Source organism: Ixodes scapularis, unplaced genomic scaffold, assembly GCF_016920785.2.
Source record: "Ixodes scapularis isolate PalLabHiFi unplaced genomic scaffold, ASM1692078v2 PGA_scaffold6__148_contigs__length_123643588, whole genome shotgun sequence".
Lineage (NCBI taxonomy): Eukaryota > Metazoa > Arthropoda > Arachnida > Ixodida > Ixodidae > Ixodes > Ixodes scapularis.
Window position 1 is genome coordinate 67,239,010 of NW_024609881.1, and position 72,089 is coordinate 67,311,098.

General features: G+C 44.8%; 2 long non-coding RNA genes across 2 annotated transcripts; both read left to right on the forward strand.

Annotated features, from left to right (window-relative positions):
* Positions 1 to 4,175: 4,175 nt before the first annotated feature.
* LOC120841423 lies at positions 4,176 to 4,665 on the forward strand. Its single transcript, XR_005715745.1, has 3 exons — positions 4,176 to 4,214; positions 4,365 to 4,436; positions 4,603 to 4,665. It is a non-coding gene; the product is annotated as an uncharacterized LOC120841423 (long non-coding RNA).
* A 10,630-nt stretch (positions 4,666 to 15,295) lies between these two features.
* On the forward strand, positions 15,296 to 20,935 carry LOC120841370. Its single transcript, XR_006078450.1, has 3 exons — positions 15,296 to 15,493; positions 18,283 to 18,444; positions 20,907 to 20,935. It is a non-coding gene; the product is annotated as an uncharacterized LOC120841370 (long non-coding RNA).
* Positions 20,936 to 72,089: the final 51,154 nt, after the last annotated feature.

The following is a 72,089-nucleotide window of genomic DNA, read 5'->3' on the forward strand; positions in this document are numbered from 1 at the left end:
ACTGGTCTACTATTTGTTCTAGCTGTGCATTTTCTCAAGAGTTTATTGACCTTTGTTTAGATTTTAACCTATCTAATGTTATCACTCAACCCACTAGAATTACCAATCGCTGCAGCAACGTACTCGACCTATGTTTAAGCAATGACCTTTCTCTCTTCAGCAACGTCACGTACTTACCCAGCATAAGCGACCACCTCGTCATTGAGCTAACATTCTCCATCACTACTCCTAAGAAATCACGTTATTGCAAATTCATTCACGATTATGCGAGAGCCGACTACGCATCTATCAACACCAACCTCGAAGAATTTTATCACATATTCTCAGTAGACTTCGCAGAAAGGACGGTCAATGAAAACTGGATTCTTTTCAAAGATAGACTAACATCCCTAATCAAACGTTTCGTTCCACTCACTCGAATTATATCCGATAACACTAACCCTTGGTACGATAAAACAGTTCTTTGTCACTCCAACAGGAAAAAAAGAGCTCATACGAGGGCAAAGGCTCATAACACTAACGCATCTTGGAACGCCTATCACGAATGCGCTAGGGTCTACAAATCCGCGATTCATGATGCCAAATCCAAATTTTATACTCATGACCTCCCCAACATTTTAACCAATAAACCTAAAAAGTTTTGGAAAGTAATTAACCCAGCACTCTCTATTCCATTACAATTCGTTGACGAGTACGGCCTTCCACTTTCTGAAGAACATAGTGCTCTTGAAACTAACAACTTTTTTAGCTCGATCTTTACCAATGAAGACTTGTCAAGTATGCCCAACTTGTGCCAACCCCTTCATCCTCCTATGAATCCTATCATGATCGACCGCTCTGGTGTACTGAAGGCCATTGATCAGCTGAAGGTGTCTTCTAGCTCTGGCGACGACCAAATAAACTCGAAAATATTAATAAATACTAAACACGTCTCTTCAACTTTACTCTGCGACATTTTCTCGCAGTCTCTTCAACTTTCTGAAATTCCATGCGATTGGAAAATCGCTAACGTCATCCCCGTTTACAAAGCAGGTGATCGCCAACTAATCAACAACTATCGCCCGATCTCGCTCACCAGTGTGTCGTCTAAACTCTTAGAGCATATACTCTATTCTAACATACTAAACTTTCTAGGCTCCCGCAGCCTTCTTTTCGAGCATCAGCACGGCTTTCGCAAGTCATACTCATGCGAAACGCAACTAACAGCTTTTCTTACTGACGTTTACTCAAACTTTGATTCTAATAAGCAAACTGACGCCATATTTATTGATTTCTCCAAGGCATTTGACAGGGTCCCTCATCAACGTCTCTTACTGAAACTTAGAAATATTAATATCCATACCTCAGTCGTCAAATGGATCTCCGAATTCCTCACAAATCGCACCCAGTACTCATCTATTAACAACACCAAATCTACCACCTGCACTGTAACCTCCGGCGTCCCCCAGGGAACCCTTCTTGGCCCCCTTCTATTTTTTAATATACATTAATGATCTCTACCTCAACATCTCCTCTTCAATACGTCTCTTCGCCGACGACTGTGTAATTTATAGACCTATTAATTCAAACCACGATAATCAAATTTTGCAAAATGACCTCGCACTTATAACTCAGTGGTGCCACAAATGGCAAATGACTTTAAACTTTAATAAATGTAAATCTCTATCATTCACCCGCAGTTCACATGTTTCATCCTTTTCTTATCACCTTTCCACTATCCCAGTAGCTACCTGTTCCTCATATAAATACCTAGGCGTTCACCTGACCTCTGATCTGTCATGGACTACTCACATAAATGCTGTCACTGCCGATGCCAACCGTACTCTCGGATTTCTTCGCCGTAACCTCAGACTAGCTACACCTTCAGTAAAACTACTAGCTTATACGACCTTGGTCAGATCTAAACTTGAATTTGCTTCATCCATATGGTCACCTTGGCAATCATATCTAACTAACAACCTTGAATCCGTTCAAAACAGAGGTCTTCGTTTTATTTACTCTGACTACTCCCCATACACTAGCATTTCAGGATTACGCAAATCAGCTAACCTTGACTTACATTCTTTACGTCGAAGGGTGTCACGTCTCACTCTTCTTCACAAAATCTTTTACCACAACAACCATCTAAAAGATTCTCTACTATCACCTCCCTACCGTATTGTCCCTTGTTTTGACCACTCATGTAAACTGCGCTCAATTACTTCGTCATCTGTCTCCTATAAAATGTCGACTTTACCATCTGCTATTGACGATTGGAACTCATTATCTGACCTCATTGTAAACATGACTGATACTAACAAGTTTGCTGCAGCCGTTAACCTCTTTCTTTCTGAAATACAAGTATAGATTACAGCGTGTTTTTTATTAACTATTTTTGTTGATGTTTTTAGTGTGTTCACTCCCTTGTATAATGCCCCCTGGGGCCCTCAAGGAAAATAAATGATGATGATGATGATGATGATGTCTGAACCTTTCAGTACGACCATATACACATTAATTCACAAAACCTATGCGACTCCATTGAAGCAAGAGAGCAAGCATGCATGCTACGACAGACAGCCCTGGCTTCCACGGACAAACGCGAGCAGCAGAGATATCTTTACTACGCTCGCGGATGCTTTTTGTCTGCACTCTTCATGAAACAATAATAATGAGGTGCCACACAGCGGTAAGGCCAATAGCCCATGCCAGATAGAAAGGTATAAACTTTCTAGCCCAAACCTCTCGGACCGAGTCAGGAGCATTTTAATATCGCAGCGCGAGATTCGGACAATGAGCAAATCGCTCTAAAGAATGCTTCGGCTGCATATGCAGTTAAGCCTTCAGCATGTTATGCAAAGCACTCGTACATCAGTCGCCGTACTTCAGTTCTACTCACCTGCCATGTAGAGTACTTTCGCGTCGTAGAACGATCCTTCAGTTCGCGCGTCTCCGGCCCAGTAGACCTGGTACGCCTTGTCGTCTTTAACTACACCGCTAAAGTCCTTATATCGTCGGAACTCACAACAGGCTGGCTCTTGTCGAGTAGAAATTCTACTAAAACATAAGAGATTGTAGAGCCCGTGCAGGATCGACAGGCTGGAGCAAGCGGGCAAACAAAAGGAGTCAAGAGCGATCGTTCATGGAAGCTCGGCGAAGCCTCTATGGGCGAAGCGAAAGTGGCGTGTTCGGCGTTTCGGCGGTCTTCTGATCAAGGGTGTCGGTTGGTTGCGCGTCATATCTCTAACATCAGCGGTTTTATGGGCTCACGCCCCGAAATCGTTTTCTCGTGCATAGATTATTTTTCGTGTTCATAGATTTGACGAAATAGTGGTATCCGAACGAACTTTACGTCCTTTGACCGTAAGTCTGTCTGCACGTCAAGACTTTTTGACGTACAGTCAGAGACTATCGATGTACAATCAGTTTCACCACCAAGACATCTTGATGGCATTTCACGGCGGCCGACTGCCACCAGGAAACCATCAGAAAGCCGGCAAGCGGAGTCTGACTGGAGTTTGATTGTTTTAGCAAAATAAGCTACAGAATTTGTCTAAGGTAAAACAGAACAAGCCTCTCCACCTTGGTCAGTTTTCTACTCTCGCAGACACTATTTCCTGCTTTTTGTGGTTTGTATCGAGACTTTTATGTCTCTGTCCGGCCAAAGCATCTGTGTTAGACTGAGACTGGGTTCTTTAGGATATGTGCAGGTATTCTTCGCAGCAAATGCCTGCCAATCAGGAACACGAGTTTGTTCTCGGCCACCAAGAGCAAGCATTTTCAAGGTGAGCTATTGCCCGCCTATATGAGTTTTGTGTTTCGTTCCTCTTGGATGCCATTTCCTATATGTAGTAGTCTTGCATTAGTATTTTGTTGTGTCTCTTCTGCAAAAACCCAAGTTTGATTAAGACCGGGTTCTTCGTTATACATGAGGGGCTTGGTGGCAAGCACCAGCCAATCAAGGACAAAAGTTTGCCTTCTGCCGCTAATGGCAAGTGTTTTCAATGTGAGTGATTGATTCCTATCTGAGTTATGTGTTTCATTCCCTACAAACACTCTATTTCCTGTCTTCATAGTGGTCCTGTCTTAGGCTTTTCTGTCTCTGTCCGGTCAAAGCATCTGTGTAACACTAAGTCTGGGTTTTTTAGGATATGTGCAGGGTGCTCTTCGCAGCAAATGGCTGCCAATCAGGAACACGAGTTTGTTCTCGGCCACCAAGAGCAAGTATTTTCAAGGTGCGTTATTACCCGCCTAAACGAGTTTTGTGTTTCATTCCTTTGGGATGTCATTTCCTATCTGTGTGGTCTTGCATTCGTATTTTGTTGTCTCTGTTCTGCAAAAACACCCAAGTTCGACTAAGACCGGGTTCTTTCTTATACATGCAGGTCTTGGTGGCAAGCACCAGCCAATCAAGGCCAGACGTTTGCTCTTTGTCGCTCATGGCAATTGTTTTCAAGGTGAGTGATTGATGCCTATCTGAGTTGTGTGTTTCATTCCTCACATACACTCTATTTCCTGTCTTTGTAGTTGTCTTGTGTCAAGGTTTTGTGTGTCTGTCCGGCCAAAGCATCTGTGTTAGACTAAGACTAAGTTCTTTAGGATAAGTGCAGGTATTCTTCGCAGCCAATGGCTGCAAATCAGGAACGAGTTTGGTTCTCGGCCACCAAGAGCAAGTATTTTCAAGGTGAGCTATTGCCCGCCTATATACCATTTATTTATTATTTATTTATTTATTTGGTGATACTGCCAGCATTCTGTAGAACGCCGAGGCAGGAGATGTACAAAACCAATATTCAAAAAACAAGCGGAAGTAGTACAAACAAACAGACAGAGCCACTACTCAACACAGTGCGAGAGTAGTGCTTCACTAAAAGTATCTCATGATTTCAAATTTACAACACTTTCAGGAAGCTTATTCCACTCACACGTGGTTCTACGATCAAAGGATGCTTTGAACAGAGTGGTTCGACACAATGGTTCGACAAGTGTTAATTGCTGTTTGCCTCTCGTGGGCCTTGTTTCGTTAGAAGACGTGTAATCACAGAGACGCAGTCGCAAATTACCTTGTTTCAAATTATAAAGAAACTTCTGTTCTGTTTTTCTCGGGGTGGCTAAATCACTCAATCCCGATCTTGGGTACAGATCTCAAACGGCAGACATAAAACCATAACGGTTGTACAGAAACCGCAATGCATTTTTGGACGGTCTCTAACATATCAATTGACGGCTTTGTATGAGGGTCCCATACAATACATGCATATTCTAGCATTGGTCTTGTGATGGTTTTATAAGCAGTCAGTTTAGCTTCAGGTGAACAGAGGTTAATATTTCGTTTTAAAAACCAGATTCCGCATTCCTTTACGAGCTATAGACTCAATATGTGCACTCCATGACAAATCAGAGGTAATTAAAACTCCGAGGTATTGATATTGTTTAACAGTCTTGAGTGGTACTCCACTAATAGTTTATGTAAAAAACAAAGGGTTGATTCTCCGCGTCATGGCCATTGAGCGCACATTTTACAGTTCAGAACCATATTCCATTTTTTGCATTACGCATGAACCAAAGATAGACAATAATTTAATTCTTCTTGATCAGACGGGTTGTTTACTTTAGCAAATAAAACACAATCGTCAGCAAAAAATTGGGTTTGTACATTGGTTTCGTGTATCTTTAAATCGTTAATAAAATTAAAAACAAAAGCGGCCCAAGGACCGAGTCCGAGAAAACGAGTGACTCGGGGGAAAAATCGAGTCAACATCTAACACACTGTGTTTTGTGTTTCATTGCTGTTGGATGACATTTCCTATGTGTAGTGGTCTCGTATTAGTATTTTGTTGTCCCTCTTCTGTAAAAACACCCAAGTTTCACAAAGACCGGATTCCTTCTTATACATGCAGGTCTTAGTGTTAAGCACCAGCCAATCAAGGCAAGAAGTTTGCTCTTTGCCGCTCATTCAAGTGTTTTCAGGGTGAGTGATTGATGCCTATCTGAGTTGTGTGTTTCATTCCTCACAGACACTCTATTTCCTGTCTTTATAGTGGTCTTGTGTCAGGCTTTTGTGTGACTGTCCGGCCAAAGCATCTGTATTTGACTAAGACTGGGATCTTTAGTATATGTGCAGGGCATTCGTTGCAGCAAATCGCTGCCAATCAGGAACACGAGTTTGTTCTCGGCCACAAAGAGCAAGTATTTTCAAGGCGAGCTATTGCCCGCCTATATGATTTTCATCATTTGTTAAGGAGCGCAAAATCAAAGCCCGGGCGTTGGCCATTGCACAAATGCTGACTTTGAAGCGCATAGGGAGGAAGCTTTACAAAAGTGTCCACCTGCCTCTACAAGTGAAACCTAAACTAAGAATGTGCAAAATTCCATATGAAAAAAAACAAAAAAAACATTGTCAGTCCGAATTAGCTCGGGGGTGTCACGAAGCAAACAAGCCACGGTACGAGTATGCTTGGTCCAGGCTTTTGTAGGGTTGGTCGATGACTCGGTGTTTTCTAAAAAAGTTTTTTTTTCTAAAAGTGTGGTGGTCGAATATTCGGGGATGGGCATTAAGTTGGGATGTTAAGGTATAAATTTCACCCACATGCTGGGATTCATGTGTCTTGTTCCCCTAGCGAGGGGCACAAGGCCTTCAAAATTTTAGGTTCGCAAAAGGGGTGCGTCAGTATTGACGTCTCATTTTACATCAGGCCTCTCATTTTAAATCTCATTATAAATGACCTGCCTAAAAATCGTTTGGGTGTACTTCCTTCCAGGAAGCATACGCTTCTGTCTCAAAAGGTCTAATCTGATGTTGACCGCATCTCAGGCCTCCACCGACGATTCATCAGGACGGGACCCAACCGGGACACTCGGGAGGAGCGGCTTAAGCAAAGGAGGCTACATATACCACAGATTCTTGCGTACAAGAACCGAAAATAGATAGACGGTGGGTGTTTAATTTGCTATGCCTTTTGGCATGCACAATCTGTTTGTTATGATTGACGATTACTGCGGAGTTCAAATTCAACTATTGTAAAATACCGAGCATGCTCCCAGATCGCAGAAGCACCTACCCTCTGATTCGGAACGATCCGCAAATAAGCAAAGGGCATACCCGACACCCATCCACCTATTTTGAGCCATGCTCAATATAATAAAAGAGCACACCAAGTGCGAGGTGCTGTGGCGTCTTTGCCACAATGGCGCCGGTCGCAGAGCTGACAGTCCGTGACTGGCGCAAGACATGGCATGGCCTTTGGAAACCAGGGGATTGAGATTAAAGTAGCGCAGCAATTGGAGGCAAGTGGTGAAGGTGAGGAGAGTTAACAGAAAATAATGGTGAAGGAAGTTCCGTCGCATGAGGCATATGTGTCCCGTGCATGTAATTTTGAGTGTGCTGTAGATGGCTACTCAAAAAAAATTGTTACTTCGACGTAACTAATCACAAATCTCTCTTGCAGTTTCCATGGCCCACAAGCCAGCAGGTGCCAGTTCGTTCTCGTTCAAAGGTGAGGACTCTAGATTTTCTAGATTGCTTTGAAGCTGCAATACTGAAGCCAGCCAATCGGTACGGCATATTTAATTGACAGAACTCAGAACGACTGGGGACGCTTTCACTGAAGCCTGTTTTACTGCAATACACGCGGTACGGCATATTTAGTTGACGGAGCTTTGAACCTCTGGAGACACTTTCACTAAAGCTTGTTTTGCTGCTATACACAGGTGTATTGCAGCAAAACAAGCTTCAGTGAAAGCGCCCCTACTCGTTCTGAGCTCCGTCAATTAAAGGTGCCGTACCGCTTGTCTGTCTGGCTTCAGTGTTGCTGTACGCGACAAAACATGTGCCCAGTTTTGTCACAATAGGCAACTTATGTCACGCACATGTAATTTTGAATTTATCCGGCTTAGTGTGCTGTAGGTGGCTGGTCAAAGAAATAGGTACTTAAACGCAACTAATCGCAAATCTTTCTGGCAGTTTCCACGGCCTAAGAGCCAGCAGGTCCCAGTTTGCTTTTCCTCAAAGGTGAGAATTAGAGATTCCCAAAGCAGGAATACTGAAGCCAGACAACCGGTACATGCAGCATTTTTAATTGGCTGCGCTGAGAACGACTGGGGGCTCCTGCATTGAAGCTTATGTTTCTGTAATACACGCGGGCGACATTGAAGTGTGCCCAGTTACGTCCCAAGAGGATATCTGTGTGCCGCGCATGTAATTTTGAATCTTTCAGACTTAGTGTACCTTACGTGGCTACTCAAAGTAACTGCTACTTGGACGCAACCAACCGCTAATCTCTCTCAGTTTCCACGGCCTACAAGCAAGCAAGCACCAGTTCGTTTTTCCTCAAAGGTGAGCATTCCAGATACTCTGGTTAGGTGCGAAGCAGGAATAGTGAAGCCAGATGAGCGGATACATTTATTTAATTGACCAAGCTCAGAGTGACCCGTGGCTGTGGAATTGACGTTTATTTTTCCGCAACCAAACGCAGAAATAATTTTGAATCTATCCGGCTTAGTGAAAGATTGCTATTTGTCGCGAACTAATCACAGATTTTTATTTTGCAGTTTCTATATGGCTACAGCTAGCCGGTGCTTTTTTCATTGAAAGGTGAGGACTTTACATTCTGTTTTCAAACATCAAGTTTTTGAAAGAGGGTCCTAAACAATTAACTTTCTTTTGCAGTAAATGCCAGATCCTTCAGTTCAGGAATATGGATAAGCCCTGTGTTTTGCTTCTTTATTCATAATTTGACAAGAGAATAATTTTTTTTTATTTTATCACTCAGAAATACACACAAGAAGAGACTGCGTTGCAAAGAAATGTCGTGCTGAACGTGATATTCCAACTCGTATATAGTTTTCTTGGTAGCCGATATAATATATTGAATTCCAATATCCATATTACGCTAGGTACACTGGAATCGTAAACCCTTATTGGATCCCCATTCGACACATGAGGATCCATTAAGGGTTTATACGGTATTGGATTCCGATGTTTTTAGCGTATAATGGATATTGGAATCCCATAACAAACCCTTATTGTAATACAAAACAATAAATGTAATGTTTTATAATACACTGTCCATATCGTACTGTAATACAATAAAAAGATATTGTTTACCAATATCCACAATACGCTGTTCATATTGGGGTTTCTCAATAGGGTACTGCAAGCTATCTGTATTTGGAGAGTGCAGGAACCGCTGCACCTTGTAAGGGAAGTGATCCGAAGTTGCCCTCCCCACCGGGAAAAAGTACTGTCGCAGACATGTTGGCATTGAAGCATACTTGGAGTTAACCTGTGGTGGTTTCACATCTTGCGAGTACCACACCTCCCCCTATTAGCCCCGAGAGCGAACCCAAGCGTCGCTGCGGTCGCCGCGCCCTGATTGGGTGAGGCGAATAGTGACGTCAGGGCGATGACTCCGCTCCGCGATCTCGCATCGGCTCTCTTCCCAGCGTCGGTTTGCTGGTTTGGCGTTGTGCGCCGCAAGCTCTTCGAGGAGCTGGACTTCGTTTACCAGGTATATAAGACGTTGAGTTAGGCCGATATTGACGTGCTTCCTTACATTTTATAAGCCTGCTTGTTCCCTTTACCTTTAAAATTGGGTTACAAATCCCGAAGGCTATGGGCGGAGGCAATTCCGCCGATGAACCTCCCCGCCCGTCCACACGACACATGGCAATTTTGCGAAGGATCGCTGGAGCGGTGGCGCAAGTGTTTCAGACGCTGGAAATCTGTCCCTTGCATGTTCATGATTTAGGACGATATTACATCCCTCTTTCAAGGCATTTGAAGTGGCACTTATATCATCCCAGGCAGCACAAGATATTTTACCGACATTGGTCTCAGCATGGTTAAGGTGGCCCCATGTGGGCCCAGCTTGACCAGTCTAGAGCCTGCATTCATGATGCCGGCACTAAACTGGCTACATGACGGCAACATTGGCCGTTTCTGCCAGCGTCCAACCAATATTGCGGCATCCCGGCTACATGACGGCAACATTGGCCGTTTCTGCCAGCTTACAAAAGATATTGCTGCATCCCGGCGACATGACGGCAACATTGGCCGTTTCTGCCAGCTTCCAAAAGATATTGCTGCATCCTGGGTACATGACGGCACCATTGGCCATTTCTGCCGGCTTCGAAAAGATATTGCTGCATCCCGGCTACATGGCGGCCACATGACGGCAAGATTTGCCGTTTCTGCCAGCTTCCAAAATATATTGCTGAAAATATATGAAGTTCTATATCGGGCTCTGTTTTGCAACCACCGAATGACGGCACTGCACCAGCCAAGTCGCGGCAACATCGCCGGGATTCTTCCATATGTACTAGGAATATTTAGACACATAAGCATTTTTGCCTATAAAACCTTAACCATCAGACTTTAAAACCTGAATTGATTGATGTTTTTTCCATCTTCGAGCGCTGCTCTTAGGCGTCCGTTTCTGGCTTGATCGGCGTTGCCGTCGGCGTAACAGTAAAGCGTCGGCGTAACACATTTTCGTGACGCGCCATAAAAAAGCGTTACACCGACGTGTTACGCGACGCGTCACAAAAAAGTGTTACGCGACGCCGACGCGTCACAAAAAAAGTGTTACGCGACGCCGACGCTTCACGAAAAAGCGTTACGTGGAAACGTTACGCGACGCCGAGGCGTCACGAAAAAGCGTTACGGAAAAGCGTTACGCCTACGCGTTACGCGACGCCGAGGCGTCACGAAAAAGCGTTACGCTGACGCCGAGGCGTCGTGGAACGCATCGTCATAACGTTTTTTTGGGACGCCTCGGCCTCGCGTAACGCTTTTTCGTAACACCTTGGTGTCGCGTAAGGCGTCCGCATAACGCGTTTTCGTGACGCGTCGGCGTGATGCTTCTTCGTGACGCCTCGGCGTCGCGTAACACTTTTTCGTGACGCGTCGGCGTAACGCTTGTTTGTGACACCTCGGCGTCGTGCAACGCGTAGGCATTACGCTTTTTCGTGATGCGTCGGCGTAGCGCTTTTTCGTGACACGTCAGCGTCGCGTAACGCTTTTTCGTCACGCCTTTGCGTCGCGTAACGAAAAATCGTTACGCCGACGGCGACCGTAACGGTAGCCGTAACGCGTCGGCGTAACGCGTCGCCGTCGGCGTTACCGCGCGGTGCATTATGGGAAACGTGCCATAATGCACCGCGGTGCTGCGCGTGTTGCATTATGGGACGTCTCCCACAATGCACCAAGCGAAAGGGAGGGGGAGGAGAAGGGGGAGGAGGAGGAGGGACAAGGATGAAAAAGAGGCAGGAGGAAGAGAGCTAGCTCCCCCCTGACAGATCCCCCCCCCTCCCCTCTACCTACGTCACTGGTGTATGAAAATCTCAAAATAACCCGCTGTTACTGAGCCCCGCAACTAGACCAAAGCTTCCGACAAACAAAAAAAAATGTAAATAATTTTTAAGCAAAACATAAAAACTCAAAACAATTATTCAATGATTACTTAAGATATTGTACACCCTCACATATAAAAAAAAATCAAGTTAAATTAAGATGTCGAACACCCTGTTCCTTTTTTTTCTTTTTTGCACATATTGACGTAGATCTCGGTCAGCAAACAAAGGTTATCATGGAACGTATAACAGGAGAAGAAGCTGGCACATTATGTCTGCTCGCCCAAAAAATTGACATCAAACTGCGTAGAGAACAAGATAACTCCAGTAATGGCTGGCCACGGTAGTGACACCGGCCGCCGAAATATAAACTGCAGTAGAGTTGGGTAGAAACCGAAACTATATGCCGCAGTCGTATACTTGTCCGATCCAAAGCCACAGCCAATCCAAAGTCTAATCCAAAGCCACAAGCAGCTTCTGGAGTCTGGATTCTTTTCCGTCCCGTCCACTGATCTCAATTGTCATAGAAATCAGTGGTCCCGTCCGTGCAGACAAAGGCCTGTTTGAACCTTCAACGTGCGTGGGTCAAATGATTGTTTAGGTAAGTTTTCTCGATTTCATATTCATAATGTATGCCCGAAGAGTATCATCTACATGTGCTGGATGATTTTCCGAGCACCGTAGCTTAAGTTGCCACCATAATTCGGATGATATTCAACTTTTTTCGACGCTTGAGCGGTCTCCGCGATTTCGTGTCGAGTCGCAGTTCTGAGGGATGCTGGCTGCCTTCGGGAAACGATCGCTATCGCTTGTGAAGGCTGTTCGTTCAAGCCTTGCGTAAATGCTAGCCGCTATCTTGAGAATCCCGTGAATGTTCTGCTATACCGTAGCACTGCAGAGACGCTGATCGGATTGTTTCGAAAGTTCGCGTTGCTATCGGCGAGCCCTTCGGACTAGCTGTAAGTGCCAGGCGCGCTAAACTTAGCTGTGCTGTCAAACGCTTGGATACGAATCTTAGAACGAACGCCTTAAATGTGTTCGGGACGGCGACACGCGTGAAGAATTAGATGGTTTTTACTTTGACGTGTCGTCTCGTCCTTTCTCACGTTTGCGACTGCGTATCTCGGTCAGCGCGCGCTGGCTTTTTGAGCTGCGTCCAGCGGGATGGCGCGGTTGGGGTACTGGCGTTTAGCGGGTTTCAGCGGGTTGTTAGAACACGCTCCAAGCTGGGCGTCGTCGTAGCGCTCGCGTACGGCGTGTGCACCGCGTCGGCCTGCTCTGCGTGTCGTCGGTGTTCAGGCGCGCGGGCCTAGAGTTGCTTAAAAGTGTTGACAGGACCCTGTTAAGCTCGTCACTTCCGTTGTTTTCTTCCTTACGGGCCCCTGCATATATGTCTAGCCTTGCGAGCCTCCCAGAGTACTACTACTATAGCTACTGAAGATTATTATTGTTTGCCTTAATGGCGTTTTAGTTTACCCCGGTCATATTCGTGACTTCTAGAACCCGAAGGTGCACACATACTTTACATGGCTGAGGAAAGAGGTTATATGTAAGCAGTGATAGAGTGCAGGCGAGCTGGTAATTAATCGACATCTTGTAAATCCTGAGATGTTTGTTCGTTTTTTTAGCGTTCCCCATATCAGGGTTTACAAGATATAGGTTATACGATTTGATTAAAATGCTCAAGAAAGTTGCAGTGTAAAAATTGCACACCTGGCAGGTGCTCTCGCTTGTATAGTGGACAGCTCGCAATGAAAACTCGCACGGCTGTCCCTTTTCGCACTTCGAAAACGGAAGCTTTGCCATGGTCAGCACATTAACAATCTGTGGTGCTTAGCTGGTGGGGGCAGTAACGTAGGAAGGGGGAGGGGGGCGGCAAGCAAACAATTTTCAAGATGCAATTGCTTCCCCCCCCCCCCCCACGCGCGCACACACACAGATGTTCAAAACTTCTGCTGCTGCCGCACCCAAAACAGCCATGACATCTATCGTCTACTTACAAACGTGCACATCATTCTATTAAAAAAAAAAATCTACGGTAACAAATGGCCAAGGACCAGTGGCGTACCAACTTGTTTTTAAGTGAGGGGGCAAACGACACCACCCCCCCCCCCCCCCGAGCTGGGGGGGCGGTGCTCTTGGTATCCCTTCGGCGCCGCCGGCCAGTGTTTGCCCTGCCCTGTGGCGGCTGTTTAAGGGGGGGGCTGCAAAACACATTCCTTGCCCCCCCGGTTGGTACGCCCATGCCAGGAACTTTTCAAGTATTCCCTCATCTAGTAGTGTTGAAAATGTTCAGAAGACGTGTATAGTCTTGTGCTGAGGTCATGGGGGCAGTGGCATAGGAAAGGGTTTTTTTTTTTTTTTAATAATATTGTTTACTGGAAATGACTGATTTTCCTGCAGCCCCCCCCCCCCCTCCCCTTCCCCCTTTTCTTATGCCACTGCCCCCATCACCTAAGCACAAGACAATACACTTCAGAAATTGCACGCTGCTCTAGTTCCTTTTTTTTCTTTCGTCAATAAAAATATTCTACCCTACAAAAAAAATTATCGCCAGAACTTTTTTTCTTTTCTTTCCTTTTTTTTTTGGGGGGGTGGGGGGGTGGGGTGATGTGTTTGGGATTCTCCAAGTTTTGGAGTGGGTACAAGATACCCACCCCTTTCCCCTATCGCCTCCCTGCCCCTGCGACAAACACGTACACATACATTGATCGCCTGTGTCCGATCCCCGTGGCGTGAGTACCGTTTAATCTGAAGTGCACAACCCAATGCTAATTAATTTTGTTTTAATAGAAGCAAAAATATTTGCTTTAAATTATTATAATTCTGAAACCAGAACCACCAATATTTTTATAAACTCGTCGAGGCTTAAAGCCAGTGTCATTCACAACACAAAGGTGAGAACTTCTAAACCACTCTGTTCACAGCGCGACAAGATCGCACCACACGCGAAGCGCAGATAAATAAAATCCAACACACTCAACGGCTTCGTGCCAACGCCTTCGTACCCTAATCTCCTAGTACCCCCGTGCAGCGTCCGCGCCTCCGCACGCAATCCGCACTCACACTAGAGTCTACTCACACACTTTGAGTGCGGATAAGAGTCCAACACAATCCGTACCCGGAGTGCGGATAAGAATCAAAATTATTCACACTCGGAGTGCGGATTAGAATCCACCACTATCCATACTTGGTGTGCGGATAAGGACAGCCACAAGCCAACTCCCACACCTGCCAGGCGCTCTCGCTTGTACGGTGGAGGCTTCCTACTTCAACTTTTAAATACTTGAGGTTCTGTCAAAGTTGAAGGGAGTCTCTTAAAGCATTTTTGGAACCATGCCCAAAACGCAGTGTGGGTGCAATTTTAGTCTAAAAGGCTGGTCCACACTGTTGCTACCCGCTAGGACTGAGTCTGACAAAACCAGTCTTCAAGCCTCTTGTGACACCTTATGATAGTGCTGTGCAGCAGCAATGTTATTCGTAAGCAACTTAAAACCCTGTTTTGTTCAACTTGGTCATTGTCGGTTGGAACAGTGTGAACCAGCTTTAACACCCTAGGTGAATGTAATCAACAGTAGCTTCAGGATAAACTTGCGCATTGTACTACCCCAAAGTATTTTGACCACATCTCCGGTGTTGATTCTTGATTTCTATCCCAGCACTACAGAACACGTCAAACGGCTTGTTGATTGCTGTGCATGTGCCTATCAAGCGAGCTGTGCTATTTCTAGGCGGTGTTTAATTTGTTTTGAAGTTCCCGGGGATCTTTTAAGGCACCGGTAGGTATCTAAGCTCGACATGCACACTGTTCTTAGTACAATTACTTCATGCAGAAGTTAATTTTTCTTATTTGGTTGAGTTTAATGGTGGTGTCGTCATGGTCTTTGCACTGTCGACGACAGGAGAAGCGTCATGTTGCACTTGTTCTTTTGTTGATCCGTGAAGCAAGTTCTGGTTTCTTTTTTGTTCCAGAATGTCAGTCTGAGTCTTATTCATGATGTTGCAGGAAGTCTGTATGATGGACGAAAAAACTGGAGGTGACTAGAAGCTGCCGATGAGCTGCCAGTCTGTATGGCAGCTATCAACACGGAAAGGGCCTGCAGGCGCATCAGCCCTCCCCCCATTCCTCTACTGCCATTGGAGACAGGATTCTTTGTAAAAGGTGAAACAGGGCCCTTGCACTTCTTCCACAGCACCCTGCTGGATTTATCTCACATTTTGATTTTCAAAACAAACAACATTACAAACTGTAAAATACCGAACAAACGCCCACTCTAAATTGGAGATACACATAGAGAGCTGGGGGTTGAGCACTTGGTAGGTACTATAGTTGGTAAGTGTTCATGGTCCCTTGCTTGGTCTGTGCACGGAATTACGAATAGCTGCATTTGCGGAGCTAGTTAATTATGCAAACACAAAAAAACAAAGCCTGACCTCTTCTTTTTTTTTTTTTTTTTTACAAAGAAGTTATTTGAAAAGCGTTCGATTAGCATTGGCCGTTACTAAAGCGTTCAATTTACTCTTCTGAGTTAGAACAAAAAAGCAACCCATCTTTTCTTGTACACCACCTTCTGTGGCAATAAAAAGAAAGCTAGGGGGGGGGGGGGGGCAGGCAGGTGCAAATGGCTCTGTGTTAGCGCACCACGTAGTTCTGAACTTCTTTTGGTCTCGGTCTGAGTTTGGGTTTTGGCATGTCAACCACGCAGTTGCTAGAGTGCATCTTTTTTGTACGACGATTGCAGTTGAGGGAGTTGAATTGGGATTGCAGAGCAGGCACATTCACATCTCTTTACTTTTGGGTTACCCTGCACTGCCCGAAGGCATTATTGCAGGGGGGTGAGGGGAGGGGAGGTATGTAGTCATTCGTGAAGGTAGAAATACGCCCGTGCATATGTACAAAAAACAAACAAGAAATGCAGGTAAACACATTCAAAAACAAAAGCGAGCCCAGAATAAGATAAAAGCCACATTGGTTGCTCACATTCTATAGTCGGTGACAGGTCAATAAGGAAGTGGAAGCTGCTCCCACCTTTTTCCACTATAGCAGACTGAACCCTGGAAAGGAGGCGCCCTCCTTTCCAGCGTTTGCTCTGCTAAAAGAGAAAGAGGTGGGAGGAGCTTTCACTTCATTCTTGACCTGTCACCGACTATAGGTACCTGCCAACGTTCCATGTTTTAAAACGTAAGCCACCACTTTGACCAGTAGGATGAATTGGGCTGTTGTATATTGGGTGTATCAAGGAGCGGCCAGGCTCTTTAAATCGACTGCAAAAGTCGGTTTCTTAACCTATCGCACTCCGACTTTGTGCAGCGTTGCTCGGGGATGGTGCATTTTTTTTTTGTAAAATTTGCAAAGAGCGAACTTACCTGAGGAAAAAGTAAAGAAAGAAAAAGCTTAGCTCCTATGGAAATGCGACAAAGCCAAAGGTCTTCAAACAATATGGCGCCGTTTCACTAGAGGGACAAAAGATGGCGCAAGGGGTCACGACGCCAACTGCGCCAACGTACGAGCATACGGCGCCGAAAGCTGACGTCTTTAGTAGACAATCTTTTCAACTCAAAAGTGGCACGAGCTTTTCTGATATCAGTTGCCAATGCATTATTTTATTATGCTTACTGATAAAACATATTGAATGGACCCATAATCGATTAGAAAAGTGGTTTGTTGGGATATTTTGACTGTTTTTTTCGGAGTACCAATGTCATCTGCTTTGCAGTTCCTTGTTGTTACCGCGCCTGTTTTTGTTTCTGCGACTGTCGCCGCCTGTGGAATGCACTCTACTTTTGAGTTGAAAAGATTGTCTGCTAAAGACGCCAGCTTTCGGTGCCGTATGCTCGTTCGTTGGCGCAGTTGGCATTGTGGCCGCTTGCGCCATCTCTTGTCTCCCGTGCGAAATGGTGCCGTATTGTTTGAAAACCTTTGCCCTCGCCGCATTTCCATAGGAGCTAAGCCTTTTTCTTTCTTTACTTTTTCCTCGGGTAAGTTTGCTCTTTGCAAATTTTACAAAAAAGTGCACCATCTGTGGGCAACGCTGCACAAGTCATAGCGCGATAGGTTAAGAAACCGAATTTTCCGGTCAATTTAAAGAGCCTGGCCACTCCTTGATACACCCAGTAGTTACCACATATGTGTGCAGGACAGTCATGCAGTTGTTAATGACCATTGGTACCCAACTCAACCTCGTGCAGGGTGTCTGTGAACTGGAAAAATGGTAATGTTGAGGAAGTTGGCGATTGCAAAAGCCTAAAGATTTCCACCCTAATCACCATCGATCAGGGATATTCAGCCTTCCTTTGTCTGAATGTCAGCAAAAGACACGTGTGGTGTGACACATAAACCTTCCTACTCAGGAACTCAGCCAGCTTACCAATGTAAATCTCTACTTGGAAACTATAGAGTCTTGGGAGAATCCAGAGATACAATTTCATCTCGAAATGTATGAAAAACAGAAACTTCTGTACTCGAAATGAAGTGCTGCTGCTTATGGCAGTGCTGCTTAAGGCAGCTTTGTGGAATGGTTTCATAGTGCGACAGGTTGTCTCTAGAGCTACCCATTTGCTCCTGAATGGACTTTGCATGGGATTTTTTTACAGGCTGTGAACATCATGGCTATTGAGGTAGTTTCTGCTGCGGGGAAGAGAATATCTCTCAGCTTGACAGTCCACAGAAGCTTTAGCAGCCAGGATTTTGGATGTTGCGAGAGCAATGACGTTTGCCTTTAGCTCATATTTTTTGCCAGAAGTTGTACAACCAACCGCCAGGGTTCTCTCATCCGACCGCAGGACATGCCGGCTACTGTGGCGTCATTTAATGCTGTCGCTTAGAGACCTCCTTTAATGAGTGGGTGGTATAGAATGCTAGAACGCAGAGGTGCATTTCAGTCACCATGCTGTAGCAGCTGCTGCTGGGATGTTCTGATTGGTTCTCATTGCAGTCATTACAATTTTCAGATTGTTTGTTTTCTTCAGTGGGAGCTCATGAAGGTGGCACTGTGCACAGAGGGACAGAGTGGCTGACAGTGAGTTGCCCAAGAGAACCTGCTGGCTCTCGTGACCATCTCCGAAAGCCTCTGGATGGGCTAATTGACAGGCGTGCCTGGACATTTATAAAAGGTAGTCTACATCTACAATGTAGACTACCTTTGAATTACGCCTTGGTCTAACTGCAGTTGCCAGGATACTGTGTTTGGCTGCTAGAAGTGAACTGGATATGCTAAGCGGCACATGTTGCCAAGTAGGGACACGCTGGGACGCTTATCCACAAACTGCACTTCCCAGTCCATGAGCCACCAAAGACCCAGCCAAAGAGATCCCGAGTCAAGTCAAAGTTTTCTGTTAATCTTGCTAGTAGCAGCGTCGTAGTCGTTAATTAAAATGTCGGCGTTGCCCCGCTCATTGCGGCACACCGAGCAAAGCAGAGCGAAAGAACGGAGATAAGGACTACCAAAAGTGCCGTCCTTAGCAGGGTCCGACAACCCTTGCTTGCCAATAGGCTGACTTGGGGATGCCAACGATGATGTCACGAAGCTTTGGACAGGTTACATGTGGAAGAAAGGCTCAGTGCATGCCCTGCTATAATTGCTGCACATATTGAAAATAAATGCAGTTTACGTTGACTTTTGCCCGAGTTTAGTGCGATTACTGAATTAACGAGTCAAAATGCTATGTAAGTCTGCTCCTTTCTTACAAAGTGCTTCAAGCTCCCTTTAGTGCTAGTTTGACTTGTTTGCACAAGCCTGTGCCAGTGCACAAACTAGAGTCTATACATTGCTGTACTCTAATGCATTTAATGCACTGCCAAAGGAAAAGGTTCAGATACAATTAAGCCCAAGCAGCTAAACCATTAATTTGAAGGCGACATACAGTAGACTCTCATTATTACAAACTCCAGGAAGCCACGAATTTTGTATGAATTGTCAAAAGCTCAAATTATCAGAAGTTAATCTAAATATGTTGCAAGATAAATTATGATTTTCTATATGGATGGCTACACATACAAAACAGATATTTCATGATTTCCTCTGCACAGGCCCATTAAGCATAAGCTGGTATGCCATTCATGAAACATTGGTAAAATTTATGACACAAGTTTATTCGACCCTCAAAAATGTTGTTTATCAGGGACTGTTTAGACAGCGCATGACACCTCAAAACAAAATTAAGTTTGTTCAACCAGAAAAAAGTTGTGTATTAGGGACTGTTAAAGCAGGGACCCATGAGTAATGGAAACGGGCATTGTGCTGCAGTTTCTATAGCAACTTGCGTGAACACTGCGATATAAAGCCATGCCGCCACATCACAGCATCCTTGCAAATTGATATGGAAACTGCCGCGCGGCGCCCGTTTTTGCCGCTCATGTGTCCTCTGCTTCAGAGACGTGTATAAAGATAGTTTAACCATTCATTTGGATGTATAGAAGGCAAATGAGGAGGTGCCTTTCGCTTAAGGTGGGCTGGGCGTGTTCCAGAGCATTTTCACAAATTCGTATGTGGCCAACCAGCAACCTCGCATAATATCCTGGCAGTGGTTGTGAGAAACAAAATTAATGAGCTCGTTGGAGTAACTCTCGGTGACTGAGGTGCAGTGATGTTTTGATCGTGGTCATGCAAAATCACGGTGGAAGATATAGAAAATATAAAAAAACGTGCGCAACCAGCTGAACGATTGACTTAATCCGTACACCAGGCGTCGAAGCAGTCAGACTCCATTTGAGCAAAACAGAAATCAAGCGGAACATTAGTTTCCTACATCTACTTGCATAACCATAATCGAAACAGTGCGGGCACCATATTTTCAACCATGGAGAGTTACTACAATTAACTCTTAGGCACTTATCAAAACCGTTTCTCGCTACCATAGCTAGGGGATTATTTTCAGCTTCTGGTTGGCCAAGAGAGATTGTCGAACTCTCTGTCTGCGTCTGATGCAGGCCTTGGCTCTGCTTGCTCCTTTCATATACCAAGATCTATATGTACGGCTCTGCTCTGCTTTAGCCTTGTAGAGTATGCTTTTTACTGAGCACCAGTGCACCGCAGGAAAACAAAGCCTGTGAAAGCAAGCTTCACAGGTGCTGCTTCTCCGCAGTGCACCGGTGCTCGGAAAGAAGTGAGCTCAACGGGGCCGCGAGAACAAAAAGTATGAATTACACGAAAACGTCGTTCAAATTAAGTGGCTTATGAATACATTGAAAACGTAGCAGGTCAGCCCAAGTTTTGAAATTTGTTTGACTTAACCAGAGTTATTAAATCTCCGAGTTTGAATTATCGCGTGCCTACTGTATACTCTAAAGGAGATATGGCTCACTTGATTGTGCCTAATATCACTGAATGGTTATGTAAATTTTAATTTGCTAGTTTTATTTCTCAAGCACTTGTTGTGTTGGGTATTCAAATCAATGCAAATTTTTACTTTGGCTCAATTTATGGGAGGTTTGTTTTATATATCATGTGCAGTAGAAAGGTGGGGAGCTGGGCTAGGTAGTAAACACGTTGCTTGCTGATGTTAACCATGTATGTCATATACAGCTTGTTGTGATTGTGTTTTGATTTCGAATCCTCTTCTGCTCTTTATTTCAGGCTGCTCTTATATGCACCATGAAGATATCGAAGAGGTCTCCAATTGAAGGACAACTATAAGCACAAGCATGGAGGGGCATCTAGATGGCGAGCGCAAGGACAACTGTAATGTAAAATTTCTCCCAACTTAAAGCAAGGCATGCTTTCTTCCAATAAAGGCATTGTGGCAAAACTTCTTAATTAGTTCGTTTGTTCAGCTGCCATCTTTACGAACAGCTGATCTCACACAAACAAAATCCTGGCAATGAGTAGTAGAGGTTGTGTGCTCTTTTTCTTGTTGAACTCTTGTTGTTTTGTCTAAGGATAAAAAATTGTACAAGTTAGTATATTTAATGACAGAGCCTATGAACTCTCCATACCAATCCATACCTCAAAAGTTTCATGTGACTTCGGCTTGCTTGAACATGGAAGCTGTTTGCACTAAATAACGGAGCACTAGACCTTTCTGTCTTCTTGAAGCCCATAGCTACGAGCCATCCGCGCCAATCCTGCACCTCCGATACATCAGGTGACACCCCTGGCAAAGGTATAGCCCTTCCAGGGGAGTCGCGTGATGTATCGGAGGTGCGGGTGGTACGGATGGCTCGTAACTTTGGCCTTATCTAAGGCCGAAAGGTGTAGTGCTTGATTATTTAGTGCCGACAGCTTTCATAATTCCTACGGATAGCTCTCCGTAGTGAGCTACAGACATTCCGTCATTTTACGACATTATGTGCCTTGTTTTTACAGACTGTCCAGTTTCTAGATTACGGGAAATCTTGCCGGCAATATAAAACCAGCAACTTTTACCAATAAAATGGGAAAACGGATAACTGTCTGTTAAGTGGAATATAGACGTTCCGTCATTTTACAAAATTATATGCCTTGTTTTTAACAGACTGTTCGGTTTCTAGATTACGGGAAACCATGCTGGCACTATGAAACCCGCAACTTTTACCCATAAAATTGAGTGAATTTTTTTTGCAGTGCTCCCATACCCCTTGTCCAAGTCGAAGATGGTCAGACATCTCCGATTCCCACTAAAATGAAGCATCCGTTTCCATTGAAAATAAAGAGTTTCACATTTGATGTCGTTGCACGCCATTCGCATTCTTACGTATTTCAAGAAGACATTTAAATCCCAAAATGGTTCAACGATAACGGCCACAAAACATTTTGAAAGACGGCTGTAAAGCGGTTTCGAAAGACGGCCGAAAAACGGTTGACGACATCGGTCACAAAACGGTTGGCGATATCGGTCTCAAAACTTTCCCCGTGATCGGTTCAAGTTATTGGACCGATCTGGAGCCGGGGTGCAAATCATTTTTGGACCGTTATTTCCTAAAACTTTGACCGATATTTGTCCGTTATTGGTCCAATATTTTTTTGCTGCCTGGGGGGCCTTTGGGTGGTCGGCAAATTAGCTCGCGACCCCGACTTTGCGCTGCCACTCTGCATACGCTGGTTCGCAGATCTGATTATCTTTGAAGTGCTCGTGGAACAGGGTTGTTTTACATAAATGTAGCTTCTTCATAAATCAATTCTATAGTTTATACACGTATGCAGGCATATTTCTTAGAAGATGCACAATTACTGGAAATTAGTTTGTATGGTATCAGCAAAAACGGCCGAATCGCCCCCAGTTGCCTGTATGATATGTGCTGAACTGCCCAAAATATGCACAGCAGTAATGCCGTAATTTGGAATGTTTATACTTTTTTCTGACATTTTTATTCCAGCCTTCGGTATTCGAAAAATACACCGTTTAGTCTGAACTGTCAATTTTAATTAAAAGAGACACTGCTGCAGGTCTCCAAAAGCTTCCTCAGCCCACAAACTCCCTGCAGCTGAACTTTCTGACAACAGAGGAAAACAGGAGTAAAAGCAAGCATTTGAACGTATGTCAAGTGGTAGTTGCAGCACTAGTAGCACAAAATGTGAAACGCTTGAAGGGCGACAGTCTGCGTGAGAAAAGGTTCTGGTATTTTAGCTTCAGGACAATTCGATTTAGGTAAAATCTCAATTTTGGGGCTTAGCAGACTAATAACGAGCTAGACACCTTCGCTTACGTTTGTTATAAATTACTTGAGGGTTGACATAAACAAGTCCACAGATATCACCCGTGTAGTCCATTGAAATACTATCCTGATCCAGCAAAGGTCAAATGCGAGCAATGTATATAATAAATGTTCCTTGTTTTTTTTACTTTGCCCCTGCACTTGGGCTGTCTTACTTTGTGATTCTCTCCCCATGGCCCAGACTGTATTTAGCATGTTGCCCGAGCAGCATGCAGCTTTTCTGCTTGGGAGATGCAAAACAAAAAGTAGTATACATAACCTGCCAATTCTCTCAGACCATCAGCAGCATTTATTGTGCGAGATGTAAATCTATAGTGATGCTCCTGCAATTGTGGCCATATTTCTTTATTTTCATATACCAGCTGCGATTCATGCGTTGCCTGCCCTGTCAATCATGCTTAAAATGTTGGTTGAAGTTTCGCCTGTAGCTACAGGCCATACCTCAATAAATGCACATAAAAAAAATTACACTTCCTACGAAAAACACGCCAAAAAAATTAAATAGAAACGAGCGCGCCGACAGCTGGCGTCGTCACAGCCTCCACAGAGCGAGCGGGGCGAGCAATTCTCTCCTCGCCGTGACGTCACCCCGGTTTGCCGTATGGGGGCGCCACACGAACTTCTCAGGGCTAATAGCCAACCCTAGCTTCGTAAAAGTTAGTTAGGGGAGTGGGAGTGAGCACAGCGACTGCTCAAGGCTGCCGCACTTCGTGTCGATGACGAGAAAACACCACTAAAGCATGGGCTGGATGAAGAGACAAAATGCCTTTGTTGTGCCACTTTCATTTTCGACATCATCGTCGTTGTCGATTCGGTATTGCACTTCGTTGGACAGAGGGGACCGAAAAGTGGGGGAATTGATGTAAACGAAAATTCGCGCTGCCAAACCGCCATCCTAAACCTGCTCGCCGAAAGTCCTCGAAAGGCTAGCATCCCGCAGGCCATGCTGCCGCAGCACCGCCGCATACATCCGGGACCTTTCCACAATCGCCTTTAAACCGCAATGCACGGCGCGCGTCGGCGCGTTGACGCGTTGTCACCTGCACTCTAAGAAGAAATGGAGGAAACAGGTAGTAACGGCGCATTTTCCTCTCTTCTACTGATGCGCTCCCAAGCGGACACGAGAAGAGAGGGAGAACGAGACGTTTTTCTTGTTTTCCGGGCGGACGGGAGAAAGCCTACGCACTCCCGACTCATTTTCTTTCAGTTTCGTTTTTCGAGCACGTCGCGTACGTTGTTTAATGAATGCTGTTGATTTAATTGAGCTCAGTGGCAGCGAGGGCCACCTCTAATTCGCCTCCCAGTCCAAACGTACAGAGCATTTCGGTTGCATTGACGTTTTTACCCCTTATTTTATCCAACGAGCAAACGAAGCCGCTAGAAACAGCGAAGTTTCGGAGCGGTGCCAGCAGCGCTACGTACACTGGGCTGAGATTGCCATCTCCGGATTGCGGAACCTACGCGGAACCACGCGGATCATGTGGAACTATGTGTCCACGGTGGATGTGTTGACGTTGACAACGTTATGGAAATCGTGGAAACTGCGTCCAAGACGGGCAGGATTTGCTGCCGGGTGCCTGGGTGCCTTCCGTGCTGAATTCGGTTCGGTTTTCCGATGCCAAGTGCCAACCGGCAGTCAATGGGGTTCTGTATTTCTGCGTGCCAGCAACATAGCAGCAACATCGTAAAGACAGTGTTTTGAGTTGTGAACAGAATACTGGAATCGTCGACGATGTGACCAGGTCTTCGCGTATCATTGGAGTAAAAACAAGATGAGATGACGTAAACTGTTGCGCATTGATACCGCTGGTCAAGCCGTGATCGGAGGGGCAAGGTGTCGCAGGTTGGCATTCCGCTTTACATTAAGAAGCTTAAGACCACTTGAGGGATTTCGTTCAATCGATCGACGTGCGGATAGTCATTTTGGAACGCTGCTCTGAACCGTAGCTCCTATCGTACAGTGGCCAATGTGAATGTCGGTAGTCTTCTCCCTGAGGGTGATTGCGCTCTGGGGAAAGGACTGAACAGCATGAAAATATGACGGGAAGTACGTATATTTACGGTTTGGACGTTTAGCATTAAGAAAAAATTATAGGTAAAATCGAGAAAAAATAAAGCTATCCCTTATTTTCCTGTTTAAATATGCCAGTTTTCCCGGAGAAACTGCCCTCCTAGGGGCGCGCTGGGATGAGCGCTAGACGTTTTCGAGCCCGCCACGACGTAGCTCCGTATGCTTATCACCTGCCGCAAGTCGCGGCTTGACTGCATTCAAGTTGATCGAAAGGCGATTTCTCTGCCCGTGAAGCATCACTTCCTGCTGAGTGAATATCCGCTCTACAGATATTAATTCAAGACGAGAATTGCAGCCGCACATGAACAACACAAATAGAAAAACAAACACTGCAATAGAAATACTGGATACCCCGTGCCGTGCGGGGAAACACATGTACGGCTTGGAACCCCACTTAAGCTACTTGAGTTATTGGCTTTCAAGTAATTACGGCATGAGCGTTAACTTTTTGCTATGAGATTCACCTCCTGAGCCGTTAAAAAGACTCTCAGAGGCATGACGTTGCTGGGAAAAAATCAACATGCTGGGAATATTTTTAATGCTTATGCGGTCACCGAGAAATTTCCTACGTTCAAGACGACCAGTATAAGAGACGGAAACGCAGAGCTCAAAAGTAGTGATCGGGTTCGTGTGCTGTTGTGTTGATGTTTCTATGTGCAGTGTGTATATGCGCTCAATGTATACGTTCAGCTGATTCTTGTAGTGTGCGAAATGTATCGATATATGTATATAATAAAAGTTCCCGATGATCCCGAAGCGCAATGGTGGCGGAAGAAGATTAACATAATTTTGTAGAACATGAATTTGGCGTTACCTAGCGCCACCTAGCCTAACTACTTCCAACTACTCTGCTTGACCCTGCCGTCTGGTGGCAAGAGATTTAACCTTCTTTCACGCTACGCGATAATTTCTGGTTACCGTGCAACCGCAACTTCGAGTTTTTTTTTTTTTTTTTTTTTTGAGAGCTGCTTTTGGTTTTGCGAATTGGTTTACGATTCTTCCCTTATGCGCGGTTGACGAAGGAATTGTGACTCGCGGAATAGCAAAGGTCAGACGTAAAGTGAACGAGGTAACTTTGTATAGGTTGTCCCTGTTTAACATCGCAGAGCGTACGTCGAGAAGACGTAGTAACTGCTTTTGAAACGGAAGTCTCTTTGCTGCGGTCGAAAGCTGGCTTCGGAAGTAAACACAGTTCGCGGAAAGCTCGTGCTACGCTCTTATTTGCTGCTCCTCTCGTCCCGCACAAGAGACGTAGCGTCCTCGTTAAATCTCATTGGGCTTGATTTGGTGCTGCCATTTGAGATGCAGGCGACAGAGGAACTTTGCTGCCATGCTTTAGGGACGAAAGTTTCGCCCTTTGTAGAGAAACATAGGTTACAAAAGCGTTCCTCCCTTTAGGGAGGACTATAGATACCCTTTCTTCCAAGAGTGCGGTCTCACTACCCCTACTGTAGTTCGTTGAATATTGGAATGGTATTAAAAAGCGCGAAAATACGGGGCACCAGTGAAAAGAGAGCACAGATACAGCAATGACTTACTACTGAAATATATATGCCTGCGAGATACAGAAAGTAAATATAAAAAGAACAAGATAGACAAAGAAAACAATCTACCGGATAAGACACCCCTTTCCGATCATGCCACCACATGCCTACATGTACTTGCCGAACGTCCCGATAAAAGCGACACGTCACTCGATAAGGCTATGGACGAAGCGTTACCGAGCCCTAGCGAGTGACTAGATTGATTTTATTTAGAAGCCGGGCAAGTACGCGTAGGCGCGTTCATCATGGTGGTGGGGGAGGGATGTGTTTCTGGGTTTATTGTTTTGTGTCTATCTTGTTGTTCAGTTAAAATGTTCAGTTGTAAGTCAACGGTATGGCTCTGTTCTCCTTCAACCGGTCCTCCTTCGTTTTGCGATTTTAATGAGTTAGCAATAGAACACTTATTTTGACAAAAACCCGGCGCTGTCTTTAGTTTGTCAGTTGTCGTGTGCGGCGCTCCCATTGGTCCGAAGCACTGATGTGAGCACGCGTCAACCACTCCCTTTCTAAGCGGCGCTGACAAAGCGACAGGCACCACCGTTTTTCGTCAAAACGAGACCTTTCGTTTTCGCAAAAAGTCACGCGCACAGCTGGCGCGGAGCTACGGAGGAGGAGACGATGCGCAACACCACGTAGGTAACAAAGCCGTGGTGCTGAATGAGATGGCTTAATCTGGCAATCCCAACGCTGGACACAGAATGAAAACGAGTGTTCCGTCAGCGCTGGCCTTCAAGTCTAGTTTGAGTGTGCGGTTGACGCAATCGTCGGGACAAATATGTGCCCAGCGTCGGCCTTTTCTGATGACGCTATCTCATTCAGCATTATGGCTCTATATAGGAGGTGTTGCGCCGTGGCGCCGGAGAACACGGGCGTGCTTAGTTGCTGCTTTGCTGCCTTTGGTGGTTCTTCGCGCTGGATTTTCGTAGTAGTGGTGAGTGGGCCGTGATGTGTATGAGTAGTTCAAATGATATATGCGGTTCACTCCACGATTGATGTGGGTGCGGTTCCTTCTACGAGTTGTATGGAAGTGGTTCTTTCGACAAGTGAAATGGATGACCGTATCCAAGGTCGCCGACGTACAGTTACAGGCAGAGTACAAAAAAAGGCTCGAGGGACACCTAAGCACATCTTATGAGTTTGGAATGCGAAAGCATGCATGTCGTTGTTCCGCTCCATTAGTTTGTCTGCGGCGTACTGGCGTGGAAGGCCTCGTTTCGCTACTGCCGAGGTTGGGGCAGGCGGCCGAGCTTGCGCTCCCCGCGCCCCGCTGAGCTCAGCCGTAGAACCGCTCCGGAGTGTGCCCGAACGGGCACTGCCTCGCGTGTCGGCCAGCAACTTCCTTCTACCGGCGGGCTGGCGGCGTGGGCCCGCAGCCCAATGGGGTGGCGGTCTTTGAAACTGACGCACGGCGGCCAATGGGACCCTCGTTCCTTGGACTTATGACAGGCGCCAGCCAATGGGACATATCTGTCAAATTTCGGCTTCACTGCCCTCCATTGGGAGAGGAGAATCTAGATGTCACTTGGCCAGGCTTTCGCGCGGCTTCAAAGCTGGAAGCCGTCAGATCGCGGTTTGATTTGACTCCATTGGGAGAAAGGAGTCTAGGTGCCGTTTGGCGCGGTTTCAAAGCTGATGACGTCGGCTCGCTACATAGGAGACTTAAAGCCTTCGAATTAAAAAGGGTTACAAAAATTAGAGGAAGATACATTCGTGGACATTTGTGGAATCCGTTAGCATGACCCTCGGAAAACGCCTCATGAGTCCACCGTTGGGAAACTCTAACACCGATACCGTAACAAGTCCAAAAAGAGCCAGCAAAATAAAGGAAGCAAAAGTGAAAGCTAAAAAAAACATAACAGGAGTACACCTAAGACTGCTTACGAGTAGGAATGCGAAGGCATTCATGCACGCAGTGCATTCCTTCAAGCAGCACGCCACGCTGTCCGCAGCATGGAGGGCAGCGGGCAGCGTACAGTGATAGCAGAGTACACCCGCCGGTAATATGAAGGTGAACACCTTACCTGGTTTCTTGCCTGTCTTACGGCTCCCTAAAATCATATTAACTCTCAACGTCTCAAACGGTACGTGGCTTGGGGTCTAAACTTTGGGTTCTAGCCCTCTTCTGGAACAGAGCTTGTTCCAAAACTTGCAGAAGCGTCAAAAACAAGAAGACGGCTGTTCACCTTTATATCGCTCACGGGTGTACGTCCAAGGGACATGCTAACGCTCCTTCGCGGCGGCGCGACATGGCTGAAAGCAGAGCGTGGAACACGTGGGTAGGCCCCCCTCGGGTCGTTGGCCACGCCTGACACTTGAACCAAGAGGAGGGAGAGAATCTGACACGGTGACCCAGGAGGGCAGAGAGGCCTGCTCCTCCTGTTTCTGATGCGAAATAGTTGCTCGTTCTTCACGGGCACAAGCAATGCCGGCGGCACTCCAAGGGACAGTAAATGCTTTCGTATTAAACAAGTTAATGGGTCATCGTTAGCGTTACCCAGAGGGAAACGTGTGTGGCGTTTCCAAGGGTCATGCGAACACATTCCCGAAGGATCCACCAATTAATCCTCCTGTATGCAACACCATTTCAAGATGACCAACCATTTAGCCCTACAACACACCTTGTTTATTCCATACACCGTTTTAGTGATAAAGATAAGAGAAAAAATGGAAAGGAGTGCAGGCGGTTTTCTGCTTGCTGTGTGGTTAGGAACGAGCGAAACACCCGGACGAACTCCTTGGACGAGTGTGTTTCTCTACGTTCAGCTGTTTTCTTCTCAGTTTCTTGCACTTTATGTTACTTTCTGATGTAATTAGAGCTAGCAGAATAAATGACGACAATACCCTGGTCACCGGGAAAGGATTGTTTGGTAAAAGGTTGCACGAATTATCACCGAAAGGGTAGGATATTATCGGAGGACATCTGTATCGCGAACGGGATCCAGCAAGGCAACTGCGGCTGCAAAGCCTTCAAACTCCATCGCTTTCCAAATGACGAAAACCTCCGGCGGCAGTGTGAGGCGTCCGTTAACAGGGAAGACTTTTCCCCGACTCCACCTTCTCGAGTGTGCTCGGAACATTTCGGGAATAGAGCTCGAACCAAACTTACCGCTGTACCGTCGGTAACCGGGGGCTATGCTCGGAAAATGGGTGCAAGTTTGCTCGTGAGAATTACTGTCTCAGCTTGTAACTTCTCGTAACTTAACGTATCTTATTGTTGATATAATGCAGTGGTGACATTCACCCGATTTTATTTTCTACAACGCTTAGCTGAAGGTTGGTTACCGCCGCCATGTCTGGCTCAAAATTTTCGAAAAGTTTGTTCATCGGTTTTTCTGAAACTGGGTTTCCTGCGTGATACCAGAGAGCCGTGAAATTATGTTGACTGTCACAACGCGACCGGACTCTTATTTTTTTTTATTTCGTACATATTGTTGCTGTAAAATAACTTTACTTTCTTTTGCTGAAACATGATTATGTACAATATTTGTGCTATGAATTCCATTGATATAGAATGTGCCGGTATAGTGAAAGTCATCGCCAACCTTAAACTATCGTCATCGTGTGGAATTGATAATATTAACTCGAAGTTTCTCAAAAACACTACTACTTATTCCTCAATTATCTTAACAAAGCTATTTCGGCAATCACTCGAACTCGGAAGCCTTCCCGAGGACTGGAGGGTGTGGAAGGTGATTCCTATCCATAAAGGTGGTTACAAATCCAGCCCAAGTAATTATCGCCCGATTTCCTTAACAAGCGTCCCTTGCAAAATTTTAGAGCACATAATCTATTCGCATTTAGCCAATTTTCTTAATTCCCATACATTCTTTTCTCCTGCTCAACATGGCTTTATGAAACTGTTCTCGTGCGAAACTCAGCCATTAACACTTACGCATAACCTTCAAGCTTGCCTCGATCGTTCATCTCGGGTTGACTGCATTTTTTTTAGATCTCTATAAGGCGTTTGACAAGGTTTCACATAGGCTCCTTTTGTATAAACTCAGTAAACTGAACATTGACTCTCATGCTTTGACTTGGATCAACGCCTTTTTAACTAACCGTTCTCAATTTGTTCATGTTAATGGCATTAACTTGTACCCCTCTCCTGTGACTTCTGGTGTCCCCCAGGGTTCAGTACTCGGCCCTCTTTTGTTTTTTATATAAATTAATGACCTTCCTTCGCATATCTCATCCTCAGTTGGTCTCTTCGCATACGATTGTGTCATCTATTCTGAAGTAACTAACGATTTTGACGTTCTTGCACTGCAGTCTGACCTTGACAGTATTTCTCGTTGGTGTGAAAAATGGCAAATGGAACTCAATATTAACAAGTGCAAATTCATGAGAGTATCACGTCAAAATAACACCTGTCCCTTGTACCATATAAGAACTGTTGAGCTGGAATCCGTGTCCTCATTTAAATATCTTGGTGTTCATATCACTAACAACCTCTCATTTAACATTCATATTAAGTATATAATTAAAAACGCTAACCGCATGTTGGGCTTTCTAAAAAGAAACTTCTCTCTCGCCCCACTGTCCTTAAAACTACTTCTTTACAAATCATTGGTCCGCAGCAAACTTGAGTATTCTTCCGCTATCTGGGACCCCGGTGTAACGCTTGCATTATCATTAGAAGCTGCTCAAAACCGTTCTGTTCGTTTCATACTGCATAACTATCATCGCACATCTAGCGTAACAGCAATGAAAACTACTTTAAGCTTGTCTGACCTCTCCCTACGTAGAAAAATATCTCGTCCATGTTTATTTCATAAAATTTAACACCACAATGCAAATCTTCGTCAGCATCTGTTAACACAACCATCATACGTCTCATCACGTTTCGACCATCAACATAAAGTTGGCATCCCTCAGTGTCGCACCTCAAGCTTTCATCAGTGTTTCATACCCATGACATCACTGGACTGGAATCGCCTTCCCGCACCTGTTGCCAGCATAGCCGAGAGTGCCGGATTCAAAGCTGCACTTTGCGAATATTTTTTTTTGGATTTTGGTTGACAGTGTTCTGTTTTAACAATGTTCTGTTTTTTGGATTTTTATGCTTACCTGCCTAATTACTGTTTGTCTTTGTGTGCAATTAGGTGTGTGTGTCCACTCCCCTCTATAATGCCTTCGGGCCCTGATGGAATGATTACATAATTAAATAAATAAATAAATACTGATATCGAATCATTCATTCATTATCCATCTACACGCTCCAGCAATTGACCCATCTCGGTTTTGCTGTTTTCAATTCTAGAAAGAAGCACACTCGTAGACCCAGGATCCTCAATTATTACTTTTATAAACATATTTCCAACCGGATGAAGATGCCTTTGATCGATCCCTGCAATGATCTTATCTCGCGCGTCCTGGTTCACATCATATTTCATGGCTATAGACGACACGAAACGCAAAAAAAAAAATACTGGTGTACCGCATCTTAATCCACAAAAAACCTGAAGGAAAATTCAATCGCTCTAAACTAATACAATATTTTGAGTACTCACCTCTTATTTCTATCGGTGGCGCGTCCAGTGCGTCTCATCTCGGCATCGCCGCACTAGTCTATTATAACAACTAATAGGTTTCGCGCACATCGACTGTGAAATTCTAATTGCAGACTCAGCGCCAAGGAAGGTTGTGTTTTCGGCGCGATGTAAGTTGGCCCACCTATGCCCGCGGATTCAGGAAAATAAGAACGACGCGTGCTTATGCACCGTGAATTATGCCAAAAAATTTGTAGATATTAACGTGGCGTGGTGTACAGAATACCACTGACATGTGGTAGGGTGTACATAGGCCTGACAGGACGGTGCGCAAAGGAGAAAACGCGCGAGCATGATCTGGCTTTGCGCTTAACACCTGGAGGATACTTGCCTCTTCATTGCAGAGACGGTCTGTGCCAGCCAAACTTTTAAATACCACGATCGTGGGGAGGGAGGGGGGGGGGGCGGGGGTGGCGTGAAAAAGCTCCGAGGGAAGTGCTTAAAGCGCTTGCTATAAAGAAAGAGGGCACCGAAGGCTACGTCCGACAACCGTCAATTTTTCTCTATAAAAAATAGAGTGATTTCATTGAGGCGTGGCAATGAGTGACGCCACTGAGTGATTCAGTGTATTTTTCTCGAAGGTTGTTTGCGTTAGCTTTTTTTAAATGAATGCTCAGTTGAGAGTAAGCGCTCGTCCTGTTCGCCTTTCTTTTTTGTCCTCGTCTTTGTTAGCGCTTTTAAATTTTGCAAGTCATGAACCAACTCGCCCGCTTCGCCACTTTAGCCAAGGAATGGTCTGTCCTGTCACGTGAAACGCTCGTTGGATGTGCTTTTGCTGGAAAGATTGCCCCGTGCGTCCAGAATACCGTGATTGCAAAACGGTAAATAAACAAACAATCAAATTGGTCGTTAGTTGTTTATACAGCGGGCGTTTAGTATTCAAGAACGCTGCGACATTGTTACCCTCTGTAGAGGAGAAGTTTAGCTAGTGCAGTACGATTGCTTTCGCACCACGCAGTAGCGATACACGACCGCTCGCCGGTACGATTCTCATTCAGATCGAAATGGGTAGGGGTGGGGATGGAAGACAAACTCACTGCTTTGTTCCCGGATGCACCATGGGTTACGTTTCTGCTAGAAGGATAAGAAAGCCTCACTCTTCGCCAGTGCAGATGTCGGCGAAAACGGCAAAAGCGTCGGCAGGTTTATTCTTGTGTTGCGTGAACCACAAGACCAATATCAAAGTAGTTTGCCTTTTGAAAGTAATTTAACGAATGCACATCGCACGCAATACCTAGTCGCTTAGCTCCGAAGCAGCCGAATCGCAGCGGACTCGAGCGGACGGGGCATCTCACTGTCGACAGCAGCGCCACCACCGCATCCTAGCCGGCTGCTGCTTTTCTCGTTCGCCGATTTCGAAAACTCCCCTTCTAGCGAACGTACTCTAGATTCGTCCTGTCGTGTATGTTTCTTCACTTCGTCTTCGTTTGAGCTGTTTTCGTCACGTATGACCTTGCATTAAATTGCACAAAAAAGGATCTTCCGAAATATTTAATTTTTAAATTTTTTCTTTACTTGTTTGCAAATTATAAAGGTCCCGGTAGGGCCCTAAGAGGTGTAGAACTAACGCAAATCAAAGGACATAATAAAAACCATATCTACATAAAAGAAGATCGTTGAATAACAATTAAGGACAAATAATTCAAACCGAAGTCTGCAGTGCTTATGAAAATTTAGCAAGGTCCTTTCATGGCATTGTGAAAAGTTATATATATATATATGATGGGTCCTTATTGGCTATAAATGAGACGATCAGTTGAAGCAGCGAGATTAACTCGATTTACTTGCAGTAACTAGTAATTACTATCATATTATATAAGAGTATGGGTTAACCCAGTACGCGTATCTGTAAATGGGTATAGGCTTATAAAGAGTAAACCGGTGATGTTTATTTTGGAAAGACGAAGGGGCCTTGTCAGAAACTCCTCTTTTAACTTCAACCCCTCAGACAAAAAAATGTTCTAGTTTCTCAAATTTAATCTTAATTCCAGGTTTGGTAGCAGTCGTTGTCGTTGTAGTACCATCGGACATCTTTTTTATTGCATGCAGTTATGAATGATCCGCAAAAAGAAACCAGTGTTGCTTTTCCCTTCTCAGGTTTTGTTGTTACCCAAAGCTCGCAGTCTCCTGTAATGGAAAGAGTTGAAGCCATAAAAGAGGTTTCCAATAAAAGGAGAATATCTGCATACAATATAGCCATATTGTTTCCATTGGCCACAAACGACAGCAAACACAGGGTAAAGATCAGTTCAGAATGAGAGCCACTTCGCGCTGCCATACCGCCAAAAAGTCAAATTGCAAGCCAAAGCTGCTCGCCGAAGGCCTTCGGAACGCTCGGAACCAGTCGGATCGCCGACTGCAGCACCGCCGCATACATCCGGGACCTTTTTACACTCTTCGCTCGTCTGCGCCCAGTCCCCCTACACCTTTTTAGTATGCGCCGCCTTTTCCACCGCTTCGTGGCGTGTATGTCGACGGGCCATTTCTTGTTTTCGTACTTTATAAACAGCATTTATTCCTTTCTGATCTAAAATACTGAACAAAAGCTACTTTTATACATAATTGAAACAGCTCGCGCCACTTATATTTAGTATTTCGACTAAAAACAAGCTTTTAGCGGCTCTGAGAAGTAGAAAGGCCAGGACCTAAAACGCCACGATCTCGTCACATATTGCGCGCTTTCGGCACCGCGTCTAGCCCCCGTAGGTGGAAAAGGTTTCCGCGTCGTCCGGTTAAAATATGACGCCAGTGATATCTATTTACTCTCTCCGTGCCCGCTGGCTTGTCCGAACTCCAAGAGACGTGGAAACCGCAAAAAACTGTAGATGCTTAAAGGGACACTGACACCCCCCAAAATATTTTTTTTTTTTAATTTTTTGCCAGGCGATTCATTATGGTTTTGGTATACTACTGAGTTAATATTTTGCTACAGAGTCTCGTACTTTTTAATAAAGCCAAAAAACGCAACTGCTCGAAACTGAAACGGAAACCCACGCACCGCACGGAGATGTGGAGAGGAGAGAGTGAGTAACGGAAGTCACATGGCTGCACCCGACTATGCGATTTTTTTATTTTTTTATCTCCCGGGTGCAGCAGATGAAATGAGTTCGGGATTCTTTCGCCGTGCGATTCCTTTGCAGTTATGTTTGTTCCGCTCGCTGTTGTGTATCTAAAGACGAGTTGTTTAGTACATATAAGTGTTGGCCATTAGTAGTGAGTGCGCGTGGTGAATTCCCAGGATCGGCTCTGAAAAGAATACTCCAAACATGTTGCGTGAAGACTGCCTCACATATGAAAATGGCATTGTGCGGCAGAGGTGTCAAAAATGGAATCCCATTCCGTTTAGTCCAGTGACGTATCGTCCACAACAATTCTTGTTTTTTTTTTTTTTCATTGATAATTGTAAAAAAAAAAATGTAAACATCGCAAAATGTTTAAAAAAAAGGTACGCCCACACTACGGACTAAACCCGTGCTCGCTGCGTGTGAAGCGGACGTCTTTCCACTCAGCTACTGAAGGAACTCCTTCGTTCGTAGTAATGCATCCGTTGGACTGTATGTCGGAAAGTTTGCTGCCGATTTCCCTCCGGTGCATGCACTCCACGCTTAAAGACAGGCAGCACCACGCATTAGGCACATTCGCACCTAGTAAAGAACCAGTACGCGTGCGTATTCAACTCGATGTACGCACTTCGTGCTTGACGTTTGAGCGAGCGTTGTCTTCAGCCACGAGAAGGGACGACCACTCGGTGACGCCTTCGTGCAATCGGCTTGTTGGTCGGGCGTGTCGCACGGGATGAATATCAATTCTTTTGATCGGTCCGAAATTTCTCTTTCCAAGGAAGACAGAATTCGGCGGTACCGTGAACAATTAACAGTTCTGAAGTAGAGGTCCCACGCCCGTCGTCCGCCGCCACCCGTGAGTCCCACGAAACGCGAAACGACGCCATGTTGAGAATTATGCAGTGGACGCACAGAATGCTTCCGGTTGTCTGTTCAACCCTTTTTTTTTATTTTTTTTTTATGAACGTATTTGCAGCTTTTTGGGAGCCACAAAAAATGGGTTTCATTTTTTTTTTTCTATTTTCAGTATTGACTGTGTGCCTTCAATGACCCAGGACTTTTATTAAATTTGGTGGTCGCGTCGAAAGCGTAAAAAACGGCTCGTGACAACGGAACAGACAGTGAGCGCGACTCACACAGGCGAGCTCCCGATCGGCGGTTTTCGGGCGGAAAGAAACCGAATTCCGAGCCCCAAATTCTGTTCGGGGTAGTTGGGCTCTCATATGTCACGTGCAACTAAAAACCTTGGCGAGCTTGAATGCCCTGTCAGTGTCTTTTTTAAATATGAATGCCTTTAATGGTGCACAGACGTGATTTTTGACATCGTAATTTTATTGCTGTAACGCGATCTACGCGCTGAAATGATCCTAAACAATTTTAAATTACAGTCGCGCGTTATATAATTCCATGTTAAAAAAAAAGCGAAAATCGAGAACACATTTTTTCTTTTATTAGGGCAACTTACTCGAGTGAAGCGGACGACGAAGGTGCGAGCGAGCGGACAGATCAAGGAAATGGTTCCGGATCCCAAGTAGTTCCAAGCTGTCGCTGCCTCGGACGAACTACGATTCAGCAACTGTTGGCGCGCGCACGTGATTTAGATTGACAATCTATCGTTAAAATTAAGAATCTTTCGGTGGACAAGACTATTTATACTGCAACGTTGGCGAACCCAACACGAGTCGCCGCAAAACGATGTGGCAACCGCATTGTCTCGCGCAGCGTATTTTCATTTCCTGGTCGATACAAATAAGGTGATCGGTGTGTGGTTCGCTCGTGTCATGGGATCTTGCTTCGATACCGTGGTATGGGGCTGTGTTTAGCAGTTAGGGGTGCACACTAGCAGTTATTTCTTTCCCGAAATGTTAAACAAATGTCTAAGGAAAAACAAAGAATCACAACATTGGATTTGTCGCAGCTAGCCACACGGCAGGGTCACCAGAGTCGTGTCAAATTGACCCCGGAAAATCCGTCGGGATGCTTCGATGAAAGCGATGCACTTGATATTCCAGAGAAACCTCTTTCTTACCGCTACTATTGTTGACAAACTGAGACACCCCAGTTAAAAATTTCTGGCCGGCTAAGTAGCGGATGTGTCACTGGGTTCGCCTTTCCGGTAGATTCGATGACGCTTGCTGTTTCGATTGGAAACGACCTTCGGTGCGCCTTCGAGCTTTCAGCTTTTGCCGGCACAACATGCACGTGACTCCGGCGCGTTAGGCGTACGAAGCGTCTTAAGAGTAGCGCATCCTAGCAGCAGTCCACGTCCACGCATACAGCCGCCCACTCGATCGCACGGACGTTTAATATGCGCACCAAACGACGAACACAATAAAAGCACACAACTTACCACAAGAGCGGCAGGTTCCATTCGCACAAATGAACGTCGCGCACATCTCGAATGGCCCCGACGGCACCGACATCCACATTCCCGAATAGGGCGCTAGCTCTAGGGCTTCTGGGAAAGCCACCCTCGTCGGTGTGCTGGGTCTGCGGTTTGCTTTTCCGTCGTGAGCTACGCCGCTACGCCGACGTGCGCTGGGCTACACTGCGCTATACTGCGCTTCGTCGCATTGAGCGTGAGGCTTGAATAAAGGGCAATACACGCACTTGCGTTGAGTCCGATGGAGTGCCAGCGTTACTATGGCAACAGGTGTGTCGGCTCCAACAAAATCGGTTTTTACCCCGTTTTGTTGGAGCCGACGCAGCTGTTGCCATAGCAACCATCGCACTCCGTCGGACTCAACAGAAGTGTCTAAAACAGCCTTAGGCCGTGTTCCAATATTTACTCGATCTTACTCAGGGTAAGGGTTTTGTACCCTTGGCGTTCTAAAACCTACCCGCGTCCAGCGTTTTTCAATCTGTGCTGTCACGTGATACGATCCGCCGGAGTAACTCGGATCCATTTGGGCAAGATTTGGAACACAGCCTTAGATAATCCCGTTCGCATCCAGCGGCGGCAAACGCGATCGGACGTGTGTAGACGTGTCGACGTTTCGACGCGCGATGCCGACGAGTAGAGCGCAACGAGGGCGAAAGGGGAAGGCCCGCCGCGGATAGGTGGCGTAAGCTACTGCCTATTATAACAAATAGGATATATGTCCATCGATCCACCCATTAACCCGACGGAGTCGGGTTGACACATAACTCTGGGTACGGTGAAGGGCGAGAAAAAATATAGTTCGCTGGTTTCGAGGTGGAACATTTAGTATTACGCATTTTGCACCATTAACATTTTGCCTCTGTGTCAAAATGCAATGCAAATACTGCCAAAACTAGGTATGATGATAGCCATCGTAATTTTTATTTTTCTAAAAAAAAACAGAAAGTGAGAGAAAAGAGTTTGCATGATTTCTAGTGCGATGAGATCAGTAGGCAGCATTGCAACCTTGAACTAGACACATGTCAACTGACACCTATTGCACAATATAACAAAAAAAACAATTCTTTCAAAAAGCACTGCAGTGCACTTTTAAGACACGGAACGGCTCCTTTGTGTGATAGCAGGGCTTCGTTTGTTGTCCCCCTTTTCATGGGCCGCGGAGGGTGCAATCGGAGTTGCTCCCGTGCACTCTATACTCTATTTTGTCTTAAAGTGCTGCAGGGCATGCTACGAGCCTTTGGAGCCAAAAACGGGCTTAAAGCGTACCACGTGCCAAAATACAAAACGAACAAAAAATAAAGACGGTTTGGATGTTTTTAGAATTGGTTCAAACGAGGAGGTCCAAACGAGAATGAGAAGAAATGAGAAATGGCGCAAATCCGAATTAGACGTTTTGACACACACCCGACTGGACGCAGGAGAAGATTATTTGATGACAAGAGTGTTCGGTGTCCGACTGCTGAAGTCCTAGGGTGGGCCTATTTCCGTATGATGTGGAATCCACGTTGCAAAAGCACAGCCAGCATGCACCGAGCAGCTACATACGTAGCTGCTCAGTGCGGCCACAGCTGAGTACTCAGCTATGGCCACCAGTGAATGTCATATATTTGACGCAATAAACTTTGGAATTACATTATATGCCTTAATAGTGAAATTAATTTATTTACGCGCCTGTTAGGTATACTGATAAACAGCTACATACAAGATGTTTAAAATGTAAAAGGTATTTATAATATTTAGAAAATGAGGAAGATACATGAGGTTATGGTGGCCAAGAAGAGGCGGGTGTTCCGGTCGTGCTGGCGAAAGTGACTCAGTAGGAGTATTCTTAAACAGTTTTTGCCTGGGTCGCTCTCCACAACACACTACTATACCAGGAATTCTGCAGTCAAGGTCATCAGCGCGCAGGCGCAGTTACCGCTTCTTCATTGCGGAGGGCTTGGCTGGGGGGGGGGGGGGGGGGGGGGGGAGAGCGGTCTACGAATTTAGCGGGAACGTTTTCGGCGATGATCAGCAGGAAACTTTTCCGCTAAATTAAGCGGGGAAATTTGCCTACTAAATATTGCGGGAAAATTACCCCGCTCAATGGAAGGGGAGCAAAGAGGAGGAGGGGAGGTTACGGAGGGGGAGGAGGGGCATACACTCCCCTCCTCTTCAGCCTTACAGGGAAACGTAAACGTCTTTCATTCTTGTTTTGAGGTTACTGATCATTGAGGCGGTCAAGGCTAAAACTGATGTTTCATCTACCTGTCGACGATCGTATGTATCACGGCTCGTCATTTTTTCACTTCTCACACTACTGCTTTATAACTCTTCCGTGACACTTTCAAAAGATTTTTTATGGCGCTTAATAAAGCAATAAAAAGTGTCTTAAAATAATTAAAAAAATGCCAAACTTTTTTTTTAGTGACTTTTAGCGAAGGTTGTCAGGTTCTCGCATGCAACCTATAAACGTATTTTAGAAACCTCGGTGTCACAAAAAAGCTGAAAATTAGTCTTTAGTGCAGATAAATTCAATAATACATGCACAAAATAAAATATGTTGTATACATGGGTTTCCCCCCAAAATATTCATAGTGTGTTTTTACGCCTGCTCGAACGCTCATTTTCTTACCATATGTAGCACTGTCAGTCCAAAGTAGCTGCCAAAGTTTCAGCACTGACTACGACTTTATTGAGCAGTTATCCGGGATTTTCTTAAATATTCAATGTGAAAATGGCGGCGGACGGAGTTCTCGAATATATGGAGCTCTATGGCACCAATTACCGAAAACGGAAAAAAATTAACCCAACTTCCCCGCTAAAATTAAAAAAAAGGAAAGAAAATCAGTCAGTGACTTTTCAGCAAGATAACGGTTAGTGATGAAATTTTGGAAAATGGTTCGGACCGCTAAGGCTACATTTCGATAAAAAAAAAAAAAAGTCCGGTGAAGCGGAGTTTATTTCTGTTGCGAAAAAAACTGTGAATTTCGGGGGACGGGCTCTATATTTGAATAAACAAATATTTCGCAAACCAAATTCAACGCCACTTTCTAAAAAAATTAAAAAAAAAATGTTTTTTTTTTTTTTGCTACGTGTTTTTGTACGTTTCTGTTATATAAAAAAACTGTAAAAAGAAAAGTATTTTATTTTTGAGCGTTGATCAACATTCATCAGTGCGGAAAAAGGACAGTGGTCCTTCTATCGCGTCCCAGAAGAAGGCTAAGCCTCTGAAAGCTCGCTTAATGCAACACACCATGGCACGTTTTGAGCGTAGCGTTTACCTATTCGGGCAAACCATTTTGAAGCGAATGCTTGGGTGGTTGAACCCGATCGTTGTGCGGCGAGCTGGGACATGGAAGGCACTACCTGTATTTGGCCGCCAAATTTGTTGACAGTGGCGACACATATAGGCCAATTGACTCTTGAATACTGCATTTCAGAATCGCGAGAACTTACCTGATCTGAATGCTACTGTTCGTACGGGAGATCGCGCATGCCGCAGACGGTTTTACCTGATGTTGTATCGCAGCGAAAGCTAGAACCGCGAGCGCGTAGCATATGCATCTGGCTTTAATGCACGAGATCTTGTGGCACCGATATGTGACCTAGAGCTAGAGCTCGCGCTTGTAGCCTTTCCTGCAGTACATCATTAGGTGATATAGACTATAGTGAGTTTTCAAAGCCACGCGCCCTCGAGAGTGCAAAAATGCAGAGGCCTTTAAAAAGGAGTATACTGTCACTTCGCAAAGTTCTGTAGACCCGTTTGCTGTTTACAATCATGAACTGCCGCTTGCGTCCCAAGCGACTTCCGGTGGCTCCGTCTTTGCAAGCCAGTCGAGCTTGCTTATGTCACCAGTGATAAAAATCATAAATCCTGCATGGACACGGAAGTTGGTGATTTAATTACTGCCTTCTGGAGGAGTCAAGGTGGTTTCCATGAATTTTCGAAATATTTTAAGAGATCTCGCGCTCCATCGGTCTTTTGGCGTTCATCTGGAGAATTGGTAATTAAACGTTTCATCGACATTGTTTTTTTTTTTTTTGATCCGGAAATTTTCTGGGACGCCAAAGACTGGAGCATTACCTGGTGGCGTTTGCCACGAAAACGTTATCTAGCCGAACGCTTGCGGGTCTTGCAACGTAAGATCTTCAGGAAAAGGTACACTTCCTGCACGTTCTCATTTAGGTTTGTAGTGTTTTGTCTCCATTAGCGCCTAGCTGTTATCGTAGGTGGAAATCTCGTGCTAGCGGCGAACCTTCTACACCTGATCTTATGCGGCAACGGGCTGATGTCAGCAGTCCTCACTTATGACTAGCGGATGGATTAAGTGTCCGTAACCATTGTGCACTATATTAAAAATGTCGCAATTGTGAGCTGCTTTTAGCTTATGAGCGAGTGATGCTTTTAATAAACAATTCAGTTGTTAATTCTTTTTTTTTATTTTAGCTTGCATTTTATGCCGTGTTTACAGTAGACTTCTGCAGAAACAAACGTGAATTTTAAGGATACCAACTCGGCAAAAAGGTGCCTACCACTGCGACTATTGAAGAAAAGAGCACAGGTACGAAAGTCTGACACCAGGAGATACATGGTTCCCGTCCGACCTGAAAAAAGAAAGAGATTGCAGTTGTGTTTTATCTAATACAATCTATGTAATCCGACTGCGACGATAATGCCATGAAATTACTTACGTGGGATTGTATGAGGTCTCAGCACATCCACGTAGTTATTAGTGGCATAGTTTGCTGATTGTTTTGCATGTAGGTCATATTGCGCAGAAAGCCTGAAACCGTGCACGTAAACTCAGCAACATATATTAGTATGAATATTTTTTCTGAAACTTTTTCGGCTATCATGCCATCGTAGCTGAGGAAAGTGTGACGGTGCGTAACAACAAGCTTCCCAGAAATGTGTGACATATGTACCAAACAAAACATAACGCATATGAAAAAAAAGTGATAAATGGAGATAAATAACAAGATTTTGATCCACGGTCAAAAAGGATCCTTCCAGGACTTCAGGATTTCCAGCACTAGACTCTTCGACTCTGCAGAGGTGAGGTATTTACTAATATTTAACGCATGAGAGTGTACTTATTGAATTTATTGCAAGGGATGAGCTACACGGTTAGTTAATCTAGGGTGTCCTCAGTCGCACAATGAAAAAGACTACCTTGTGCTTTGGTAAAACTACTAATATCTTAGTTACACTAGCTCTCTTAACTGTCATTAAGCCAACGGTCGTTGACATCTCCAAACTGTCATGAAGCTCAACTAAGTTGTTTGGTTCTACACGGTATAGAGGCCCAACAACCTTAGTTGAGATTCGTGTCAAGAGACCCAGTTGCACCGAAACGACACCAAAAATTGATATCATATTATATTTGTTCAATAGCGATGCAAATGACTTATATGCACACTTTACTGTAATAAATTTATATTTCGTTTCGAAAGCATTGTTGTAGGCGTTACCGAAAAAAGTAGCGAAATACGTTTCCCGCTACTATTAGACAAAAGGAACGAGGCACTGTCCTACGTTACCTCAAAATAAAGAAACACGTTACTGTTACCGTTACCGGCAAAAAGTAACGCATTTTATTTTTCCGTAACTTTTCTTCTTTTTTTTTATTTATAAATTAACTCGTTTTACTATTTCGACGGTACAAATATGCATAAGCGCCATATTAAAAAAAAAATATGTGCATGAGGAACCTGAACAAAATTACTTTATTTTTTTTTACGTTTTCACCTCAGTGCTCATGAAAAACTGCAAGAAAAGCGTAAATAATCTCAAATATTCACATGGCTTGGCGCCTAAAAACGTAAAATTGAAGACTAATCTTTTTTTTTTTTTTAATCTTGGGAAGAATAAGAAATGAGTAACTTAACTATGTTACCTGTTATTTTAAGTAAGTAACGTAAGTAGCTTACCCGTTACTGTTTTGAAAAAGGGATAAGTACGTTCCAAAATTACCGAAAAAAATAACGCGTTACGACTAACGCCGTTACTTGTAACGCGCTGCCGCCAACACTGTCTTAAAGTAAAGAAACAACAATCAAAACGTTTCACACGAATTCAGGAAAGGGAGACAAAACGAAAGTCTTATGGGGACCAACATTGCAATGGTCGTCCTCGCCAAGCGTTGGGTTTTGCGACGTGCAGGAATCGTTCTAGATGCAGCTCTGAAGTTGAATCACACCTCTTCCGATAATAATCGCTGCTTCCCCACTTTCTAGGCACCTCTCTCAATGTTCCAATGTAGTAGGTGCCTCGCTGGCGCTGTCCATGGGTGGCAATCTCAGCGGACGCCGCCATCTTTAGCTCTATTGGAGAGAACCCCCATCATTTATACTCCGTTTCACCTTATGTTGTACAGCAGCGAACACTAGAAGCGCGAGCTCATAGCGTCAGAGCCCTTAGTGCACGAGAGCATGTGCCGCCAAGATGTGCTCTAAAGCAAGGAGCTCGCGCTTGTAAACTTTCCTGTGGTACATTGTAAGGTGAGATAGAGTATAACTCAGGTCGGCCAGCTCATTTGAACTCAATGATCGTTGGCGGCTCAAACGACGGTTTGCGTCCCCTTGTAACGCCGGCCGATCGCGATTGAGTGAACTATCGTTAGCTAACTGACAGTAAAGAGCGCTAGTATAACTAGGGCATGAAAGCCTCTGGAGTAGTAGTTAAAATGTTTCACCACTCCAATACATTTCTGTGGCATAGAAAACAGGTATTACTTGGTGCACAATTTTTTCAAAACATGACGTGTATTTTCTATACATCATTATCGGCAGGTCAAGAATATTTATCTATTTACTCTTTAGACCGACGTATTGCAGAGTGGAGTGGATGAAGGAAACAAAAATAAACGTCGACATAAACACAACAACAGTGTTACAAAAGAAAAATGGTTTAACGTGGCAGATTTAAAGTGGACGGTATCGACGCTAAAGGCGGAGGACGTAGGGAGGTGGTTGAGTCTGGTATAACCTGGTACGTTTTCAGGATATTTTATTTTTCTTTGGAGTCTGCCGTTGTACTGTTCGATTTCTTGCATACGTTCTGACAAAATCTAGAACAGTTGTTCGGTATCCTGCATCGCGTAGTATAGAAATCTGTTTTTCAAAGCTTGAATCACGTTAGTGTTAACAAGATTTGCTGAGGGCAGAGACAAGCTTTCTGCTGGAAACACTTCTCTTGATTGTTCTTGAGTTGCAAGACAAGGCTACTGCACTGCGGTTGCGAGGAAAAGACCGGCGCAGCAAGTACAGCCGGTATTCAACGGAATAGCGCCAACGACCGACCAGGTCGACAGAAAACCGAAGGTGAACAATGTGGCGGCGAAGACCACGAAGCGGCGGTAAGAGGACTGGTAGAGCAAATCTGTAGGTAAGGCAGGAAGAATACCGGTGTAGGGGGTAGTTGAGGGGAGTATTTTCTTAGTTAATATGGCTAGCTCCAATTTTAAGCTGTGATCACCAGCTACAGAAGGTTCAGCCGACAGAATTCAATCCAATCCAGTGAGTGTCCGGACGTAAATGGGATCTTTAAGTCCAAGCTAACGCATTCCTATTATGTACCAACTAGCACAACTCAAGCCTGTAACCAAGTTTCATAAGAAGCTGCGCATAAATTACAGTTGTGTTTTCTCGGCATTGCCGCTGTAGAAGAAACAGTTCCGCTAACTGGAGTACCTGTTGGTTATTGCCAATCGATTAGCCGCTGACAGCGAATTTGCGCGCTTTGAACCTGGATGTGTGGTCGGACGAGACTTCCAAGGTAGTCGAACTGCTGCGACATCATACGCATGAAGCTGTGGAACATCGCCGTATCCCCGGCTTTCAGCTCGGCAAATGTTATGGAAGTCGCTGTTCAAGGCTCGGTTCAGGACACCTCTCTAGCCCAAAGAGTTCTACGGCGCCTTCGGCGTCTGCTGTTGATTTCACATATGACAATAAGTTCCTTTGTATTTGCATGACTTTGAAGTCAGCAAGAACTCGTTCCTTGACAAGCGCCATTTTTAACCTCTAGCGGCGTGAAGTATGCGTTTACCCTTCTGATTGTCTTGTCGTAAAAGCGCTAACTCGAATAGCGCCGATGTGAGCGAAAGGCGCATTTAACGACCGTAGCGTCAGTTACAGCTGTTACGCTAGATACGACAAATATGATTGTTATGCAAGTTACGTTCACACCCTGAACATAGCTCAACGCGAATTGCAAGCGCAAAATCAGTCTAGGCACTGTTCAGTTCCACAAAGCCTTTCTTTATAACGCCAAGCCCCTAAACTTTGTTTCTGCTTACATTACCAAGAAACACAGAACCTTAGTTTGTGTATAATTTTTTGTTTTGCTTTTGCGATTGAAGATTTAGAAACGAGGGCACCAAGTGATTGCGTACAGCTTCGAGAAGCTCAATGCAGTAAGCGGGAAGACAAGATTTAACAATGTCACCATGGGGTGACTACGGCCATTATCAAAATGTGACAACAGGGGAGGACGCTCCATCTACCCTAAAATTCATTAAAGGCGATGCGATATTAAATGAAGGTGTTATTCGCGACTCCAGCGACCTATAGGGGGCGCCTCCACCAAACAAACATGGCGGCTGAGTCCAGGTCGCGTCGGCTCGGCCGGGCTGCCTGAACAGGTGGCGCGTTCAATTTAACAGATTTCCTTTTGTTTAATGCCCGATTTTATAGGTATTTGAACTGAGACGGTTAAGTGCAGCCGGTGCGCATAAACTTGCAAAGCATGGTTTTGTTTTCCCGGTGTTTTTGGTTCTTTTCATGTCAAACTTTCGTTTCGGAGATTTCGTTCAAAACCGAAACTATGGGCTCCGGAGGGGCGGTAAAATACTAATCAGTTTTGATCATCTAAGGAAAGTGGCAGTGACTACAGAATTCTTCCACCGAGAGTAATTTTCAGCTAACTTGGATGCCTCGACCATGCGACTTCTGTGTCCGCGAAATCGAGGTTTTGTGCGTATCCACGTTCAAGAAACAGCTCCAGTTGTCTGCTCGGTCAACAACACAGGCTGTAGGAAAATTACGAAAATTAAGCAAGCGCTTCTTGAGCCAAGGAGCATGTTAACCCGCCGGCACCTCACTAAGCAGCTGATACTCGTATTTCAATTCAGGTTTTAGTAGCAATCGAGAAGTCATTTTGACGAGCGGGTTATGTATTATATTACGTACTATGTCCCACTAAAACGATATTAGTATATTCTTTAAGTTGAAATATGAGCCTAGTTGAGTAGATATTAGGTGAACTGCCGAATAAAAGTCTATTTGACAGACAGAGAGATACTACTTAAACTTAGCCAAATGGTTCTAGCCGGCAGCACGGAGACAAACTGAAGAGAGTCTTCCTTGGAGTTCACTGAACGGAGAAAAGAAGTATTTTTTTTGTGGTTGGTCAATTTGAGCGATGTAGACATATATTGCTGCTGGCTTTGACGGGGGTATAATATAAATATTGGAGGCGCGATAGATCAAAATGCCGTGACAGCTTCTAACGTTGCGAGACGCGTCCCCCACCTTTTGAAAACAGATAATTTCCCTCATTCATCATTTGCAGCGAGCAGGTTTTCCTGAATCAAGTAATTTCGAAATCAGCCCAACTCCTTCAGAGTGGTCCAGAGGCTTTTTCGATGAAAAGCAGCCAAGATGAATAGCCAACGCACCGACCAGCGTGGGTGGCTCAAACTTGAAGCTAATCGAACACAACCAAACTCAACAAAAGCACCTATCGAACCTTCCCATTCACTTGACTGCGACATTGGTGCTCCCTCCAGTGAAATGCCTCGTCTGTCGTTTTCAGTCCACTGTTCTACATCCTTATAAAGAAACCCTTTATCAGTTACCAAGTAGTCGTCACCTTGAATCTGTTTCGAGACAGACAAGAAATCAAAACGTTTTTCCGTGGTTCCTCCCCCTCCAAGAAATCGAAAGCACGTAACCGTGTGTTGTGGAGTAAACGGACTTTCAAACACGTGATGGAAGGAAACAATCTACTGAGGCTTCACCACACTGATTAACACTCAGGCGGACCTTCGTGAAATTACACTGTACGCCATCGCGCCGACAACAACTGTCCGCGAAAGCCATCACAGACGCGGAGGGGCGCGGAGCGACCTGGACCGGCTGGTTCCCGGTTTTCCCGCTTGGCGGCGTCCGTTTTGCTGGAGTCGCGAATAGCCACAAGCATCCTCGTTTGTTGTTGCAGAAATGTATTAAAACATTTCTCATCCCTTAGAAAACAGGATCTATGCTTTGTGTGTGTGTGTGTGTGTGTGAAGGGGGGGGGGGGGGGGGGGGCAGCAAGACCGTAAGGTTAGTCAAACTCGCCACTCGACTAAACTGAACACTGACGTGCCAAGAGCTGAAGCGTAGTCTGACAGCAATGGGCACAAAGGCTACGACTGAACGCCTGCCACGAAACTCGATTTACTAAACAAATGCCCAGTATATTCACACTTCAGCCGCTTCTCCTTCAGAGCCAACCCCACTCTGCTTCGTGTTCATTGCAGGCGATGGAATTTTCGATGACACTCTAATCTGTGATCCACCAATGTGAATAATTGGAAGAAACCAGACCGGCAGAGTTGTTGCATGGGGTCTGCCCTCCTTCTAACCTTTTCCGAACGTCTGCTGCATCACAAAACAAACTCCAGTTATGTGAAAATGTTTTTTTTTATTTATTCACTCCACGGCCTTCGAAGGTATTGAAGAAACAAAACATTCAAAAATACACAATGATGACATCATAGCACACTGACATTAATTAGGACAAAACAGACACAACTGCTGAATACAAATATTACACGTGCAAAAAAATTATTATTTCCGTATCTTGTTATTTAACTTGCGTTATGCAGAAAAAAACAACGACTGTCGGCGTGGTTCGATGTTCTCTTGAATGGTTTATTGTCAGATGTGTACGGAATGTCCTGTTGTTTAATAAACACTTAACTCGGGATTATCACAAATTATTAAACTATCTGCTCAAGCGTGTGCTCGTCTCCACGATTATCCCCAGTTCTTGTCAAACGCTGGTGTAGCTTTTGTGTTGAATAGACGCTGAGCCGAGTTCACAGTGACTGGGATATAACATTTTGTGCGCACAATACTTCGTTTCAGCTTTGGTCCGAGCGCGGCTGATCTTATGAGCCGAAGGGCCAATCAAACAGCGAAAGAGGCACAACGTCATGGGGTGCTCTCTGCGGTTGATAGGGCCAGCAGATATTCGCCGTGTCTCTGTGCGTGCTCTTCCGCCGGCTACTCCTATCAGACATAGAGAGCACGCCATGACGCTACGTTTTTTGCGCTGCTTGATTGGCCCTTCGGCTCACAACATCGGCCGCGCTCGGACCGATGCTGAAACGAAGTATAAAAAGGCGTCGAGCTGTTTTTGCGGACTCATAAAAAATATATATATATATATACTGTCTAATACATGCCCGGCGTTTTTGCACAAGGTATGTAAACTTCAGATAATTGGCGCATCAGCTGCTACACTCCGTTTCATCATAATTTGGCAAATGGTGATGGCTACTGTCCCAGTGAGCCAATATGCACGTCAGAGGCACATGATAACATATATAATCAGAGAACTCTCCTCCTGCGGAGAGTTGTCGCATAAATTGCCTCCATCTTTCCGATTTACTCGATGAGGGTGTAGCGCTTTCTCTTTGCCATGTTATGGTGAAAGAAAATCTTCGCGGGGCGCACATTTGAAAAGGATGTATGAAAGGAACTAAAAAGAATGGCAGTCAACATTTTTCTCCAGGAAGGATTCTTCTGGCAAGGGTCGAAAACAAATACAAGTTATTTTGAGGGGGTAATTATAACAAGAAAATACCTGATAAACTTATACAATATATTTTCCATGAAAGCATATGACTGCTATAAATTCTACGAAAGTGAAAAATGCGCAGTTCATTTTATATTTTCGTGTTGAATCAAATTTCACAAGTCGGTGATACATGTGGTGCTATCTGCGGGTGTGTACAATAATGAATACGATAACCATATCCAAGGATTCTGATCGTACACAGAAGGCAAATGTGGAGTGTCCATACCGATCGGCAGGGAAAGAAACCTACTAATATTGTTTTTGTAAGGAACATCAGATGCTATATTTGTGCACTGACCAATAGAAAATGGGAAGAGTTGCAAAATGTCTTGTGAGTGCCAAGGGGATAAATATATTAGCGTTAGCAATGGACTATTTTCTGAATGATTGATTCGAATACTTCTGTAAGATGTCGCTGCTTGTAACTTGTGTGAGCGCCATCTTTTAACTTAAAAAAATACTCCGATGAAATGCAATCTTAGGCAATGATAGCACAATTACATAAAAATCTTCAGAACTGCCAATTCGTAAAATCGTTGATTTGTAGAAGAGGTTAAAGATCCCAAGAGCGTCCTCGCTAACCGCTGCTGTGGTTGTCCGGTGGCTTAGGCAACCCTAGGCTCTAACGCGAAGCATTCTTCTCGCTTCGGTTCTCAGATATTACACTGTTCAAACAAAGCTACACTCTAAAAAATGCCCGTGAGTCCGCTTTCCCGCACAACACTTGGAGAGCCAATCACCGCAACTTGCGGAGGCAGCTCAGCGAATGACGATGCGGAAACATATGTTTAGACCAAAAAACGCAGTCTGAGTTGTGACATTCAGCAATGCAACACGTCACGCTTGCATTGCTTAATGCCACAGCTCAAACTGCGTTTTTTCGCCTAAAAATATGTATTGCAATCGTCATTCGCTGAGCTGCCTCCGTAAGTTGCGGTGATTGGCTCTCCAAGTGTTGTGCGGGAAAGCAGACGCACGGGCGTTTTTTAGAGTGTAGAAGAATGCTAAAACGTACGCTAAACCTCGGCCGGACTGGAAGCGCGCGCTCTCTTTCTCTTCTTACGGCTTTTGCAATTGGGTTGCGTGTGGTGAAAAAAGGACTGGTGTTTTACAGGTCATTAACGTCAGGAATTTGTTATGAGCGGTATTTGCGCAAAGTACAAAAATCGTTGCATCGCCCCTTTAAATAATGTGAATTTCATCGCGTGCATTGCGATCTCATCACGGACGTGGCACTATTGTACGAATGCGGGCCATCGCGTTGTTTAGAAATAATCCCCCCGCAAGGTGTGGAGAGACGTGCAGTTCGCACACGAGATGTAATAAGTGCGCTTGCGCGGGAACCAGATTCGCGTAAAATGGAGTATCTGCGCAAGCGCCCTGTCGATAGCAGTGTCCTCGCAGCGGCTTGACGTCAGGTCCGCGCGTTTGTCTATACTCAAGCGCGAGGAGACGAGCTTGTTGTTATTGAAAGCAAATAACAAACCTGATTCCTGTAAGAAGCTAGCAAATCGGGTCCGTCGGTGAACGTTACACACTATACATAACGGGACAACTAGGTAAAGTAATACGAACAAAATACACAACCACCACAGGGCACCGCAGTGTCCTGGCGTGGTTGTGTCTTTTCTTCATCTGCGTTGACGTTGTTATCCTCATTCTGCTTTCGTTTTTTTTTTTTTTTGTTTATTTCCTTTGTCTTGGTTGCTCACTAGCCACGACTAAAGTGAATCATCCCTGCCATCTACAGTTCATCTGTTTGTAGGGGTTGGAAATCTTTCGTGGTTTTCTGGTCGTCTCCGTCGTTTTCTTTCACAACTGCCCACCAACCGGACATTCTTTGGAGATAATGAGCAATATTTTGGTATTTAATTTTCCCCCCAAAGAATCGCATTTATGATGTTTGGTATTGAGTATTATTTATATTGGGCGTTTTTAGTTTAATATATACTTCCAAGAAAACCAATAATATCGGGCGACGTGTATGCCTAGTTGCACCTTAAAGACTTTTATGGAAAAAAAAACACACTTAAGAACGTTCTTTTTCAAAAATGCATTTCCTAAAATACATACCAACGCCATTTCTTGGTAACACGATTCTTCTCCAGGAATTTCCGTTCTATGGGAACCCGGTTGTCTAACATACTTTGTGTGGTCCTTACTTCTCCGCACTTAAAAGGGTAAATCGGTGGATCCACAAGGGGATCGTTATCGAATGTGCCGCCAACAACGTAATACGTCTTGGGTGTTATAAATAGCTGGTGAATAAAGAGATAGGCAAGAGTTTAGGTTAAATGCCAACACATATGTGACACTAAAGCGATCAAGAAACAATCAGCTTTAATTGCGTAATTTCAAAGCATAAAGCAAAGGATATAAAATAAAGTTTATTCATATCGTGCACAAAATGGCAAGCATGACCAGAAGATATTATAGACTGATTTTTAAGGTCATAATTTGAGAGTTCATTTTCTTTAAGCATTTCCAACACAGAAGTGTTGCTTCGGTGCCTATAGGGAGTATTCACTGGACGCCATATTTTGGGGGGTCTGTTTAGCGCGCATGCTCAGAACGAGCTCACATCAATAGTCTGCTAAGACCGGTACTCTTGATGGTGAGGAATGGACATTGCAAAATAACTGTGGAAGCTCGCCATCAGCACGCGGCACGCTCGATCAGCATTCGCGCATATATATATATATATATATATATATATATATATATATATATATATATATATATATATATATATATATATATATATTTTTTTTTTTTTAAGGTCATAATTTGAGAGTTTATTTTCTTTAAGCATTTCCAACACAGAAGTGTTGCTTCGCTGCCTATAGGGAGTATTCACTGGACGCCATATTTTTGGGGGTCTGTTTACCGCGCATGCTCAGAACGAGCTCACATCAATAGCCTGCTAAGACCGGTACTCTTGATGGTGAGGAATGCACATTGCAAAATAACTGTGGAAGCTCGCCATCAGCACGCGGCACGCTCGATCAGCATTCGCGCATATATATATATATATATACAACACGGGCACTTCACACCATCGTACGTGGTCTCTGAGGAGGATATAAACGAATTTGTGCAGATGAATGAACCGTACTTAATCCAATGACTTAAAGAATCCAAGTTTTTCAGGAAACCGCCGAAAGCCAAAAAACGGCCGAGCCGTTTTTGGCTTTCGGCGGGTTCCTGAAATTTCGGCGGGGTAACCCGCCGAAATTTGGACTCGACCGTAGCACTGTATAAATACCACCCGCGTTCATCTGTAAAAGTTCGTTCTGACGAAGGCCGGACTCCGGCCGAAACGTCGATGATTAAATCGTCCGTTGTTGCTGTTTTCACTAAGGGTTTTTCTTCTCAGTTATATACCCACGCCTTCGGCTTCCCGCCACCATGCCCGTTGTATATATATATATATATATATATATATATATATATACCTCTACCTCCTCTTCTCTAGGCATCTCATGAGCTCTGTACTAATATATATATATATATATAAAACTGAGAAGAAAAAAACCCTTAGTGAAAAACAGCAACAACGGACGATTTAATCTTCGACGTTTCGGCCGGAGTCCGGCCTTCGTCAGGAAGAACTTTTACAGATGAACGCGGGTGGTATTTATACAATGCTACGGTCGAGTCCAAATTTCGGAGGGGTGACGGTTGAAGCTTTCGAGAGAGGGAAGCGGAGGGCAGTTCTTATCCGGGTGAAGAAGCTTGGCGGTCGGTGCCAAGTTTCAAGGACGGCGGGATGACGGTTGTAGCTTCTTGAGAGGGGGCGCAGGGTGACTTTGTGTCCAGGCCGGCAGCGGTGACCTATATAGACGATAGCGTACAATAGACGAAAGTTACACGCGCAAACTAAAGTGCTGTCTCAAAAAAAAAAAAAAGAAAGGGCGGCACGGGCACTTGTGTGCATGCAGGCATGCATGAGTCAAACCTGGAAGGGAACAATGTTAAACCTAGAAGTAAAAAGAAATACAATGGATATCAGAACCTGGAAATAAAAGAAAAGTTGATGGTCCAGTTCCGGCCCCAAACACAGTACCACTGTTAACAACAAAATCTACAAAAAAAAATATATATATATAAATATAGGGATGAGGACGATTCGTCACATGCGCACTCGTCACAGGACGATTGGTCACAGGACCATTCGTCACATAGGAACATTCGTCATAGAATAACTGGTAACAGGACCATTCGTCACAGCGGAACATTCGTCATAGGATGATTCGTCCACCAGACGATTGGTCACAGACTCACAGCGAGTGTTCTGGGAACGGTATTAGTTTTTAAACCGTAATTTTAAGCAACTGACTATGTTCGCTGAATTGCAGTAACAATAATATCAAGCTATTGTTCATTGTATGTTTGGCAGTACACACATTTGAACTCAAAGACCAACGTATGTATAATTGCATAGGACGGGCGAAATTGTTTGTTCAGTCCGTTGTGCATTGGAGCATGAAATGCTTGTATCAGGCGTTCCGAAATACATGTTCGGAAGACGGAAGACTTGATAGAACAATTTTATTGGAGAGAATCAAAAGGCAAGGTTTCGCGCAAGCGCCCTCAGGCACTCCATGCGGCGGGTGCTGCTGTAGTTTTCGACGATAAATCTGATGCGATTGTTACAGTCCGCGTGCTTTTTTGAGACTCTTGTTAACGTCGTCCCGCCTTGAGCCTGGGCAATCTTCATCTCGGATTCGTCAATTGGGCGACCCGTTATACTGTAACTACTAGTTCGTCCCCTATTTGGGTCAACCTCCCGAAGGTCAGTCAGCTCATCGGGCTGTGGTCGCTAGCTAAGCTTATTGAGGTCAGCTAACCGTATCGAGGTGAAAGATGTGAAACAAACGTAATAGTTCCGGGTTGGTTCCCAAATATGGAATGCTGGGATAATATAAGAACGACTTTTTGGGTCTCTGGCTTCACTTCTCAAAATGGAAGTGATAGCTACGGAGAGAGGTCGAGCGATGCTCCTTCATGACGGGTTTTCGTATACATGCAGCAGACAGAACGAGTTAACGTGCTACTGGATATGTCGCAGGGGAGGTGAATGCAAGGCGAAAATGACAACAGATCCGGATGCCAGTCGAATCATTGCCATTTCAAGCAGCCACACGCACGCGGGAGACCCAACGGAACTCAACCTGCTCAGGACCCGTCATCGGATAAAAGAAAAAGCAGGTTTGTGCCGAAACGTTTCTACATTTAGTATAAAAAAATTAGGTTTCTTAACAATTTTTTTTTCGTCACAGTGGGGAGCCGCGAAACTCCACACCAAATTCTTTTAGACGCTGCATCTGCCGTCAGTGACGACACCGCTTCTCAGATGCCTGCCCCGTCGTCCCTGCGGCGAGTCATACGGAAGCAAAGGCAGCGCGCGACATCCAGCTACAGTATTTCGCCCACCAGAGGAGACATCAGAGTCCTCGTGGAGTTCAAGGTAATGACCTGGTGATCGATGGCGGTATGAATTTTTCTTAATGCTTTTTTGCATCTCATTGCAGGTGACAAGCAAAGGCGAGTCCTTTCTCCTGCATGATAGTGGAGATGGCGACTCAGCAAGAATCCTCGTCTTCGCAAACGAGAAGAACTTGCACCACTGGGCTCAGTCTACCGTGTTGCTAGTAGACGGGACCTTCAAGGTGACGCCACCTCTATTCTACCAGCTTTATACAGTGCACGCTGTACTTCATGGAGTGGTAATGCCAATGGCATACGGTCTGCTACCTAGCAAGTCAGAAGACACTTGCAGAAGGTAATTACTCGTATTTTTGCAGCATCACCAGTGGTTTCGTTTCTCCTACAGCAGTTTTCCTGTCTAGAGTGAGCAAATGGTTGCGGTAGGAAATCATTAAATAATTTTGTGACGGAACCTTTTTTTTTATATACTTTTGCTAGGTTTTTTGCTGCTCTTCTCAACGCCATGGGTCGCCACAGCATTGAAGTCGTGTACTCGGACTTTGAGATCGCGGCTATGAATGCCGTCCAATATCTTATACCTAGCGCCAACATTCAAGGGTGTTTTTTCCATCTGAGCCAGTCGGTGTACCGGAGGGTCTGCGCTTCCGGCCTGCAGAGTACATACAACTAGTGATGCGAGGGCTCGGAAAAAAACCGGAAATTTTGGAAAAAAACTGTTTTTTCTGGTTTTTTCCCCGACATAGTATTCGGGAAAAAAACCGGAACCCAAGTTTTTGAAGTATTAACAAATCTATTAAGCAAATTTCTGCAACGAACGTTATAATTGATATCGCTGACCTCATCGAAAGGGAAAATGGCCATCACGCTCCTCTGAATTGAGTTTTGCCGGCAGAGCAGGCGGAAACTTAATCACGCTATAGTAAACATAATACATCTTTCAGCCCCTAAGAAAACAAAACAGCGCGACGGCGGGGCAAGTGAGGAAACACAATCACCTCGGGTTGTCTGCCGCCTCGCCCCGTCGTTGCACCGTTTGCGTTGTCTAAAAACTATGCAGCAACCATCTCGAATGACCGTTGCTTTACTGTTCAGTGTGAACGCCTTATACGGAGGAGAAATGTCAGTGCTGTCCGAGGCTTGTTGGTAGTGTGTACGCACGTGATGAAGCCGTGTTTCTAAGTCCTCTATGGCGTTTTTCTCGGTCAATAAATTAATATACGAGACTCTTAATTTACAACCGGATCTCCACTACCGCACCAGCATGAACATAGCTTCAAATAACATAACAGCAGAGTGGCGAAATATAGTCGCGTATGTCAACCATTGAAGAAATTAATTGCTTTATGTACTATCATGAAGGTAGTGCCATGTTTTAATGCCACATTAAATAATCATATTCAAAGGGGAGTGAAGTTTAACAACATTGATGTATTTTGTCATGACCCTTTTCCCTTCTAAGGGTACAACTAGTTCTGCATTAAAGAGTACAGGATCAAACTTCAAAACCAACATTGGATGAGGTAGATATGCACGCGTTGACTAGATATCTTTTGTAAATTAAGACGGATGTTCCAAAGCAGTGCGTTAGTTAGGGCTGCTCTGACTCCACGCTTGAGTCATCTCCGTCGTGGTATTTCAGATCAGGGCTCCTGAGCTCGAGATTGGAGCGAACAAACACCAACTTCTGCACTCTGTGTCCTTTGAGTCGGTTCCTACTTTTGGTGTGGACACCGCTGAACTTCGACCAGTTTCGTTCGCACGCAGCGGAGGAGGGCGGGACTTGGAGAAGGCGACAAGCAATTGGTGCCAGGGGTTCAGAGGCACACAGCCCTTGCCACCACGTGGACGGTGGAATATGCTTCGCCGAGTCCTCCAATGCCTTCTTCGACCAAGCACCTGACTGGACCCGGTATTCGGCGAGATTTGACAACACTTTTCCCACATCGAGACACATCCTTTCTGCTGTCTCTGTGATGTAGTCCATTGCGTGGCATACCTCTTCGTCACTTAAGCACCGCCCTTTGAACTTCGGGTCGAGCAAATTTGCGGCAGCATGTGCTGGACGGCAAATAAAGTTGCGTCGCTCACGCAGGATTTCTGCTACTCTTTCCTTTTCGCCCGTTGTCAAGGCAGAGTTTGGAAGGGCCTCTTCGACTTGTCTTGCTACTTTGAACAGGATCTGATGGACGTCTGAGAGGACAGCAGTGTCTGACTCAGCCTCGGAAATAGCACGGGCAACTGGCTGCAACACGTGGAAGGTGCTTTGCACATCTCGCCAAAAGTGGTCTTCATCTAATATCGTTGATCTTATTTCCCTGCTCACTTGAAGCTCCGCAGCGATCACAGTTTTCTGTAAAGCTTCTTTGTTCTTCAGTAAGCCTTCTAGTGACATCAAAATGCCCACCCAGCGAGTTTCAGCTGGTAGTTTTAATGTGGTCTGGTTTGCAGCATAGCACTCTTCTTGCCTCTTAGCAAAGTGAGCCGCAACCACGTGAGAGTTTCTGACATACTTGATTACAGTCTTGGACCTCTTGCAAACTTCTTGCAATGTCACCAGTTTGAGCATGTCCGACAGCAACAAGTTTAGTCCATGAGCACAGCATCCAAGATTAGTGATGCTAGGGTAGCGCAGACTGACGATTGTCCACGCGGCCTTCATGTTGCTTGCATTGTCGGTAACAAGAGCGAAAACCTTGTCGGTTCCAACTTTCTCCACAACCTTCACAATCTCTCCCGCGATGTAGTCTCCTGTGTGCCTGTGATCTTCCGTCTCCACGGCGCTGTAGAAAATAGGCTTCGGTGTAGCCAACACAAAGTTCAAGATGCTCTCGCCCCGTACATTTGTCCAGCTGTCCGTGAGTACAGTGACGCACAGAGCGGCGTTGACTTTCTCTTCCACCTGCGTCATCACTCGGGCATACTCGGCCTCCAAGAGTCGTCCACCTAAAGAATGCCTGGAAGGCGGCACGAATGCGGGCCTGTGGAGCTTGAACGCTTCTCGCCAGTATCTGTTTTCCGTAACTGATAAAGGCGTTCCACTGGCATATATCGCTCGATCCATCGCCTCATCAAGCTTGCTTTGACACCCTGGCGTCATTCTGTCAACGAACGCTTCTATAGAAGTTCGCTGCTTGACATACCTGTCGGCCTCATTTTGAGAGCTTGTGCTTTCATTTTCCACAGGTGCACGCTCTGACCGTAAAACTTCCACAGATGGGCTCCTGGACCGACATGCCCCAGACTCTGATCTTGTCGGGTCGTCCGATGCTGCAGACCTGATGTCCGGGGGGCACTTCGAGCACCTTTCGATGTGCTGCTGCAAGCGAGTTGCGTTGGGAAATTCGTATTTGGCACAGCAAAATCTGCACACCGCTGGCCCCTTACCACTGTTTAGCACGTCAAAGTTCCCCCAAACGTTGGAGCGCGGCCTCACCATAGCGAACAGCGCACAGTTTTCACGGATCCACGGCGAAAGTCCATACCCGAGAACGATGCGCGCGAGGTTTCGGAAACGGCGCTGTTCAAGCTAAAGCGTTATAGCTGCCCTGGCTGACCTCTCCACGGCGCACAGCCCACAGTTTTGACAGCTCCACGGTCCACGGCAAGTGTCCACACCAAAGTAAGATGCTCAGAACTTTCACTAAGGGGCTGGGAAAGCTAAAGTGATATGGCTCCTCCGACTGCCCGTCGAGAGCGCGAACGGCACCGGCGGGAACGAAGAACTGCGTAGGTGCTATCGGTTGTTGCCAGATGAGTAGTCAAAGCTCAGCTAAATTGACAAAAGTTGTCGTAAACGTTAAAAAAGGTGATATAATATAATAGTTCACCGTAAAACTGGTGGAAATATCTTGCGGTTGTTGACCCCTGTCGATATATTTCGAATCATTACTGAATTATAGCTGTTGAGAATATTTATAGCTGTTGAGAATTATAGCTGTTGAGAATATCATATCCGCAACTAACTGCGACTTCGTCATCTTAACCGAGACATGGTTATCATCAGCTGTCGATGATAGCGAAGTATTTCCTTTTATGAATAACTTTACTTTATTTCGCGCCGACAGAAGTGATAGGCGAGGTGGCGGTGTCCTAATCGCCGCCAAAGATAATTTAAAATGTTCTCTGATTAACGTGGCCTCTTCGCTTGAAATGTTGTGGATTTGTTGCCGCGTTTTCTCGTCCCCTGTTTTGATCGGAGTATGTTATCGCCCACCGGGAAATGACCCGTCATTCGTACCCATCCTTAATGACCACATTGTTTTGTTGAAGCGTAAATATCGTAACGCCAAAATGTTCTTATTTGGCGATTTCAACTTTCCTGGTATTAATTGGTCTACTGGAATACACACTAATGCAGTCGAGCGTGATTTTTAGGATATGTGTCTTAACTTAACCCTTTCTCAAGTAATAAAAGATGCAACGCGTGTGTCCTCCCAATCATCCAATATACTAGACTTAATACTTACAACTGCTCCTGAAACGTTGGATAGTATATTCCACCTTCCCGGTATTAGTGATCATCAAGTAATACTGGCTAACATCAAGCTCTCATTTAAAAAAAGTCCTACTCAGCAAAAACTAATAACACTTTATGACAAGGGAAATTATGAAGCTATTAACGCTGAACTACAAAAGTTTTACGATGCCTACGAGGTCGGTTTTCCAACGCGGGATGTTAATGATAATTGGCTTTTATTTAAGGATACTATGCGGGATCTCATTAATATATATATACCAACGCGTCTAATTAAGTCAAATCCGCAGGCACCATGGTTTAACTCGTCACTAAAGCGTCTTAATAATAAAAAGAAAAGGTTATTTAGGTCGGCAAGTAAATATAACACCCCCGCTGCATGGAATAAATACTACTCTGCCGATGAAGCATACAGGTCTGCTTTAGAATCCACCAAGCGATCATTTTATTACCAACCTCTGCCTAATATGCTAATAAACACCCCTAAACAGTTCTGGAAAGTTATTAATCCATCTCCAACAACATTAATTTCTTTAATTGATAAGGAGGGAATAAGCATCGACGTTGAAAATTGTGCTAATATTCTTAATGAAGTGTTCAATTCGGTTTTTACAAAAGAAATTGTTGGTAATCATCCTGTAACTTCTTGCTATAACTTTCCACATCTGTCAGCCATCGAGTTCGATGAAGAAGGCATCTACCATATAATCAAGAATCTGAAATTATCATCTTCAGCTAGTGTCGATGAGCTTAATTCGAAAGTTCTTAAAAATACAAATACTCTTACTAGTAAAATATTAACCCTCATTTTCACCCAATCACTAACTACTGGCTGTATTCCTGACGATTGGAAAGTGGGGAAGATCGTTCCTATCTCAAAAAAAGGTAACAAGTTCTCTCCTTCGAATTATAGGCCCATCTCGTTAACATGCATATCCTGCAAAATCATGAAACATGTAATCTTCTCAAAGCTAGTATCTTTTCTTGAAATAAATAAGTTCTTTTATCCTTATCAACATGGTTTTCGCAAAGGGTTTTCATGCGAGTCGCAACTTTCCGCTTTCATTCATAATCTACATTGTAATCTTGACAATAACATACAAACTGACGCAGTTTTTCTGGATTTTTCCAAGGCCTTCGATAGGGTTCCCCATAACCGACTGATGCTTAAAGTTTCCCAGCTTAACTTAGATGCTAACGTCATTTCTTGGATTAACTGTTTCCTTACCGGTAGAACCCAGTTTGTACTCGCTAACAACCACTCTTCTTATCCTTCTCCCGTCACGTCTGGAGTACCTCAGGGGTCTGTTTTAGGTCCTCTTTTGTTTTTAATATATATTAATGACCTTCCAATATCAGTAGCTTCTAACATTCGTCTTTTTGCCGATGATTGCGTAATATATCGTAGCATTATTTCTCCCGCTGATAATATTATCTTGCAGAACGACCTAATAACCATCGAAAAGTGGTGCACAGACTGGCAAATGTCACTCAACACTGATAAATGCATGCTCCTTTCCTTCCACCGCAGCACTAACCCAATGTCATTTGTGTATCGCTTAAATAGTTTCGCCCTAACATCCTGCACATCGTATAAGTACCTTGGTGTATATCTCACCCCAAACCTCTCGTGGGCAACTCACATTGAGCATCTAATTAAATCTACTAACCGCTTTTTAGGTTTCCTCAAGCGTAACTTAAAGTCAGCCCCACATCACCTCAAACTTCTCGCCTTTAAAACACTTGTTCGCCCTAAACTAGAATTTGCTTCATCTGTGTGGGACCCTCATCAGTCATATCTCTCTTCCGACATCGAGGCAATTCAAAATCGCGCAGTCAGGTTCATTCATTCAAATTATTCGTATAACACTAGTGTCACAGCGTTGAAGAAACAAGATAACTTACAAGATCTCAGCATACGCCGCAAAGTAACCCGTCTTCTGCTCTTTCATAAACTATTTAATGACGCTACTAAGTGTGAGTCATACATTCAAGTAGCTGCTGAACGCCATCTCCGCAATTACCATCCTCACCAAGTCATACCTGCAAACAGTAAAACAACCACCTTCATGAATTCATTTTTTGTCAAAACTGCTAATGACTGGAACGATCTTCCCCGTGAAATCACTTCACTTGCTGACCCATTGAAATTTAAAACAGCTCTCCTCTCATTTTTCTAACTTGTGCCTATGTTTACGTTGTCCATACAGCCAGTATTGCTATCATCAGTACACCAGTCTAACTAAACACCAGTATCATACTTAGAATTTTTCTAGCATTTTTCTAGCATTTTTTGAACCTCTCATTATTTTTTGTGCGCGTTTATTGCTTAATTTTTATTTGTATTGTATAATTTGCAAGTCCTTATTTGAGTGTCTATTTGTTACACTGTTTATTTTGTATTATCTACTTGCATTTGTTTATTATATATCACACGACCACCATGTCCACCCCTTATGTAATACCCCGCAAGGGGTCCTTAAGGTATGGAAATAAATAAATAAATAAATAAATTATAGCTGTTGAGAATATTTTTCGAATGTTTCCAAAATTTCCGGAAAAAAACTTGTTTTTTTCGTCGTTTTTTTCTGGCCTTCAAAATTTCCGGAAACTTTACATCTCTACATACAACACACAAGAGGACTTTGCAGTGCTGGTGAGTGACCTGAACTTCTATGAATATGATATGAGAGCTCTTTTATGTCAATCCTAATACAGCAATATTCTTCTTTTCATTCTTCAGATCAGGATGTTCCCATCGTTGTGATTTCTCCAGACCGCTGAAATCCCAGAAGCCTTTCAAGATTTATTGGAGGTAATCCCGGTGGAGGCAGTTCCAGTGGCGAACTATTTTGAGGACACCTACGTCAGCAGACCCCGACGGAATGGCCTGTGCTCCCCACTCTTTCCGCCGGAGGTGTGGTCCGTCAGAGAGTCGACTTTGGAGGACATGCCAAGAACGAATAACAGCGTCGAGGCGTGGCACAGAGGTTTCCAGGTAAGTTTTCTAAGGTTGGGCAAGTGGGTGTTACGCACCAGCTATACATATATGTGAGAATGGTTATTGCATAATAATGAGACTCGTCATGCGTACATAATGCTTATTACCACATTAACAAACGAGGACAGAAGCGAAAGCATGATATGCTGTTTGCATCGGAATATGGGTTCTAAATTGTCTTTTTTAGGGTTATGCATACTGAAGTTGTTGTGGCGGAGGAAATTATATTGATAACCTTGTGTACCAGCTGGTTCAATTTTGTACTACCTTCATAACATTGGCGGCAAAATGGAAACATCACAAAGGATACAGCGAAGAGGGAGACGAACCGGGCACACGTAGTGCTAATTTCAATGTGCCATTCCTCTCCTACGTCCTAAAGTTTACACTTTTTAAATATATAACGTCGTTTTGATTTTTTTTTTCTCTTCAGAGGAACGTGGGCAGTACAGCGCCAAACCTCTGGTTCTTCTTGGACTGCCTGAAGAAGGAGCAGTCTCTGACCAAGATGAAGATTGCCCAGGCTCAAGGCGGGACGACGTTAACAAGAGTCTCAAAAAAGCACGCGGACTGTAACAAGCGCATCAGATTTATCGTCGAAAGCTACAGCAGCACCCGCCGCATGGAGTGCCTGAGGGCGCTTGCGCGAAACCTTGCCTTTTGATTCTCTCCAATAAAATTGTTCTATCAAGTCTTCCGTCTTCCGAACATGTATTTCGGAACGCCTGATACAAGCATTTCATGCTCCAATGCACAACGGACTGAACAAACAATTTCGCCCGTCCTATGCAATTATACATACGTTGGTCTTTGAGTTCAAATGTGTGTACTGCCAAACATACAATGAACAATAGCTTGATATTATTGTTACTGCAATTCAGCGAACATAGTCAGTTGCTTAAAATTACGGTTTAAAAACTAATACCGTTCCCAGAACACTCGCTGTGAGTCTGTGACCAATCGTCTGGTGGACGAATCATCCTATGACGAATGTTCCGCTGTGACGAATGGTCCTGTGACCAATCGTCCTGTGACGAGTGCGCATGTGACGAATCGTCCTCATCCCATAAATATATATATATATATATAAATATATATATATATATATATATATAAATATATATATATATATATATATATATATATATATATATATATATATATATATATATATATATATATATATATATATATATATATATATATATATATATATATATATATATATATATATATATATATATATATATATATATATATACAAGAAAGTTCCATGGACTGAACAAAAACTAGGAAAGGTTTCTTGACGTTTTGAGAGGAGGACTTCTTTCGAAACGTCAATCAACATCTTGTTTTTGTTCAGTTCATGAATTATTCTTGTGTATTTAAATAATCACCGGTCCTCAAGCTGCAATCATTATATATATATATATATATATATATCGTAAACAAAACGGCCTTTGAAAATTTGGAAAATCGGACGCAGTAACGTAATTTTTCTCGGCGTTGTAGTTTAGTGATCGCTAAACTATGAAATATGATTTTTATCTTTATAAAAAAAGCTAGAAAACTGTTTATTTCCTCATATACGCAGCAGTTGCGCGGTTCCTTCTTAAGTATCCCTCAGTTGCTGATTCTCATAAATCTGAAAAACCAACTCGTTTTCTTTTTTTTATATTTACCTAATTCATTTTGCTCGACGCTCAACTTTGCCATGGTGTTTTAGAAGACAAATGATAGAGGAAAAAATATGACTTGTGAGGTTGTTATATTAATTATTCTCTATTTCTCAATCCGTGTTTTGTATGTCTTTGGAATGCCGTATTTCAAACACCACTGCTACATGCGGAAGGTAGGCAAGTTTTATCGAAAGCATATAAATATCGATACAAAGGCTGGTAAAATGCGCACAATGTGTTTAGATAAGATACTTTTTAGTTGATTTCAATATGAATTCTTGACAAAATAAAAAGTTCGCTTTACCCATTAAGGAACTGTTATTTTTTTCTTAAATTAAGCCTTAAGGGAGTCCAATATAATCCATTAGTCATAAAGAGCAGCACACTAATCTAATATTTATGAAAACGAAATTGCTCGATTATCTTTTTAGCAAAATATATTAATTGGAAACTCCTATCGTGCCTAAATCAAATTCGAATGGCGGTGCATGTGGCTTTAAATGATATTGTGTTACCTGAAGGCCTTAGGAACTGATACAACCGCGGAGTGAAGCAGTACCACCTAGAGAAAAAGGCCGAAGCACTCCGAGTCATGGCGTAAGGATGGCCAAGGGAGAAAGGACATGAGGCAATTGCGTAAACAAATGGGGCTATTACTTAATTACTCCACGTCGTCTCACGTGTTGTTTTTTCATGTGCGCCTTTATTCGGAGTTCAAAACAACTGAAGGATGCCATCTGGTAGAGTCATTATTAATTAAACTCCTCATAAGTAATAAAAACATTATGCATATCACCAAGTTTGAGAGTGACAAATATATGCATGCATCATAATCCTTTAACTCCAGGATAAATGACAGATGCGTTCGGACCGCGTGCTTCATCTCGGATGTGCTCTACTGATCCTGGCGCGCTACTAAAAAACAACTGTGGGGAAAGGAGGCAGGAGGGGCGATGGTGTCCCTGCCCGCAGCTACGCGTGCACGGCGTAAGCTGGGGTCTGCTGTGTGTCATTCGACACGTCGCCGTTGCACGCAGGCCTGAGATCCCGTCTCCTTCTCCCGATTCCTTTCATCCAGCCATGGCTCGCGCTAAAACTGCAGCTCGTGCACCCCCGAGTTCTCGAAAACCAAAATTTCTCGGCTGGCACAAATCTCGATTCGGCAGGGAAATCCTTGAGTCTCTACATACCAAATCTTCTGTCTCAAACCTGTCCAGCCCATTTCTTTCTCTTTCCAGTCAAGAGATTCCCTCGCTGCGGGGCGAGAGGGTTCCTACAAAGACATAAGACAATCCAAATTCCCGTATCTTCTACTCCTTCCCTTCTCCGCGCATTCTCCCCCTCCACTTTCCCTTCCCTCCCCAGGAGGGCGCCGATGGCGCATCTTCTCCTCCTCTTCTCCGCGCCCTTCTCCCTTCCCCCCTCCTCCCTCCTTTCCCCAAAGAGGGCACCGTCGACACCCGGCCTGCGTGTAACGGTGACTTGTCGATTGACACACAACAGACCCCACCTCACGCCGTTCACGCGTAGCTGCGAGCAGGGGCACATGGCTCACGTTTCCCTCACCCACCACCCTCCCTCTCAAGCTCCCCAACGCCCCCGCCAACATTCAGGAGGTGAAGTCGAGACAGTAAACGTTTTGTTGAAAGTCGAAAGCCTGTTTTGTCTGTTTGTCGCCAATGTCCCTCTTTCCTTATCGTAAATTAGAAACCAACACGCTCAACCATCTACATTATGCTTCCGTGAGCTTCATGTTATGTGCTGTCCTGCTGGCAACGCACTGAACCAGCTGGAGTTTGACCCATCCTCGTTCTTCCGGGCCGCCATCTTCGTGTCAAGGATGAGTCTCCTCCGCCTGCAACTGCGGTTCTTGGGAGTCTTCCTTCGGGAAAACGTGGCCCATCCCTCAGTTCACCGTCTCCTAGGCTTTGAATCATCAAGTCGGCCTCCCACCTAAAGAGTAATGCAGATAACAAAGAAGGAAGTCTCACAGGAAATCCTTGTGATGAGAACTGGGCTATGCCCTCTGATGACCGGATGCTTCGGCACCTGCTTCGACACGCACCCCGCCTTCGTTTTTCTGCGGAAGTTCTGGGACCTCCTCCTTGAGACAGCATGGAGACGCGTGCATCAGGGTATCCTCGCGGGTTCTGCCTCCCGCCGCAAGGCAGGCCTGGATTTCCCCATCAATCTGTCAGACACCAATTTGTCGGCAGAGGCAACTGCCCTTCTATCAAAAGGCCCCAAGTTCGCGCCGCCTGCGCCATCATCAAGAGTTGACCAGCTGGCCTCCGTCTACGAGATTGTGTCGAAGGCCCCGGATAGTGATCGACAGGACTTTGTCGGGGCGCCGGCCGGCGTGGTTTTCCATCACGGTGGCGCGAGAGCACCGGTGCGCTCGGAGGTAACAAGCGTCGTGAAGGAGCTCCGCCGATCTGATCTAGTGCTTTTGGAGGCGGACAAGGTGGGCCGATTCGTCATAATTAACATGTACAAACTCGGAGAGAAAGTGGATGAGGCACTAGAAAATAACTTAGTCCCCCTAAAAAAAAAAAACATCCATCGGGTGCACTCCGGTCCGAAGTCAAATCTGTTCGTGATTCGCTCAGCCTCTCTTCATAGCGCAGACCAGCTCGGAGCACGTGGAGCGAAAGCTCGCGCTGCAGAACCCAGGGATCCTGGGTTCGAGCCCCACCCCTGCCTGTTTCGATGTTTCGATCTGGATGAGCATCGTACCGGCGTGCGGTCGTGTATCACTACTGCGTGGTGCACGTTAAAGACCCCAGGCTAGCGGTTGTACCGCACTGGCTAAATTTCTCATCTACAGCTGGGAGACTTGTCGCCCCTGTGAGGCAGACCAAGTTCTAGGTTGTACAAACATACACACAACCCAATTTTTTTAAAAACGATAGTTTCTGCACCGACAAAACAGTACCTCTCCATCTTTTTCACGGCAAAAACGCACAAGCTAGACATTCCCTTTCGAAGCATAATCTCTGAAAGGGGGGGGGGGGGGGGGATACTGGCAGAAACCCCTCGCCCTCTTCCTACAAAGGCACCTTTTCTGTAGTGATTTCCCCACCCCTTTCGCGTTAAAGGCTCCCTTGAGGTGATTGATATTATCCGACCTTTGCACTCTAACCTGGACTACAACGTGTTCTCGCTGGATTCCGAGGACATGTATTACAATCTCGACCTCAAAATTCTCTTGTGCTCTTTGTCCGAGTAAATCGACCTGCATCGAATGACGAGGTTTCAAAACGCGTCCGGAATCCCGGTCGGAGGCTTCCTCGATCTCCTCCGGCTCCAGCTGAGCTGTGCTCTGGTTGAGCACGAGGGAAGAGTCTTCATTGAGAGGTCGGGCGTGTGCATCGGTTCCTGCGTCGCGCCGATCCTCAGGGAGATTTATCTCTTTTTTGTGGATCGCGTGGCGCAGGAGCATCTTGCTCGCTCGTGTAATGAATGTAAGATCTTCCGGAACGTTGACGACTACATCGTTCTTTATCCTATCTCCAACTTAGATGCTCCCATCCTTCAGGCTTTCAAAACTAACGCCAACGGCCACACCTTCAAAATGGAAGACCCTACTCAGGAGGGACACCAATTTCTCGATCTTCGACTAACCAACTCGTCTCACGGTCTACGCTGGCCTTTTAAACAGCGTTCCCAGAAACCTCTCCTCCCCTTCTTTAGCCATCATTCAAAAACCGTTAGGTCCGGAATTGTTCAGTCTCTCCTCTCCTCCTCTTGCAGAAAGTCCTGCGATCACAATATCAGAGAGAGCCTGTCGCTGGAGGCAACCAGGCTCCGGAGGGCGGCTTATCCGGTGTACCTCCTAGATAACATCAGCAAGAAACTCATCCTGCAGTCTAGGAGCCGCCCAAAGGAGGCCCTTCGGGACCCGGTCTGCCCGCACAGCGTGCATTTCTTACTCCCACAACACGGCACACCGTCTGCGCGCACTTGCACATCGATTCGGTACCAGGGTTGTTTTCATATGTAACTTTAAATTAGAAGGCATGTGCAAGCGAGTCACTAACTCAGAACCCCCACCCACATGCACAAAAAGCACGCGCAGTGCTTCCGGGCCTGCACAAGGGAGAAGGTTTATAGTATCAATCTTGTGTGCGGAGCCGAGTACATCGGTGAGACGGGGCGCTGCGTGAATGACCGTGTCCGGGAGCGCGCCAAGGAGATCTCGTTTCCTTCTCGCGACTCCTTTCATCCAGTCGTGGCTCATGCCAAAAACTGCCCTTCGTGCTCCCCCAGTTCTTGAAAACCGAAATTTTCCGCGGGCACAAATCTCGATTCGGCAGGGAAATCCTTGAGTCTCTGCATATCAAATCTTCTGTCTCAAAGCTGTCCAGTCCATCCTTTTCTTTTTCTGATCGAGAGATTCGCGCCCTGCGGGGCGAGAGGGCTCCTCCCAAGACATAAAAAAGTACAAATTCCCGTATCTTCTGCTCCTTCTCCTCTCCGCGCAATCCCGCCCCCCCCCCCCCTTCCCTTCCTTCCCCAAGAGGGCACCGCCGGCGCATCTTCTCCTCCTCATCTCCGCGCCCTTCCTCCCCTTCCCCCTTCTTCCCTCCTTTCCCACTTGGGCCTGCGTGTAACGGCGACGTGTCAATCGACACACAGCAGACCCCACCTTGCGCAGTGCACGCGTAGCTGCGAGCAGAGCCACATGGTTCACGCTTCCCTCACACACAACCCTCCCTCTCAACCTCCCGGACGCCCCCGTCGAGATTCAGGGGGCGAAGTCGAGACAATAAGCGTTTTGTTGAAAGTCGAAAGCCTGTCTTGTCTGTTTGTCTTCAATGTCCCTCTTTCCTTATCGTAAACCACTGGAATTCGCCATAATTCACAAAGGTCAAAAGTTTCAAATATTAAGCTGAGTGCTTGCTTCTTAGAAAACACATAACGAAAAAAAAGTTTGTCGTCGAATTCTAAAGTTATAATTGAGTTGTTTCGAATTGCTTTTTTCAATTTATAGGGTCTTATTTGGTTATTTCTTCATTATGCAATCTGTGTTTTACTCCCGTGGCACACGTCATCAAAATTCTTTTCGAAATTTTTGTATTTACGAGAAGCTGAAACTGCTGGCAAAAACGACACAAATGCATACGTAATATAAAAACTGCATTATGCCGTCAATAAGAAAATAATAAAATTGCCTTAAGGTACTAATTTCCAGAAAAATGCTCTACGAAAAATGCAGAGTAGTATGTGAGCTTCCGTTTCATTGGCATCAAAGGCGTGTTGAGAAAAGGTCAGAAAAATGTTCCTTACGAGATCAATCATTTGGGTGTATTGATGTACGTGACCTAACGGTACTGTAAAATTATAATTGGCCAGACTGAGTCCCAATATCCTAAATAAGAAGGCCGCATTGACGGTCCATGCCATCTGGTCAACCTGAGGAGAGAAATCATGATCAGCGGATGGTCTCAAGATTAAGGAAGTATAACGTTTCTGGTGCAATATAATATTAGGATTGTGCGAACGCAAAAATTTTTTTGATAATCAAATTCAAATCAAATAGTATCGAACAGTTGCCAAGAAGTGGAATATCTAATCGAGTATTAAAGAGGCACTAAAGTGCTTTTTGCGATTCTAGTTTTCTGGTCATAACTCAATCTACGAGCTCTGAACATCCTTAAATACCCAAAGTTACTTTCATGCGCTGCCGATTTCATTTAAAAAAAAATTAATGAAGATACGAAGTTTTTTTTTTCTTAAATTTACGTAAGTTTGGTTTGCTGCATAGATATAAAGGTAAAAGGGCATTCCCGTTTCCTGGAACAAGTCCAGAAGGAAACTGTGGTGCAGTCCATGTGCCCAACGTTGAAAGTCTGGTGGCCCGGTAAGATGAAAACCCACCCGGCTAAGATGGCGCCGACGGGTAGTTTGAATGTCGAGCAGGCCAAAAGCAAGTGCACGGGATGCGTTTCCCGGACTGGGGAGGGATAAAAGGAACATCACTTCGATGTCCCTTTATAAGAGATTGTAAAATGTTAACTGTAACTAAAAAAGTGTGTGTGTGTGTGTGTGTTTGTGTCGCAGCATGAGCGGTAACATTATAACGGCGAATCCAGCAGACTCCGACCAGGCAGGGGCACTCGTTCACTAACCGATATGTCTGTTTCCATATTAAAGGATTAATCAAAACGACCTAGCGAGTGGACATCCTGCATCAGGTTGGTGTATAAAAGGACACGATGAGCAAGAACAGTAGCAATGAGTAGCAAAAGAGCGGAGAGACCGTCCCAGATAGCCATCGACTCTGCCAGCTCCGAGGGTAGGCGGGCGTCCGGGGGGTACAAGCGCGTTTGATTTGCAGCCGAGGTGGAGGGGAAAACGAGGCTTTTATGAAGACTTGATTCCTTCAGTCCAGTATCCACATAGGCTACCAGGTTATAGTCCGCGGACACTATTGTGGGAGGACTACCCTGTTGGAAAATTTCGATGATGGAAAGACGACGGAAAAGGCCCATACAAGCGTAACCGTAATATGGGACATCTTATACAAGCGAATCGGCGGATCCAGTATAGTGGATTAAGGCGGAACGATACAGGTAGGCGGAACCATACAAGCGTGTCGTATTATGGGACATCTTATACCAGCGTAGTGGAATATGGCGGAACCATGTGGTTCCGCCATATGGATTACGTTATGCATGTGGTTCCGCCACATGCATAACGTAATATGGGACAACCTATACCAGCGAAAAGGCAATACCACCACGGTGGAGCCATATAGCTCCAACATGCTGGTTTCGCCTTTTCACTGTTGTACAGGGCGATTTAGTTTTAAGCTTTACATATATGTTTAGAAAGGTCGTGAAAGCTAAATTAATGCGGTTTGTGCAGGCGAGTTATACGGCCAGGCGTACATAGCATAGGGACCTAATCGTAACAATCAGTCAGATAATTAAATACAATTTGTCAATTAACTTTTAAATTAGTGAAAATGAAAATATGGTTTCAATTAGAAACTTGCTGAGTCATTGAAAACCACAAAATCAACTCTTTTTAGAAGGATATAATGCAGGGGTAGCCTTTTACGCGTTCTGTAAAAACGCTTCATTTGGACGAGTTTCTAGGTTTCACTTTCTTATCAGAGCTCATCTCTGCGCCCAAGGTCCTGTTCCCCGTTAGACACGCAACGCACGTGCGCCTTGCTTCCCTCCATCCTACGAGGGAGGCGAGGGGCGGCTTCGCACTGTGGCCACCGGCAGCAGGACCGCAGGTGCAAAGATGCGCTCTGGTAAGAAACCAGTCTGGAAACGCGTCCAAGTTGACCATTTTTTTAGAACGCCATAAAATGCTGCTCTTGTTTTATATCTTCACAAAGAAAGTTGATTTAGTGTGTTTTGATGATGCTTAGCAAGTTTCTAATTGGAATCATGGGTCTATTTTCACTGATTAAAAATTTCAGGAACATACTATACTTAGAGAGAGGCTGACGCGGTTTTGTATTTGAGAAAACACTTTTAAATCTTCTTCATATGACCTCCAGAATCTCAAAAATCAAAATTATTTGGTAATTTTATGAATCGAGGCTGCATAGAGTCATTTTTAAAGCGCTGTGAAAGCACTTCCCTGGAGAGCGATGTCACAAAAGTGGCTTTCGAAATTTTTGCTCATGCATCTTCAGCACCTATGCACGCACGTGCTATTTCTTAAAAGGGCAGAAAAATGTGTCGCGACTGGTGCCAATGCGGGAGGATATACCTAGAAAACTTGAGATTGGACGCGCGGCCCTTAAGCGACATGCTTGGCGGCCGAAAGGTCTTCTTACGATGTCACTATTGGTAGGATGTTTTTTGTTTTCTCACGTTTAGTTATATCTTTGTGGAAAACGAACGGGATAATCAGATTCGCGAGATAAAACTATGCTAGAATGAACCTCCATCTAGTTTTCTGAAAGAAGACTGGCACATCTCTGTAATAAGCTGACTGATCATTACAAATTAGCCTTTTATACTATGCCGCCCTGGCCATATAACTCACGTGCACAGACCGCGTAAATGTAGCTTTTACGGCTTTTTTAAAAAAAATCTGTAAAACATACAAAAA